Source organism: Hevea brasiliensis, chromosome 4 (genome assembly GCF_030052815.1).
Source record: "Hevea brasiliensis isolate MT/VB/25A 57/8 chromosome 4, ASM3005281v1, whole genome shotgun sequence".
NCBI classification, from domain to species: domain Eukaryota; kingdom Viridiplantae; phylum Streptophyta; class Magnoliopsida; order Malpighiales; family Euphorbiaceae; genus Hevea; species Hevea brasiliensis.
The window spans coordinates 96464892-96536980 of record NC_079496.1 but is presented as its reverse complement, the minus strand read 5'-3'; the positions used below and the strand labels follow the sequence as shown (position 1 = coordinate 96536980).

The 72089-nt window shown below is 35.7% G+C and overlaps 1 protein-coding gene across 1 annotated transcript; it reads left to right on the top strand.

Moving 5' to 3' along the window:
- Positions 1-12228: 12228 nt before the first annotated feature.
- Positions 12229-60079, top strand: LOC110654475 (dnaJ homolog subfamily C GRV2-like; the record flags this gene model as incomplete). Its single annotated transcript, XM_058146323.1, has 16 exons — positions 12229-14469; positions 14591-14954; positions 15350-15486; positions 15772-16164; positions 16294-16785; positions 18251-18474; positions 18573-18917; positions 28001-28295; positions 28941-29396; positions 29465-29810; positions 29890-30233; positions 30317-30781; positions 41256-41380; positions 56660-56783; positions 59246-59314; positions 59596-60079. Coding segments are annotated over 16 exons (6627 nt in total), but the record flags the coding sequence as incomplete, so codon positions are not given.
- Between the last annotated feature and the right edge of the window lie 12010 nt (positions 60080-72089).

Here is a 72089-nt window from a genome sequence, read left to right as displayed (position 1 = left end):
ATGGGTATTTGAATTATGGAGAGATTTTTGAGGTTTGATGTATACTTAGTATATCTGAATGTGTATTTGAAATTTGGATGCTTGGAAATTAATGGAGTGTGATATATGAATCGGCAGCTTGGTTTGGTGAACCATAAAGATGTTATTTCATGTTTGGTTTATGGAATATTAATGTTGAATTGTGATAGTTGTTATGGCAGCTTGGGTATATGTATGATGGTGTGAGGTTGGACATGTAAATGAGCTAGGTTAGGTGATTGAATTGTTGTAATTTGAGCTTGAAAAATTCTGTACTAAATGGTGCATGCTGAGTGTGATTATAAGCTTCCAAAATGACCAACAATATGTTGTGAAATGTATTTAGGCTAGGGTACAAACCAGAATTGGCATGAATGTATAATTTGGTAAGTGTTGAAAGTATCCTTTGATGAGTAATGAACAAATGCAATAGGGCAGTTTATGTTATGGGCCTAGAACCTTAAGTGTGTGGCTCCAATTGGTATGAGACCAATTGGAGGTGAAACTAGGCACAAAATGTGCCAACTTTCATGAAGAAAGCTTACCAAAATTCTGCTTGTAAGGTAACTTGAAAAGTGACCGAATCCGGATTAGTGCATTTAAGGCCTGAAAATTGACCATTTGGGCAGCAGTTAGTATTTTAGTCATAACTCACTCAAAACAGGTCCAATTGACCTGAAATTTTGACCATGAATAGTTAAGACCTATATCTACAAGTCTTATGAAGACACCAAAGCCCAAAAATGACCATAAGCAAGTCAAAAAGCTTGCACAAGTTCCGGTCCAAAAACTAGCCGAACCAAAATTAACCTAAAATAACCTAAAGTGACCAATTTTAGTACATTCTGACTAGCTATAGTAAAATGACCATAACTTGGTCTAGTAAACTTAGAATGACCTGAAATTTTGCCCCGCGTGCAATAAGACATAGATCTACAAGTTTATAGTTTCGATCGAAACCCGAAAACCGAGGGAACTAGGTCGTCCGGCTAGGTCAAACTAGTATCCCGGAATCCAGCAAATTGCAATAAAATGCAAAATACATGGAAATGAATTGGGTAATATGTACCAACCCTAAAAGGCTACAAATGTGACATATTAGTAACATTAAAACCTAATTTACTTAGAATGCATTGAGGGTCGACATATTAGGTTGACTAAGCAAATAATAGAATTCAGTGAATTAATTATCAAGCATTATCGTTATAGACAATTTAAATGAGTACTGAAACACTTCAAATTGTATTTCTCAATTAGCAAAGACTCAGGGAAAGGAAAGGAAACACTGAGGCAGAGCCAAGAGACAGTTATCAGAGGTTTGTGCGCAACTAGTTTTTAACTGATTTTGTTTTGAATATTTCATATGATTAAATGACATATTTTTCTTATGTATTATGTTTAACAAGCATTGGATTTAATTCAATGATTATTGAAATTGTTATAGTATGATGAATTTAGCTTTGTGAAATGGTATTTCCACAAGTATTAAGCATTGTTATGGATTGAATAAATTATGTTTTGGAAAATTGTGATAGAACATGTTTTGAATTGTGATGGTAATTTTCATGGAAAAATGCAAATTTATAATTTGAATTGTGATGAGCATAAAAATTATTGGATATTGGAATTGAATTTGAATCGAATTATATTGTGATTTATGCTCACTAAAAGGATTGTGATATTATTTTATATCTCACTATAGATGCTTAACTAGGTTATTACCCATCTCTCTCATTTGTTGAGAAGACAATGGAGTTAGTTGTGTTTTGATTACTATGGTACGTGCACAGGCTTAGATTTTCCTCTGATTTGAGGTTAGATCTAAGTTTTTTATCGTTATGGCCCTTGCGGAAGATTCATTATTGTGATGTATACTGTGCACGATGATTCGACCTGCCCGACCATAGGGAGTTAGAATCTGATTCGACCTCCCCGACCATAGGGAGTTAGAATCACTTCGAATATGGCCCTTTCGGATTAGTCTTGCATAGTTAGTGAGATAAAGAATGGTTTTTGAGATACAGGATGGTTTTTGAGATACAGCACCATTTTTGAGATAAAGAATGATTTTTGAGATACAGCATGATTTTTGAGATACAGCATAGTTAGTGAGATAAAGAATGATTTTTGAGATACAGCATGATTTTTGAGATACAACATGGTTTTTGAGACACATAATATTTTTGAATAGTAAAGAATTGTGATTTCAGTTATGATTTGTGTATAATTGATTTTGTTGGAACTACCTTAAATGGTTAGTCATGATTTGATAAATTGAATTTCGTGATCAAAGTCATTTCATATAAATGATTTATATTATTGGCAATGAATATTTTGAGTTTTGGAATTTGATGAGTATTCAGATTTCCAAATTATTTGCTGTAAATTTTGTCAATGTATATTGTACTATGTTTTAAATTATAGTTGTGCACCACTGAGTTCACCACTCAGCGATAGCTTTGTATGTTGTCGCAAGTAAGAAGAGCATAGAGCAGTGAGTAAGTTTCTTTGAAGACACATTCAGATCAGCTCCAGGTATATCATAGGTATACCCATGTATATAAGTTTTGATGTATACATGTAATAATATATATGTAAATTATTTGAGCAGTTGTATAAAAACTCTTATAAAATATTTTGGTATGTAATTAAATGTAACTTATTGTAAATGTAAATTTAGAATTTCATTTATCTTAATAGTTTTGTAATATTAATTTTGAGTCTTGTAATCAATGAAATGTTTCTTTTATGAGGAGATTGATTTGATTATTGAGATTTGAATTATGGGTTCAAATGAAGTTATTGAAGTTGTATTTGAGAAAACATATTGGGAGTGTGTTCTTTGCAGGTTTTGAAGAATTGTTTTCTCAAAATACAACCAGCACTTTGCTGAAATTTTGAAAAAAATTTTATAACACCAGATTTTAATCGATAATTTAAATTTCATGAAAATTGTTTTAAAATCCCTTGTAGTATATTTAATGGATTATCGGTAGGCGAAGTACGGTAATTCATTAGGTTTACTACGGGATCATATTACATCTTACAGGGGAGTAGGGTGTGACACTACTTTTATCTGCTAACATTTCATTTTTGCTAATTTTTGGTAGTGTTGTATGTTAATAAACTGAATTTAGCTATTTGAATTTAATAATGGTTAAATTAACTGCCCATATTTCATTTTTGCTAATTTTTGGTAGTGTTGTATGTTAATAAACTGAATTTAGCTATTTGAATTTAATAATGGTTAAATTAACTGCCCATATAGCATATACACTGACTAGACTGGATAAATGGATGTACTGGCACTGGGTACCTAGTACCTCTGACCGTCACACCATCAGTCACAAAGTGTCTCCCTGTGTGCAAACAGTGTGGCTAAAAAGCCATATAGTCAATTAGGTGATTAGCCAAGTATAATAATACAATATGTATAGCCGTAGGCTATTAAAATCACAGTGCGGCATAATAAGCCGTAAAAATACAGTATGGCGTAAAGCCATTTACAGAACAGCTTTCAGAATCCTATTGGCATGCCAACCTATCCAAACTAGTCAACTAGGCAAACTAGGGCACATTACAAATTAATTGTGTAATTCTTCATTTTTTTGAGTTTACTAGTTACCATGTAATTCACAAGTTAATGTAAATGTTGACCTTTTTAGATAATATGGATAAGTTGATTCTAGCATCAACATGTCATAATTTATAATTCAATATGCTGCCAATATAGTGCAATTTACCCTTTTCACAAGTTGGCATTCATTGCCAAATTACTTTAAGATTCATTATATGTAAATGTCAAATTTTCAATTTTAGTGTGCTAAATTAGTCTAGCTTAATGTCCTATTTCTCTTGGTTTTTAGCTTCTGGTCAAAGAAGCAAAATTGTAGCTCTATGTCTTATTGAACTTTTAGCACAAATTTCAAGTCATTCTGAGTTGTATAGACAAAGATATAGTCAATTTACTAAAGCTGGACAGATTACATCTTTAGTGCAAAATTTGATCAATTTTAGGTCAAATTCAGTTCTGGCAATTTTGGTACCCTAATTTGGGCAAGCAATTTGACTTTGTTTTGGCCATTTCTGGGCTTTGGTGTCTTCATAAGAATTGTAGCTCTATGTCTAAGCTTTCCATGGTTTGGACCTGTTTTGAGTGAGTTATGGTCATCTTAGTGACTACTGTTCATATGGTCAAAAATCTGGGCTTGCAACCACCAATTCTGGATTAGGTCATTTATAAGGTCAGTTTCTAGGCAGAATTTTGGCAATATTTCTGCATAAAAGTTGGCCTATTTTGTGTCTAGTTTCACCTCCCATTGGCATCATACCAATTGGGGTCACCAATTGTCACTTATGATTCAATTTACCTACTGCCTTCACAACACAAAATCTGCACATAAAGAATACTTCCAAATGACACTTCTTCTCCTCCCAAAACTACAAATATACATTCATAACACTTTTATACCATTCATCATATCTCAATCATGTCCATTTGGGCAGAATATACAAGTGTTCCATATGCATTATACAGTCCTAATTCGCAAAGTTAAATTCAATATAATATGTACATGAAAACACTTAATTATAACATATACCTCTCAACCATTACTTCACATACACTGCCCTCAATTCATCTTCATCATAATTCATTAAGAAAATTCATGAAACCAAACACTAATTCATGAATTTAAAGACTACCAAAAGTGGCAGTTCGCTAAGGTATACAAATTGCTTTCCAAACCCTTAATTTCAAGTACTCAATGTACATATATATGGAAACTAAATTGCTATAACTTTAAAATGACTAAATCAACATTATTTTCCATCCATTAGAGGTAAGAAAAACTCAACATCTTTGACTCTCATGGCTGCCAAAATTGAACAATTCAATTGCTTAACAATTTCTTAAAACTTCCTTCACCATTCAACACACCTCAACCTAAACATAAAGTTCACTAAAAAAAGGAAGAAGAAATGGACACTTACCTCAACTTGACCTTCATAAAACCTTGGAATTTTCTCTACTTTTTGCTGCCCATAGGTTTCCCAAGATGTGATGATCAACTTTAATGAAGAACAATTGCAGAAATTATGGCTTGATGATGGAGAGAGAAAGCTTCATGCATGGTGTGGCCATGAAGGATTTTGGGGTTCCATTTTCGGCAAGAAGAAGAATGAAGAAGAAGAAGATCAAGTTAGTGGAATCTGCTGTCCTAAAGTCCTATATAGGTGTCCCAAATTAGGAGTTAGTGGAGTACTTAGGTTAGTTTTATTGTTTAATTATTCAAAGTTTCATTATTTGCATATTTACCTCATTTCTTTCACTATTTATATAATGTATCACAATTAAATTTTTTTATGACATTTTCAAAGTATAATATCATTTATTTTTAATGGACATTGAGATCAAAAGGCAACTCTAGGTGTCAAGTGACTAAAATACCCTTCTTTGGGTTGTATTCTCAATTTTTCGGTAACACTTATTTTTGTCTGTTTCTCGATTTTTCGTTTTTCTTTGTACTAATGTATTAATTTTTCTTTGATATTTTTAGTCTCAATTATATTTCAACAAACCTTTAATCATGTTCCGAAATTTAATTCCGAGGGTTCCTAGCAGTCCTGGGGTCGGCAATTGCCTTCGTAATTTTCTGGTGCGGTCACTCATTGCTACAGTGCCAGCTCATTTAACTTAGTTTCATTTTCTCTCTTTTATTTTTTTTTAATTTTTCTTGTATTTTCTTTTTATTTATTTCATCATTATACGTCTGTTCACTATCACCGAAGTGTACTTCCAGACATCCTGACTTGCCCGGACTGACATTAGGTCATTGGAGCAATAGAACGTACAGAATACATACAGGGAGCATGTTACAAGTCCTCCTTATTCGTTATAAATCTCTAAGAGCCGAATGATACATCTTCATAATCAGAGTCCTAATTTTGTGGATGGAGGAATTCAACAAATTAATAATTATAGTTAAAATTCACTTCAGGGCCAACCCATTTATCTTTCGTTTATGGGGCTTACTCTAAATGGTGAGATAATAAACGATCCTATGTTAAATATGGAGATCAACATCATAATTTAAACTCTAGTAAAATCATTGACGTTGAATTATAAAGAGCACATCCTTAAATCCACTTACCCTTATTGAGAGACGATATGGGGTACCTAACACGTTCCTTAATCGTCTAGCAACCGTAAAACTCTTGCCACACTAACATTTTGTAAAAATCATCCAAACGAACTTTAAATATTTTATAAACATGCCCCACGGTTCTTAGTAATGTTATTATATTATTGCAAAATGAATTACAATTTTCTGGCTACCTACGAATATTTTATGATTTTTTATTCTAAACCCGGTATTAGGCAAAAGGTGCAATTTGGAGTTTGGATTTACCGATGCCAATTCTGACACCTAGAATGAGTCTGAGGCATTTACAAATGATGGAAAGTACTATAATATCGATCCGCTTCTGAAGTGGGTCCGGCAGCTTGTCTGTTAGGCTAAAAAATGCAGTATCGGTCGCCGATTGAATTTCCTCAAAACGAGAACACCTACGCGAAGCTCACAATACCAAGAGTGAGAATATAATTTTTATTTAATTAAACAGACTCATTAAAGACTCGAAAAAATATTATAAAATTCATAGAACCTACCAAAATTTTAGTATCAAAAAAATTTTAAATTGATGTCATTACGAAGTTCTCGCCGAGTGGAGCGTGCTAATGGTCTCGAACTCTCTGTGGGGTGAAATTGGTTAAAACTTCTTGGACTTGATTCGTACAAATCACTCAATAAAAATTGATAAAATAGGTATTTATAGAAAGGTTTCAAAAAATAAAAACCAATTTTAAAAATTCAGAAAATTTAAATTAATTACCATAATATTTAATATATTCAAATATTATAATTTATACATAAAATAATTATTTAAAAATTCTGAGTGTTACATTAATAGATATATATTATAGATAGATCATATATATAGATTATAAATTAATTTTATTCGTTATTTATTTTAATTAATTATTTTTTTTATAAAATTTTATATTTAATTAAAGTTAAGTGTAAATAAAACAATAATTTTAAATTTATATAAATTTTAAAATTGAGAATTTTAAATTTATATAAATGTTAAGTTAATTTAAATAATAAAAATATAATCATAATTAATTTTTAAAAAAAAATCTTTGATAAAATTAATATATTCCTTTTCCACATTTATGTATAGTGTGAATAATATAAATAGATATAATTTTTTTTTTTTTTGTCTTATATTAACATATTTTATTTTAAAATATATTTATATCATTTACTAAGTTAAGATACAATTACATTAGAAAAAGAATTCTATTTAGTTTTCTATTATTCCGCCCTCCCATGTCTAATTATGTTCATGTAGAGTACAATTAAATATGCCAGGTCATCACAAAACACCAGATTAAACTCACCGAGAGGTGACGGAAACTACTTTTGGTCCTCCCGCAAAAAATACCTCTACAGTGAGGTCGCTGAAGCAACAAACAGCACCAACTTCCTCTTTCTTCCCCTTCGTTTTCCTCTTGGCTGTCTCCAAAAAAGGAAAATAAAAAACGTTCTTTTTGATTATTATCCAATCCTCAATTTTCTTTCTTTTTTTTTAAATTACTATTTTTTTATGTCAATTCTCTTGCGCCTAGCTGCTTCTGCGATCGAGCCAATCGCAGTGGCGAATCGCTAATTAAAGCCGAAAACTGGGTGCGAATCAGTCGCGGTCTAACCCCCAACCCAGCGGGAGACTTTTGTTCTTTATCCGCTCCGACAATGCCCATCGCACCTGCACCCTTCACTACCTAGAACGACATCAACAGCATTCCCTCACTCGCCACGCACCCGATCACTCTCGCCCTCCAATGGAACCCTCTAATAATCTCTCTTCTTCTTCTTCTTTTTCTCCTGCCAATTCTGCTCCTGCCCTTCAGGAAGAGCCTGAGTACCTTGCCCGATACCTTGTCGTTAAACACTCCTGGCGAGGCCGATACAAGCGGATTCTGTGTGTTTCTAATGCTTCTGTTGTTACTTTGGACCCTAATACGCTCTCCGTCACAACTCTTACGATGTTGGGAGTGATTTCGAAGGTGCCTCTCCGATTATTGGACGCGATGAGAATTCGAACGAGTTCAATTTGAGTGTTAGGACTGATGGGAAAGGTAAATTCAAGGCGATTAAGTTTTCATCTAGGTATAGGGCTAGTATTCTTACTGAGTTGCATAGAATACGGTGGAATAGGCTGAGTGCTGTGGCGGAGTTCCCTGTGTTGCATCTTCGGAGAAGGAATTGCGAGTGGGTGCCTTTTGTAAGTTTTCACCAGTCTTAATGTACTTGTAACTTGTTAAGTAACAGACTTTCTATGATATTTGTCTGTGTTTGACTATCGTGATGTGTTCTGTTCCTGCATTTTTTTTTTTTTTAAATTTTGTGAGAAGTTATGTTGCATCTGATGTTGAAGATTTTCTATCAGTGGCATATATCATGAAGACGTGGCTTTTAAGCAAATAGAAGGTAGATTTTAAGCAAATTGAGGCGGACCCGAAAATAATACATTTAGCCGAAAAGTCTTAGTTTTGTTATACAATTAGCCGAAAAGTCGTAGTTTTGTTATTGTTGTTGTTCTGTGTGTTATGATTTTAAAGAAAAGACGAAATTTTGGAAGAAATATTACATAGTATAACAATCATCAAAAGTTTCTGGATGGACACTTACCTTCCTTATGAATCTTTTGATCTTATTACTTTGTTTTTTTTTAAAGAGCGATGGTTCACTAACTGGGCATATTTCTTCATTCCCTTTACGGTGGAACAATCATACAAAGCCACATTCTTTCTTCTAAACTCAAAAGGTCTCTAATTACACATGATCTCCAAGAACTTCTATGAATGGCGTGCTATGTGCAATACTTATACTCATCTAAGCCTTATTCTGGACTTAATTATGTCTTAATTCTAAGTTAGCTAGTGTTAGCTAGATGCATTATTTTCTTCCACTTTACTCAGTTTAGACTTTAGAGCTACCACTTCAGAAAGATCAAGGGTTGCAAAATCTTTTTTTTTTTTTTTTTAATTAACATCTTGTCATGTCATTCCAAGTCTACCCTTCCTTTCTAATTGCGGTACTTATGATACCTAATTTAACCAAATGAGTTGTTAAAGAGGAAGGAAAAAAAAAAAAAAACCTTGTTGATCAGGCTTCTACATGTATGGATAGTTGTATCACCTTTTCTTACTTCTATTTAGGATTAGATTATTGTGATATATGGTCTAGTACCCTTTTTCAAACTGCTGATTTAATACTCGTTTACTTGTACTGTTGTTCAGAAATTGAAAGTTAGTTATGTTGGGGTTGAACTGGTTGAATTAAAAACTGGGGATCTACACTGGTGCTTGGATTTTAGGGACATGAATTATCCTGCCATCATTCTCCTTTCTGATGCTTATGGAAAGAAAGCAAGTGATTATGGATGTTTTGTTCTTTATCCTTTATATGGAAGAAAGTCTAAAGCTTTCCAAGCTGCTTCAGGGACAACCAATACTGCAATTATCTCAAACTTGGTAAGAATTGCAATTATCTCAAACTTGATAAGAATTGCATTTTCAATAATTATGCCCATAATTTCATGCTAAAATATAAATTGGAACTGTTTTAAGTCTGTGTAATGTTGCACTTTTTGCTCCATGGTTCCTGCATTTTATAAACAATTACCGTAGTGTGCTTGTGTGCCTATTTGATCATTTTGCTGCTGTAGAACATAGTTGCATTGATACTATTAATTACTTTGAATGTGCTTTCCCAGACAAAAACTGCCAAGTCAATGACTGGGGTATCACTATCTGTGGACAGTTCTCAAACCCTGAGTGTAATGGAGTATATCAAGCATAGGGGTAGCTATTAATGAACATTTCATTATTCTTTTCTATTCTCTGATTTTCCATCATTTTTACTGTTTATATTTTAAGTAATTATGTAATTATCTGTTAAAATTCAGCAAGGGAGGCAGTTGGAGCTGAGGAAACCTCTTATGGGGGTTGGTTTTTAATGAGGTTACGTTCTGCTGCTCACGGAACTTTAAATGTTCCTGGACTGAGTTTGGGAATTGGCCCAAAAGGTGGACTTGGAGAGCATGGTGATACTGTTTCTCGTCAACTCATTCTAACAAAGGTTTCACTTGTTGAAAGGCAATCAGAAAACTACGAAGTAAGTTGATGAAAAATTACACAATGTGGGGACTGAGTTAGATGCTAGAATAGTTGCTACGATATGATTGCCTCAACCTTATGTGTTTTGTGACTTGAAAATGATAAAGCTTTATTTCAGATGTATTTAATGTATGTATAGTGATGTTTATATGCATTACATATCAAATGCTGAGAATCTTCATTAGATGTCTGCAGGCTGTTATTGTTCGTCCTTTATCTGCAGTAAGCTCACTTGTTCGTTTTGCAGAGGAGCCCCAAATGTTTGCTATTGAGTACAATGATGGTTGCCCTATGCAAGTGAGCATTGATATCCTTTTATTTTATTTATTTTTTTAAGAAATTTAGATTTATTATGGCTTAAAGTATCTAATATTTATGGCTTGATTATAGGTTTATGCAAGCACGTCTCGTGATAGCTTACTTGCGGCAGTTCGGGATGTGTTGCAAACAGAAGTAGGTATATCCGTTCCTGTTGGTTTTTGATGGCACTTATAGCTGTTAAAGCAGATGGAAATATGGTGCTGCAAGTCATCATATTTGTTATATCTTCATTTTATGAATCTATTAGTTTAGGCCAAAGGCCTAAATTGGTCTATTAATTTTAGTCCGATGGTCGAAAAGACCTTGATATTGAAATGTAGTTAATTGGGCTGTTTACAATTTAATTTCAAGAAAATAAGTCCAAAATTAATGACGTTCACTAAAAAAAAAGGGTAAAGTAGGTTCTTAATGAATAAAATATTATTTTTATATTTGAAATAATTAAAAAAAATATTTTTAGAAAAATAGAAAATTCTTTATCATTTACAAAGTGATAAAAAAATGGACAAAATATTCCACCCATCTTTGTGTCCTTTTCCTCACCTTCCCCTCTACTGTTCAAGAACCCACCTGCCTCACCCTCTTTCCCTCTCTCACTGATGGAGAGTCCACCCTCCTCTCCCTCCTTCCCTCCCTTCTTGGTTGAGAATCCACCCACGTCCCCCTTCTTTCTTTGTTGAAAATGCCAAAACCAGCACCTCCTTCCTCCCTTGTAGCGAATGCCAAAACCAGCACCTCCTCCCTCCCTTGTTGCAGATGCCAAACCCAAAACCTTCCCCCCCTCTTGATCAAGAAGAGGAGAACCCAACACCTCCCTTCCTGTCTTGATTGCAACGTAACAACCCCCTCTCCACTTTTTTGCTCTTGCAACCCGCCACTGCTCCGTTACTATCATGCACGCAACCCGCCTTCCGTCCTTTGTCTTCGCTAGTGCTCTTCTCTGTGTGATGATTGGTGGAGCTCAAAGATGAAATTTTTACTTTTGGGGATGTACATTTGTTCTTTGGTCTTTACTTTGGAGATTTAAGATTTAGCTAAATTCTAGATTTTCTTTTGGGTTTTAGCTATTTTTTCGCCCAATTTTCTTTTAGATTTTACCTTTGCTTATGTGTGTAAATTTGTTTTTGATTTGTGATTAAAGATAGAAATTTGACTTGATTTTATTGTATTTTGCAAATTGGTATGGATTAGTGGATTGTGATTCTGGGTGGCTTGTGATTTGGATGTTATACCAGATTTTGGGGGCAAAGTCAAGTTGGAATTTTCCATTTTTCTTTATTCCTTTGAAAACCATAGCTTCTTTGAACAGATTAATTATGAATTGATGCTGATGATGATGAAGAAGGGCAGAAATAAACCCAATTTTGTTTTTGTGTTGATTTTTATTTTGTATTTTTAATTTTATGTAAATGGTTAAATTGGAAGTCTGTTTTTTTCCATGAGCATGTGACTGAAATTAGACTTAATTGAAATAAAATTGAAATATAAATGGTCTAACCTACTCCAATTAAAATTTGAAGGGCTTGATTGACTGTAATTGAAGGTTAGGGGCCTATTTGACTATTTGGTTAAAGTTTAAGGGCCATTAGGGACTTAGGCAATCAGTTTAACATTTGTCACAAATATTTGTTAGGGCAGTTTAATTTGTTGTTGACTATTGGGGTCTACTCTTTCAGGGTCAGAGCCCAGTACCTATCCTGCCTAGGTTGACTATGCCTGGTCATCATATTGATCCGCCTTGTGGGAGAGTTCATTTATTAGTAGGACCCCAACGCCCTATTGTTGACATCGAAAGTGCTTCCATGCATTTGAAACACTTAGCTGCAGCTGCCAAAGATGCTGTTGCTGAAGGTGGTTCCATTCCTGGTTCGAGAGCTAAACTGTGGCGTAGAATAAGGGAGTTCAATGCTTGTATTTCATATAGTGGAGTTCCTTCTAATATTGAAGTGCCTGAGGTAACTTTGATGGCCTTGATTACAATGCTTCCAGCTACACCAAATCTTCCTCTAGATTCTCCTCCCTTGCCACCTCCTTCTCCTAAAGCAGCTGCAACAGTGATGGGTTTCATTGCATGTTTACGTAGATTATTGGCTTCTAGAAGTGCAGCTTCACATGTGATGTCTTTTCCTGCTGCTGTTGGAAGAATTATGGGTTTACTCAGAAATGGTTCCGAGGGTGTAGCAGCTGAAGCTGCAGGACTTGTTGCGGCTCTTATTGGTGGTGGTCCAATGGATCCTAGTTTATTAACAGATTCTAAAGGAGAGAGGCATGCCACAATAATGCACACAAAGTCTGTCTTGTTTGCTTATAATGGTTATTTCATTATACTTGCCAACCGATTGAAACCCATGTCTGTATCACCTCTATTGTCAATGGCTGTTGTTGAAGTTCTTGAGGCTATGATATGTGAACCACATGGTGAAACTACACAATACACAGTTTTTGTTGAATTGTTACGACAAGTAGCTGGTTTGCGGCGTCGCTTATTTGCATTGTTTGCACATCCTGCTGAAAGTGTGAGGGAAACAGTTGCTGTGATCATGCGTACATTTGCAGAAGAAGATGCAATTGCAGCAGAGTCCATGCGTGATGCTGCTTTGCATTACGGTGCTTTGCTGAGGCATTTATTACACGCTTTTTACCTACCTGCTGGTGATCGTCGTGAAGTTAGTCGACAACTTGTCGCTCTTTGGGCTGATTCCTATCAACCGGCTTTAGATCTATTGTCTAGAGTTCTGCCTTCTGGGCTTGTTGCGTATTTGCACACTCGTTCTGATGGAGTTCAACTTGATGAGGTAAATCAAGAAGGATCATTGAGTAGTAGGAGACAGAGACGTTTACTTCAGCAGCGGAGAGGTCATGCTGGAAGAGGAATGACATTGCAAGATCCTGTTAATTATGATGTTGATGATCCAGTGAGGCAGGCAAATGCAGGTGGTCTTAAAGGATCAGACAACTATCAAAAATCTGCTGTGGATTCAATTTCTGGACAACCTTCGACTCTTCAAACAGTTGAAAATTTGACTAGTGATACTCCCTCTTTAGGCGTTTTGCAAAATGAGCATTCGCCTGCTTCAGCTGATAAACCTTCAACTTCAACCAATATACATGGGATAACAGAACCAAATGTTTCTAATTCAGTTGACTCTGATTCTCATGTGGCTGGTTTCCAGAACACGGGCCTTCCAGCTCCTGCACAGGTTGTTGTGGAGAACACAACTGTGGGTTCTGGTCGGCTACTCTGTAATTGGCATGAATTTTGGCGAGCGTTTAGCCTTGATCACAATCGTGCAGATCTAATCTGGAATGAGCGCACAAGACAAGAACTGAGGGAGGCTTTGCAGGCTGAGGTTCATAAACTAGATGTTGAGAAGGAGCGCACTGAAGATATTGTCCCAGGTCCTTCAGTAGAGATGATAAATGGGCAGGATAGTGTGCCACAGATATCTTGGAACTATTCTGAGTTCTCTGTGAATTATCATAGCTTGTCCAAAGAAGTATGTGTAGGTCAATATTATCTGCGTTTGCTGCTTGATAGTGGTAGCAGTGGCCGGGCACAGGATTTTCCTCTGCGTGATCCATTAGCTTTCTTTAGAGCACTCTATCATCGGTTTTTATGTGATGCAGACACAGGGCTTACAGTAGATGGTGCTGTTCCTGATGAACTGGGTGCATCTGATGATTGGTGTGATATGGGAAGATTAGATGGCTTTGGGGGAGGGGGAGGCTCTTCAGTAAGGGAGCTTTGTGCAAGAGCAATGGCCATTGTCTATGAACAACATTACATTACAATAGGTCCCTTTGAGGGTACTGCACATATTACAGTACTTTTAGATAGGACGGATGATAGAGCTTTAAGACACCGTCTTCTCCTACTTTTGAAGGTATATTAGACTATTGTTATTTTGCATGTTCACCTTTTTTCAGGTGATCCATGATCTTTTGTTCGTTTGCGTTACCCTTAGAACTTCCATCTATTTTAATTTGTGGAGGCTTTATTTGCAGGTTTTAATGAAGGTTTTGTCGAATGTGGAGGCTTGTGTTTTGGTTGGAGGGTGTGTGTTGGCTGTTGATTTGCTGACAGTGGTTCATGAAGCTTCAGAAAGAACTGCTATCCCTTTGCAATCTAATTTATTAGCTGCTACTGCTTTCATGGAGCTTAAAGAATGGATGTTTATAAACAAGGATGGCACACAAGTTGGACCAGTTGAGAAGGATGCTATCAGAAGGTTTTGGTCAAAGAAAGAAATTGACTGGTCAACAAAGTGCTGGGCGTCTGGAATGGTGGAGTGGAAGAAATTGCGTGATATTCGCGAACTTCGTTGGACGTTATCTGTTCGTGTTCCAGTCCTCACATCATCTCAGGTAGGTATCATTTGGGCATGGTGTTGATGCTGATATTCATTGTGCTTGCTGGTTTATGTGCTGGTATCTCTAGCCAGAGTAGTAACATCTTTATTTGATTCTCAATTGTACGTGCAACTGTAAGCAGTTTGGTATTTTTTGTTCAACTGTGATTTGAAAAAATTTAAACATAAGTTGACACCCTCAAATAGCTGATTCCCTTGTCTTATTTTTTTGAATATTGTTGTTGAGAGTTTGTAGAATATTGGTTTTAGAGTATATATTTGTGCACTAGCAACAAAATCTACTTGGTTCATGTGTTTCTGTTGTCATGTTCTGTTAAATTATGTCTATTGTTTTTGTTTGTTCTTTTGTTATTTTCATGATATCTGTTAATTGGTTGATACTGTGTGTAGGTAGGGGATGCAGCATTGTCCATATTACATAGCATGGTAGCTGCACATTCAGACTTAGATGATTCTGGAGAGATAGTTAGCCCAACACCAAGGGTAAAGCGTATCCTTTCAAGTCCTCGTTGCCTTCCACATATTGCTCAGGTAATGTCCTGAGAATTTGCCCCTAAATGATAATTCAGTCCTAGTTGCAGCCTTGTCATCTATTCAAACATTCATCTGTATTGCATGTGTGTATATTTTCATGCTTTCATGATGCTTTTGTTTGTCGTTTGCTGCAGCCTTTTTGTTTTCTTAAGATATGATTGAATGAATACTAGTTTCTATAATGAATAATGTCATTTTCTTTTTAAGAAGCTGATTTCATTTCAATTTTAACCATTAATTAAAAAAGTTACTGCCTCATTTATTATCTGATTTTTTTCATAGGCGATGCTTGCTGGGGAACCAGGCATAGTTGAGGCTGCTGCAGCATTGCTGAAGGCTGTTGTTACCAGAAATCCCAATGCTATGATAAGCCTTTACAGCACAGGAGCCTTCTATTTTGCCTTAGCATACCCTGGATCCAATCTCCTTTCCATTGCACAACTGTTTGCTGTGACTCATGTCCATCAAGCATTCCATGGTGGTGAAGAAGCTGCTATTTCCTCATCATTGCCCCTTGCAAAGCGCAGTGTGTTGGGTGGGCTTCTTCCTGAATCTTTGCTGTATGTACTGGAGCGTAGTGGTCCAGCTGCATTTGCTGCTGCAATGGTTTCAGATTCTGATACCCCGGAGATTATATGGACACACAAAATGCGAGCAGAAAATCTGATTCGTCAGGTACGCAGCTTCGAATGAGGCATATGCAGTATATTTTCCTTTGCTTTTGGGTCTTTTGTTTATGAAAAGGATGTGAACTGGCATTTATACTGTATTTCTGACATCATGTGCTCCCATTCTTCCCACCAGGTTTTGCAGCATCTGGGTGATTTTCCTCAGAAATTGTCACAGCACTGTCATTCTTTATATGAGTATGCCCCCATGCCACCAGTGACATACCCAGAGCTTAGAGATGAAATGTGGTGTCACCGATATTATCTTCAAAACTTGTGCGATGAGATTCGCTTTCCAAATTGGCCAATTGTTGAACATGTTGAGTTTCTGCAGTCATTATTGGTAATGTGGCGTGAAGAGTTAACGCGGAGACCTATGGACCTTTCTGAAGAAGAAGCTTGCAGAATATTAGAAATATCGCCAGAAGATGTCTCGATTGAAGATACAAAAAAGTATTCTCTTGAGACTTCTGAGGATATGACTAGCATATCAAAGCAGATTGGGAACATTGATGAAGAAAAGCTCAAGCGACAATTTAGGAAACTTGCAATGAAATACCATCCTGACAAGAACCCTGAGGGAAGGGAGAAGTTTCTTGCTGTGCAGAAAGCCTATGAACGCCTTCAGGTATTTGAAATCAAGTTGCTCAGAAATAGAAATTTAAAATGATGCATAAAATTGTCTCTCCATAGGCATTCATGATCATTACTGTCACTTTTGGCACCATGTACCGTGTGAAGGTTCTGTGGATGGAGTAATCACTTCATCTTCAAGCTTTAGTGACTGAAGGTTTGATTTCCTGATAGATCTGTATTTGGTATTTTTACTCATTCATGAATCATGATATTGAGTTCATTTCATATTTTCCTCTTCCATCATACCTTTTTATAAGTGTTAAGGTAGTTCAAACACTAATATACACGAACAAACGAAGGAGGATGTATAAGATAAAAATGTAAATACATGTGTATGGGTGAATGCAGGCGGGCGTATGTGTGCTATCAAGAGAATCTTTCTTAGTGTGTGTGCTATCATGTGACTGAGATATCTAATGTTGCTTTGTGAAATTCATGTTGAAAAGTGCTGTATTGTATCAAAATATTTTATCTTGGAAGGATATCTTCATTGCTGTGGAATGTTTAGAAATCAGGACATGACATACATGTTTCATATTTTACCCAGGGTATCTGGGCATGGAGTTCTCTGCTATGAGGAACAAAAATTAGAATGTATGGGGCTTGTTCACTTGTGGAAAACTGGAGTAGTTTTCTGGAAAAATTTTCTAAGAAAACTGAAAGACAAAGATTCGTGTTCACAAGAACCAATTTTACAAATAGAAAACTGGAAAAACAGTTTTCCAAAATGTAGCTAAGATTTGGAAAACAACTTTAAGTTGTTTTTCACTGTTTTCCTTCATAACAAAGTTTTGTTTCCAATTGTTTTCCAAATGTAAAACAATGACTTTCTTATGATAAAAATTGCACTAATTTTTTTTATGATTAAAATTGAATAATTATTTGAAAATATTTGTTTACAACGATAAAAATAGTCATATTATTATAAAATAAATGAATAATTTTAAAAATAAAATAAGTTTTTAAAGGTGAACACATTTTCCATTTTTTCCTTGTTTTTCATAGAAAATGACAACTGGAGTTTACTTAGATAATGAAAAATGAAAATAGAAAACTGGTGTTATTGAGATTGTTTGATTCTCTGTTCATGGTTGATTATTTGTCGGGATTCTAATTCTGACAGTCCAGATAGTTAATGATCAACATAAAAACACTATTTTTGGCTTTGGCAGTTCAGATTGTTAATGATCACTAATCCGGAATTCTGGATCAAGTGATCCAGATTGCAAATAGCTTGGGGTTGAGTGTTCTCTGCTAGTAACAGTCAAGATAGTTAATAATCAACACACAAGCACTAATTTTAATATTTCAAATAGTTAATGATCAATAATCCGGATCAGGTTGTCCAGATTGCAAATAAGGGGGTTGAGTGTTTTCTAGTAACACTGATTAGTTGTTAAATTATGCATTACTGTTCTGGTGTGCTAATTAATGCCTACTTGTTTTGTTGTTTGTAGGCTACCATGCAAGGTTTGCAAGGTCCTCAGCCTTGGAGGTTACTGCTTTTATTGAAAGGACAGTGCATCTTATACCGAAGATACGGGGATGAGCTGGAGCCTTTTAAATATGCTGGCTATCCCATGTTGCTTAATGCAGTTACTGTTGACAATGATGGCAACAATTTTCTTTCTTCTGACAGAGCACCTTTGCTTATTGCAGCATCAGAGCTTACTTGGCTGACATACATTCTCTTCCTGCTAATTTTCTTCTTTCATTTTTCCTTCTAATGAACTTGACAAGATTTGACAGGCTCTATATCTTTCTATTGCTGATATTTAGGTGTGCATCTTCTTCCTTAAATGGTGAGGAGCTTGTAAGGGATGGAGGGATACAACTTCTTGCAACTCTTCTTTCTCGTTGCATGTGTGTAGTTCAGCCAACTACTTATGCAAGTGACCCATCTGCCCTTATAGTTACAAATGTGATGCGAACCTTTTCTGTTTTGAGTCAGTTTGAGAGTGCTAGGGCTGAGATGCTTGAATTATCTGGACTAACTGACGACATTTTGCACTGTACTGAGCTTGAGCTTGTGCCTGAAGCTGTTGATACTGCCCTCCAGACTATTGCCCACGTTTCTGTGTCTTCTGGATTGCAGGATGCCTTATTAAAGGCAGGTGTGCTTTGGTAAGTAATCTGCTTCGTCTTTCTCTTTTCCTTTTATCTACTTTACTTTGTCTATATGTTTTTTGAACTTATACTTTGTATTTTTGTTGTTATTACTGTATGCTTACTTTGAAATAGCTCTATGATCACTTTCATGAATTAGATAGTTGTTGGAATTCATGAGATTTGTTTTTTTTAATTCATGAGATATGGTTATGAGAAAATTATGTGATTAATTAGCAAAATCATTGGCTTAATTAATGCTTGTATCAAGGAGTGATTTATATATATATATATATATATATATATATATATATATATATATATATATATATATCTTGTATCTTCCATTATAAATATGGACTCTTATGTATTGTGGTATGACACAAGCGAACGAAATGCAACCTTTTGAGGTTTTGTGTCCATGGATGTATGCTCTTCGTAGTCGAACCATGTAAATCCTTGTTATTATTTTCTCCTTTCTTTTCTATCATTCTAAATTTCAATATTGTATTAGAGCCTAGGGTTTGAGTCCCAAAGCTATTTTTCTCCTATATTCTCTTCCATTTTTGCCTAGGGTTTGAATATCAAAGCTATTTTCTCCCAAATTTCTCTTCTTCTACATGGTATCCAACTTAAAAAAAAATAAGATAAAAAAATGGAAGCTTGATGATGGATCAATCTCATTGCGAGGGAGTATTGGTATTGATGAGATTTTCCCTTAATTTATGAGATATGATTGTGAGAAAATTATGTGATTAAGTAGTGTTGTGAAAATATTTTCTCATATTTCTTCAAGAAGGATTACAACATATTTATACAATTGTGATCCTAACTAAGAAGGAAAGCAATCCTATAATTAATCTAATACATATCTGCTCTGCTATAAGTTAGGGATACAGATAAATATACAAAGTTGACATTTCATAACATTCTCCCTCAAGTTGGAGTATAGATGTTAATTATGCCCAACTTACTAAAATGTAGTCAACTCGAGCTCCATTTAGAGCTTTTGTAAAAATATCTCTCAATTGCTCTTCTGTTTTGACATGCCCTATTGAGACAACCTTTTGTTGAATCTTCTTTTGAATAAAGTGATGGTCAATCTCGATATGCTTAGTTCGCTCATGATAGATAGGATTATAAGCAATATGGAGAGCTGCTTGATTTTCACACCATAATTTTGCAAGTAATGGAACCTTAAGACCAACCTCATCCAGTAACTGCAGCACCCACATAACCTCATATACTGACTGTGCCATAACCCGATATTTTGATTCAGTACTTGAACAAGAAATCACACTTTGCTTCTTACTTCTCCACGACACCAAGTTTCCTCCAACAAAAACACATTACCCTATTGTTGATCTCTTGTCAATCTTTGATCTTGCCCAATCTGCATCTGAAAAACACTCAACATTTAAATGACCATTATTGCTATACAAAAGACCATGACTCGGAGCACCTTTCAAATAGCACAATATCTATTCTAAAGCTTCCCAAAGAGTACTAGTAGGCGAAGACATAAACTGACTCACAACACTAACAGAGTAAGCAATATCTCGATGAGTCATTGTCTAATAATTCAACTTTCCAACCCATCTCCTATACCTCTCAGGATCATCAAATAGCTCACCATCTCCTGCTGTAAGCTGAACATTGAGAGTCATTGGTGCACTACATGGTTTAGTACCTAATTTTTCAGTCTCTGCTAATAAATCAAGGATATGCTTCCTTTGAGACAAGAAGATGCCTTTCTTATATCTTGAAACTTTAATGCCCAAAAAATATTTCAATAAACCCAAATCTTTTGTTTGAAATTGAGTTTGAAGAAATGACTTAAGTGATGAAATGCCAGCAGAGTCACTTCTAATAATGACAATGTCATCAACATATACCACAAGCAAGATTAGACCACTTTCAGAATGCCTAAAAAATACAGAATGACTTTGCATACCAAATTGCTGTACCACCTCACTAAATCTTCCAAACCAAGTTATGGGATTTTGTTTTAAACCATAAAGAGATTTGCGAAGCTTGCAAGCTTTGCCCGACTCCCCCTGAGTAACAAACCCATGTGGTTGCTTCATATACACATTTTCTTGAAGATTACCATGAAGAAAATCATTCTTGTTATCCAACTGGTACAAGGGCCAATCATATATAGTTGCTAAAGAAATGAACAAGCGAACAGAAGTAGGTTTAGCTACAGATAAAAAAGTATCAGAGTAATCGAATCCATAGGTCTGAGCATATACTTTTGCCACAAGATGAGCTTTTAATCGAGCCACAGATCCATTGGGATTCACTTTCATTGTGAACACCCATTTATAACATACAACCTTCTTACCAGTGGGCAGAGATACCAAGTCCTATGTACCATTAGCCTCTAGAGCCTCCATCTTCTCTCTCATAGCATCACAATGGCCGGGATGGGATAATGCCTCATTAACAGTTTTGGAAATATGGATAGAGTTTAAAGAAGTAACAAAATACCGAGAACAAGAAAACAACTGATTATGAGAAACAAAAGATGAAATAGGATAAGTACATGTGCATTTACCTTTATGAAGAGCAATCGATAAATCAAGGTCGGAATCAAGACCAGAAGTAGGAACTGGATCTCCCAACAAAGAAGCCGATAGAGAGTTTAATTCTGAGTCTTGGATCTCTTCCATCTCTTGGGAAAGGTCCTGGAATAAACATGATGAACTGGTGGTTTAGACCGAACTGGTACCGAGGCTGAAGGATCAGATGATGGGAGAGGACTAGACGTAGTATATATTAAGAGATCATCTTCCTCCCCTTGACTCTCATGCATAGATGATTGAGGAAAAAATGAGATAGACTCAAAAAATGTAACATCAGCAGACATAAGATATTTACTGAGAATAGGAGAAAAACATTGATACTCCTTTTGAAGACGAGAGTACCCAAGAAAGAGACACTTGAGAGACTTAGGATCCAATTTGGTAACTTGCGGACGAATATTACGAACAAAAAAAATGCACCCAAAGATACGAGTTTTAATGGGAAATAGAGACTTAGAGGGAAATAATACATTATAAGGAATATCACTGTGAAGGACAGATGATGGCATATGATTAATCAGAAAATAAGCCGTGGAGACTGCATCAGTCTAAAAATGTTTAGGTACCTTCATTTGAAAAAAAAGTGCTGTAGCTACCTTTAGAAGGTGATGATTCTTTCTTTCGGCAATTCCATTTTGAGAAAGAGTATCAATACAAGAGGTCTGATGGAGAATACCATTTTGTGACATGTAATTCTGAAAACTGTTGGAAAGGTATTCTTTTGCATTATCACTTCTCAAGGTACGAACAAATGCATTAAAATGTGTTTTGATTTCTACACAGAAGGCACAAAAGATAGAAAATAACTTTGAATGATTTTTCATTAAAAATAATCAATTAACACTAGAGTAGTCATCAACAAAGATAACAAAATATTTGAACCCAGTTTTAGAAATGACAAAACATGGACCCCATACATTAGAATGAACTACCAGTTTTAGAAATGAAAAAACATGGACCCTATATATCAGAATGAACTAACTCAAAAGGAAACGAAGCCCGTTTATTAACTTGAGATACTGTAGGTAAACGATGGTGTTTGGCAAACTGATATGACTCACAATTTAAAATTGACAAAGACTGAAACTGTGGACATAGCTTCTTCATGACAAATAGGGAAGGATGGCCTAACCGACAATGAACTTTGAGGGAACTTAAGGCACTGGTGCACATAAGAGATCTCAACACCTGCTTGTCAATGATGTATAGGCTCCCAGACTCGTACCTTTTACAAATAATCTGCTTCGTCGTAAGATTCTGAAAGAGACAATGATCGAGAAAAAATGAGAGACAACAATTGAGGGTTCGAGTAAGTTGACTAACAGAGAGTAAATTAAAAGCAATTTAGGTAAGCATAAAACTGATAGCTCAGAGATTGAGGGTGATGTATTGGCTACACCAGTATCCATGACACAAGATTTGGACCCATCAGTTAAAGTGACAGAAGAAGACGAGCAATGAGGTTGAAATTGAGACAAAAGATTAGAGTTACCTGTCATGTGGTCTGTAGCTCCAAAATCAATGACCTACTTTGAAGAAGATGACACAAGCCATGTAGTGAAATTACCTGACTCAGCAATAGCAACGGCTGGTGAATTAGTGGGCTTTAGTGATGCCTTATACTGAGAGAATTGTGCATATTCTTCAGCTGAAACTAAAATATTTTTTTTTCACAAGGAGGAGCTATTGTAGACTCTTCGGCTACCATATTCGCCATTTGAATCCGCTTATTCTTATTCTGAAGCTATGGGCATGTTCTTTTTGTATGCCCTGGCTCATGGCAATAATAGCACACAATGCCCCATGAGTCACGGTTATGGGCAACTTCCCTACTTCACTGATCACCCCTATTGCCATTGAACCCTCCTTTGTTTCCTCCTCTGTTGCCCTGCCTCCCACTATCATTGCAACCAACCAAAGCACTATTAACAGACTGGGGAGGTTGGGAAGATTCTATATGAAGTATTCTAGTGAAAGTGTCATGTAGAGAAGAAATATTAGAACCAGAAAGAATTTGAGATTTGACAGTCTCAAACACTGAAGGAAGACCTGCAAGAAAACTTATCACAGCCATTTGCCCCCTTTGAGTCTGCTAGACTTTCACATTAGGATTAAATGGCGTCAATATATTGAGTTCCTCATAAACTCGCTTAAAATTAATAAAATAAGCCGTAAAAGACATATCTTGCTTTTCTACTCTATAAAATGCCTTGCACACTTCATAAGTACGAGAAATATATTTTTTGCCAGAGTACAAAAATTCTAAATAATCCATCATGTCTTTAACAAACTCACAGTGATTAATTAAATTAATTACCTCATTGCTAATGGAATTTCGAATATGTAGGAACAACTGAGCATCTTCCCTCATCTAAGTCTGCTTTGTATCATCATTAGGAGGATCTTTGGTAAGGTGATCATCCTTATCAATACTTCGCAAATAAATACGAACGGTCTTGCTCCACTCTAAATAATTGGAACCGCTAAGTTTGTGCTCCATGATTTGGGTCATCATAGGAATCACATCAGCAACTACATTCTAAGTATCTACCATTCTAAGAAACTTAACACAACCAATTTGTCAAAGAGCAAATTACTCAAAATTTCTTCAAAACTACCAAGATGCACACAAAATCACAGAAAGCAATATCAAAACAAATATGAGAGACTCAGAAATAAGACAACACGCTGGGGTTGTCAAAAAAAGTAGAAACAGTACCATTTTAAACCTCCGAACGACAAAAGGCACAAGAATCAAGGAGCTACACACCGGGTAACTTATCACTATCCAAGAAGAGGCCGTCGGAAGTGCTCAGAAAAGAAATGGATGGCGAATGGGCGGTGCACGCACTTTGATTTGCCGGCGTATGAAACTGCGTTAATCCTTCCGTCGGCACATGCGGCTCACGCATGGCTCCATTGGTGACCGTGCCTCCAGGAAGTTGGTCGTCAGTGACCCAGCTGGCGTTTGGGGTGGGAGGTGAGACAAGATGGTCAACCTTGGTGGTGACCCAATTCTCCAGTAGCCAAAATAGAAAAGAGGAAAAAAAAAAGGAATTTTCTACACAATGACTCTGATACCATGTTATGAAAATATTTTATCATATTTCTCAAAGAAGAATCATATTTATACAATTGTGATCCTAACTAAGAAGGAAAGTAATCATATAATTAAGCTAATACATATCTGCTATGCTATAAGTTAGGGATACAAATAAATATGCAAAGTTGACATTCCATAACAATTAGCAAAATTATTGACTTAATTAATCCTTGTATTAAGGGGTGATATATGGGATGCCATACATATCTTGTATCTTCCATTATAAATTTGGACCCTAATGTATCGTGTTATGACACGAATAAATGAAATGTAACCCTTTGAGGTTTTGTGCCCATGGACGTAGGCTCTCGATAGCCGAACCACGTAAATCCTTCTTCTTATTATTTTCTTCTTTATTTTTTGTCATTCTAAATTTCAACAACAGGATAAGCATTCTCTCAGTGCCTTTAATTTGCATGTGATAATTATATTTTAGTTGGACTCTTGCATAATTTCCAATGCAACATTAATTGGTATTCATTTTGCTGGACACTTGTTCAATCTGACTTCTGCATGCTTTATAATGCAAAATTTTTGGTTGTGACACGTATAATTCTCAGCTTTATTCACTTATGATTACTCCTGTTTCTGTCCCTCCCTATCCATTTTCATTTGGAGTTTATTGGCATTCTGATCACATGTTACTTTTGAGCTCATAACTGCATTGCAAAGTAGCTTTCTTTCCGGAGGTTCTAAATTCCTTTCCATAGAGATTTGAATGGACATGTAGGAAGTGATAGGCAAGGTTATGATAATGTTCATGGAGGTTTTGGTTTTGGTAGTCGAAATGAGGAGGGAAAAAGTATCCTGGATTTTGCTATAGCATACGACCTAATACTAGCAAATACCTACTTTATAAAAAGAGAGTCACATTTAATGACTTTCAAAAGTGGGCAACATAGAAGCCAAATCGACTTCCTCTTAGCCAGGAAGACAAATAGAGCTCTATGCAAGGATTGCAAGGTCATTCCAGGAGAGGCTTTAACAAGTCAACATCGGTTAGTGGTATTGGATGTCAAGTTTATGAATAATTCAAATAAGGTCAGAAGAAATAGTGTAGCTCGAACAAAGTGGTAGGAGTTCAAAGGAGTAAAGCAAGTGAAGTTCAAAAATGAGTTTCTCGAGTCCGAAGCATGGAAGCTGGATATGGAAGCCAATGATATGTGGATACAGATGGCATCAAAGATTAGAGAAGTAGCTAGAAAATACTTGGAGAGTCTAAAGGACATGGATCATCCTCAAAAGAGAGATGGTGGTGGAATGAGGAAGTACAAAAGCAGTGAAAAAGAAAAAGGGAATGGTATAAGAAACTACCTAAATGTGATAATAATGAGGCATATGAACAGTACAAGATAGCAAAGAAAGAGGCAAAAAAGACAGTTAGTCAAAGCAAGAGCGCAGGCATTTGAAAAATCATATGAGAAACTTGAAACTAAAGAAGGGGAGAAAGATATTTATAGATTAGCAAGGAGGAGAGAGGAAATGTTAAGATCTCAACAAGTTAGGTGCATTAAGGATAAAGAAGGAAAAATGTTGGTGAAAGATGAGGACATTAAAGAAAGATGGAGAAATTATTTTAATGATCTCTTTAATAATAGTCAAAATGGTAATAGCATGAATATAGACTATAGAACAATAGAAAAGAATGTGAATTATACTAGAATGATTAGATATTTAGAAGTAGAGGAAGCACTTACGAGAATGAAAGTGGGTAAAGCCTGTGGACCTGATGGAATACCAATTAAAGTGTGAAAGTGTTTGGGAGATATGGGAGTGACATGGTTAACTAAATTATTTAATAAGATTCTAAACTCAAAGAAAATGTCTGATGAATGGAGGAGGAGTATTTTAGTACTTAGTTTTAAAAATAAGGGAGACATATAGAGTTGCTCAAACTATAGAGGAATTAAACTCATGAACTATACTATGAAGTTGTGGGAGAGAGTTGTGGGAGAGAGTTGTGGAGCATCGACTACGTCATGATACTTCTATATTTCTCAATCAATTTGGCTTCATGTCTAGTCGTTCAACTATAGAAGCGATCTTTCTCATTAGAAGTTTGATGGAGAAATATAGAGATGTGAATAAAGATCTACACATGATTTTTATTGATTTGGAGAAGGCTTATGATAGTGTTTCAAGAGATGTCTTATGGAAAATGTTAGAACAAAAGAGGGTATCTATTTGGTACATACAAGTGTTGAAAGATATGTATGAAGGAACAACTACTATTGTGCGCACATTAGGAGGGGACACAAGAGATTTTCCAATCTCAGTTGGATTACACCAAGGATCAGCTATAAGCCCTTACCTTTTTACATTAGTTTTAGATGAATTGACGAAACATATATAAGAGAGTATTCCTTGGTGCATGATGTTTGCGGATAATATTGTTCTGATAGATGAGACGCGAGAAGGAGGTAATAGAAAACTAGAGTTTTTGAGAAGTACTCTAGAGTCAAAGGGCTTTAAGTTAAGTGGAACAAAGACAGAATACATGCATTGCAAGTTTAGTGAATACCAAATTGGTCATAAGGAATGAGTTAGTTTGGATGGAGCGGTACTGTCCTAAAGTAATCACTTTAAATATCTCGGCTCAGTCCTTTAAGTAGATGGGGGATGTGAGGAGGATGTTAGTCATAGGATTAAAGCCGGATGATTAAAGTGGAGACGTGCCACGGGAGTTTTATGTGATCGCATGATTCCCAATAAGTTGAAAGGAAAATTTTACCGTACAACTATACGACTAGTCATGTTATATGGTAGTGAGTGTTGAGCACTGAAGGAGTCGTATGCGTCTAAGATAAGAGTTGCAGAGATGAGAATGTTAAGGTGGATGAGTGGCCATATTAGATTCGATAAAGTCCGTAATGAGAGTATTAGAAAAAAGGTAGGAGTGGTGTCAATTGAGAATAAGTTGAGAGAAGGGAGATTGAGATAGTTTGGTCATGTGAAGCGTAGACATACGGAGGCTCCAGTTAGATAAGTAGAGCACATTAGGTTAGAGGATAGAAAGAAAAAAAGGGATGACCTAAATTGACTTGGAGGAGAGTAGCACAACATGACCTAGAAGCATTACACATTTCTGAGGATTTAACCCAAAATCGTTTAGAGTGGAGAAAGTGAATCCATATAGCCTACCCTAAATATTTGGGATAAAGGCTTAGTTGAGTTGAGTTGAGTATGTCTGCATATTGGACTAGAAGTTCCTATTGTTTTGTGAAATATCAAGGCATAGATAAATAGTACAGTTTCATTAGGAATTATATTATCATCATGATGGTGTAACTTTGATTCTAGTTTATGATGCACATTAAAAATGTGGTTTAGGGTGAAATGTTATACCGCTCATTTTAATTCTTTTATTAACTACTTTTTTTGTTATTACATCTAAATTCTGTTTCTTTTAGGTACCTTTTGCCATTGTTGCTTCAGTATGACTCGACTGCTGAAGAATCTGATAAGACGGAGTCACATGGTGTTGGTTCTAGTGTTCAAATTGCCAAAAATATGCACGCGGTTCGAGCATCTCAGGCCTTGTCTAGACTTAGTGGTTTGTGCATTGATGGAAGTTCAACACCTTATAATGCAGCAGCTGCTGATGCTCTTAGAGCTTTGCTAACTCCTAAACTTGCGAGTATGTTGAAAGACCAATTACCAAAAGACTTGCTATCCAAATTAAACACAAACTTGGAGTCTCCAGAGGTAAGTGCTGTCAATGTTTTAGCGATATAAGTGCTCATGCTTACGAAATTTTATACTCTGTTCATTGGTGTGCTTCTAGGACAGATTATTTGATCGAAGTGTCATTGCTTTTTGAGATAATTGTGGTTTTTAATATATGTGATAGTTATATATCGTCATGCTTTGGACTTCTGTGGTACAAGTACTTTGGAGGTTTAGGCAAGGGCCATGGATGAGCTGATACTTAGTTTGTGTTGGGGAAAACAAAACAAAAACAAGGCACCCATCTGATAGTTTTTGAGAATCAAAGATGAAATTTGTAGATAAGAACTGGTCTGCAAAGGGGGGGAACAAGAAGGAACTTTTGCATACTGAGGGTCAGATATCTTCTTCCTTCTGTTGCATGCTTCAAATATCTGTAAATAGTCATAAATCATTCAGGACTTACTGATCGTTACTAGTGAAGAAAAGGACTCTTTTGATTGTGCAGAATATGAATATATGAATCTATTGCATGTTAGATATTCTTCTTTTACATAATCAATTAGTCTTGCAAATTAAATCAATTGCATTGCCTACGCAATTTTGTTATAGCTGCAAGAATGAACTTTTTGATTCAATTTTTCATAAACATTATTTTGATTTATTAAATGCTTGTGGCTGTAGATTATCTGGAATTCTTCAACTCGAGCAGAACTACTGAAGTTTGTTGATAAGCAACGTGCAAATGTGGGGCCTGATGGTTCATTTGACTTGAAAGATTCTCAAGTCTTTTCATATGAAGCACTATCCAAAGAACTTTTTGTTGGCAATGTTTACTTGAGGGTGTATAATGATCAGCCTGAGTTTGAGATTAGTGAACCAGAAGCATTTAGTGTTGCTCTAATTGATTTTATATCATTTCTAGTTCGCAATCAATTTGCTATAGTTTCTGATGCTCAAAGTAAACTTAGTTCCTGCAGCTCATCACTTGAGACATTAGAGATCCAAAATAATATTACTGATGTATCTATTAATGAACATGCACCCGATGATTCATCAGCAGTCTCAGATGGAAAATCAATAGATAAAGAAGAGGTGAAACTGGTCAGAAACCTTAAACTGGGATTGACTGCACTTAAGGTACATTAGTCCCTTCTGCTTATTGAATTGTTATGATCCTATGTATCTGACATCTTTTGAATTGACAGAACTTATTGACAAGTAATCCAAATTTGGCATCCATATTTTCTTCCAAAGAGAAACTGCTACCTCTCTTTGAATGTTTCTCAGTGCCAGTTGCATCAGAAAGCAACATTCCTCAACTTTGCCTTGGTGTTCTTTCTCTCTTGACCACATATGCTCCTTGCTTGGAGGCTATGGTTGCAGATGGATCTGGTCTTCTCCTTTTATTACAAATGCCTCATTCAACTCCAAGTTGCCGCGAAGGGGCTCTTCATGTTCTTTATGCTCTGGCAAGCACTCCAGAAGTTGCTTGGGCGGCTGCCAAGCATGGGGGAGTGGTGTACATACTGGAGCTTCTCTTGCCTTTGCGAAGTAATGATTTTTTCTTTATCCTTTCTGTTTGATTATTTCAAGAGAGAATCTCATCAGTTATATGATTGATAATGTGCAGAAGATATTCCCTTGCAGCAGAGAGCGGCAGCTGCCTCATTACTGGGGAAGCTTGTGGGGCAGCCAATGCATGGACCCAGAGTTGCTATTACACTGGCAAGGTTTCTTCCCGATGGCCTGGTATCAGTTATTAGGGATGGCCCTGGTGAGGCTGTTGTATCTGCGCTTGAAAAGACAACAGAGACACCAGAGCTTGTGTGGACTCCTGCCATGGCAGCATCTTTGTCTGCTAAAATTGCTACTATGGCATCAGACTTGTACCGTGAACAGATGAAAGGTCGTGTTGTTGATTGGGATGTTCCTGAGCAGGCTTCTGGGCAACAGGAAATGCGGGATGAGCCACAGGTAGAATTATTACATGCTTCTTCCACACTATAATGTCTTAATATGCTATCATATAGGGAACTCAAATCTTCATGGTTGTGTAGGTTGGTGGAATCTATGTCAGGCTGTTCCTTAAGGATCCTAAATTTCCTCTCAGAAATCCAAAGAGATTCTTGGAAGGGCTACTGGATCAATATTTGTCATCCATTGCTGTCACACATTATGACTCACAAGCTATTGATCCTGAGCTTCCTTTACTTCTTTCTGCTGCTTTGGTTTCATTATTGCGGGTGCACCCTGCACTTGCAGATCATGTTGGGTATCTGGGATATGTGCCCAAACTAGTAGCTGCTGTAGCCTATGAGGGAAGGCGAGAAGCAATGTCATCAGAGGAGGTGAAAAATGGCAACCATGCGGACAAAACATATGAATCTGATGATGGATCTACGCCACCTGCACAAACTCCACAGGAACACGTGCGCCTTAGTTGTTTGCGTGTCCTACATCAACTCGGTGCGAGTACAATATGTGCAGAGGCCATGGCAGCAACTAGTGTAGGAACACCTCAGGTGTGTTTTCTGAAATTCTTTCATCTTCTGGAATTCATTATCTGATGGAGATACTATCATTATCAGCTAATGAAAATGATTTAAGCTTCCTCTCTCTGGGAGGGGGCTGTTGGTGGTCAACACATATATCTTGGAGTTGTTTGAATGCTATTTGATATAAAATTGATTCTCATAGTCTAGTGCCCATAATTCCTACTAAGTTATCCTTTATTTTCAGTTTTTCGATTGATTATTATTTACATTTCTATTGATCAATCAGGCTTGAGTTTTATCTTGATTGCCCTTTCTTCCCATATCTGTTGTGTGTGTTTGAGAGAGAGAGAGAGAGAGAGAGAGAGAGTGAGAGAGACTTATCTCACATTGTTAGCCATGATTAAAAATATTATCACTTTTTGTTACGTAATATGCATTCCTTGGCTTACTCTCAGAGAGAGAGAGAGAGAGAGAGAGTGTTATTTAATATGCATCCCTTGGCTTACTGAGAGAGAGAGAGGGGTAATCTCTGTGTCTCTGTGGCTTATCTCACATTGTTAGCCATGATATGTTTGGTCCGCTCATGAAACACCAGATTAGAAGCAATATGGAAAGCAGCTTGATGTCACGTACAGAAGAAGGAAGTATAAGAATAAGTGAAATGATTAATTAGTTGTGATGGTAGTTGAAACTGTTTTAGCTTTCTGTTAGAGGTTGTTGGAGAAATTGTATCAAAAGTTAGGTAGTTGTTTTTGGAGGGAAAGTGGCAATAAATAGGGCTGTGAGATATTGTAAAGATTCATTCAAACTCTCAATGAAATATTATCTTCTTCCTTACAATTCTCTTCTCTCTCTCTCTCTCTCTCTCTCTCTCTATCTTCTGATTTTCTGTTCTTTTAATTTCAACTCTGAAATAACTGTTGTTAGGGTTTCTACCTAACATTTGGTATTAGAGCCTGAAAACTGGGTAGATTCATCTGCAATCTGGTTCCTTGGTGTCGCAAATCATGACTAAATCAGCAGTGGTGGGTCAAGATGCTGTTAAGATGGCACAAATGGAAGAAAGGTTGGATCTGTTGCAAGGGGAATCTCGGGAGACCAGGAAGGAAATGGAAATTCTGAAGCAGGACTTCAAGAAGTTACAAGAAGGAATCAAGAAAGATGCTACAGAGAATAAAATTGCAATTGAGACTGCTATGGGAAGATTGGAAACCCTAATGCTAGGGTTTTTTGGGGAAAAAGGGAAGGAAATCATCAACTCTGATGAAAGGAATTCTAATGGAGTGATAGGTAAGAATTCTTTAACAACTCCAAAGGAAACTCTAAATCTTCATTCTAGAGATCAGGGTAGTTCTGATTTTTTTAGTGAATCAGTGAGGTCAGAAAAGATTTTGCCTAAGATTGAATTAGTAACTTTTGATGGGAGTGAGCCAAGGGCTTGGGTTAGGAAGTGTTTCAAGTACTTTGAAGTTTTTAGGGTTCCTAAAGATAAGATGGTGGGAATAGCAAGCTTGTATATGGTAGGAAGAGCTGACTCTTGGTTTCAAAATTGGAATAAGTCTAAAATTAGTGGATCTTGGGAAGAATTTGAGATAGCAGTATGCAATAGATTTGGAGAACAAGGTTTTGAGGATGTAGTTGAGGAGTTTATGAGACTAAGGCAAGAGGGTAGTGTTGGGGAATATCAAGATAGGTTTGAGGATCTTAGGGTAAGAATGGAGAGGTTTATGCCTGATTTAGGGGAAGCTTATTTTTTGTCTGGATTCATTGGAGGATTGAGGGATGAAATTAGGCCAATGGTGAGAATGGTTAGGCCTACAACTCTAGCTCATGCTTTTGAAGCAGCTAGACTACAAGAGCAGTGGATGCTATGTAATAGTAAAGCCTTTTCTCTACCAAGATCTGGGTATAATAGTGCTTATAAGCCTAATTTTGTATCTTCTTCTTCAAACCAATCCTATAAAATTTCTCAACCACTTTCTTATCCACCAAAACCTCCAAATGATAACAACAACAGCCAAAAACCTTCTACAACCATTGCTAAGTCCTCTTTTGCTACCAGTAGTAATTCACTACCTCAACCCTTGTTTAAACCAGGTTTGCTTCCAACTCCAGCAGCAAGTAGACAAACCCAAACCTCACATGTATGTGGGGAAAAGTTCTTCCCTGGTCACCAGTGTAAATCTAAGACTGCTATGGCCATTCAGTTGGAGGAACAAGGAGTGGAAAAATTGGAGGAAGAGTATCAAGAAATGGTAGAAGGTGAGGAAATTGGGGAAGGACAACCAGAAATGACTCTATCAGTTCATGCTATGGAAGGCAGTCAAGGTGTAGACACAATTAAGGTGGTGGGGAGACATAAGGATAGACAATTAGTTATATTGGTGGATAGTGGGAGCACTAACAGTTTCTTGGATGCAAAAGTGGCCAAAGATTTAAAACTTCCAGTGGTGCAAGCACCTGTGTCAATGGTTATTGTAGCTGATGGAAGGAAATTACTAAGTTCTACAATGTGTCCTTCATTTCAATGGCACACTCAGAACCAATGTTTCTCTTTTCCTATGAGACTTTTGGAGTTGGGTGGATTTGATGTTATATTGGGGTAGATAATTGGATGAGAAGTGTGAGTCCAATTTTATTTGATTTCAAGGGATTGCAAATCTCATTTCAAAAGGGGGATACTTTAGTTACTTTGCAAGGGATTAAAGAGGGGATGGAACCTGGTAGCCTTCAAGAATGTAATTCCTTGCAGCAGTTGTTGCATAGGAAGGGAAATGATTTCCAGTCTCCATTATTCTGTGTTAATTTGATAGAGCAGGCTGTTGGAATTCATTTTGTTGCTGCTACTACTCTGTTTGCAGCTAACAGAGGTAATATTCACCCTGATATTCAGAAAGTTATTCATAAATACCCTCAAGTTTTTGCTGAACCTACTTCCTTACCCCCTTTTAGAAGTCATAACCACAATATTCCATTACAACCTGATACTAAACCTATAAATGTGAGACCTTATAGGTATCCCCATTATCAGAAAAATGAGATTGAAAAGTTGGTGACTGAAATGTTGAATTCCAAAGTTATTCAGCCTAGCACTAGTCCATTTTCTTCCCCTGTTTTATTGGTTAAGAAGAAGGATGGCACTTGGAGATTTTGCGTTGATTACAGAAAGTTGAATGACCACACCATTAAGAATAAATTTCCTATTCCTATCATAGATGATCTATTGGATGAATTACATGGAGCAAAAATGTTTTCTAAGATGGATTTAAGGGCTGGATATCACCAAATTCGAATGGATCCTCCTGATATTCCCAAGACTGCATTTAAAACCCACCATGGACATTTTGAATTCACAGTCATGCCTTTTGGGTTGACCAATGCCCCTGCCACCTTTCAAGCCCTCATGAACCAAATTTTCCAACCATTTTTAAGGAAGTTTGTTCTGGTTTTTTTTGATGACATACTCATTTACAGCCCTGATTTAGAATCCCATTTACAGCATTTAGAATCTGTTTTTAAGGTGTTGGAAGAGCAGCAGCTTTTTGCTAAAATGTCTAAGTGCTCTTTTGGTCAGAATTCTGTTGATTATTTAGGGCATATTATTTCAGAAAAAGGAGTATCTACAGATCCAGACAAAATTGAGGCTATGGTAGCTTGGCCTTATCCAACTTCTGTCAAGGAATTGAGGAGTTTCTTGGGATTGACAGGGTATTACAGGAAGTTTGTTAGAAATTATGGGGTGATTAGTAAGCCTCTTACAGATTTATTAAAGAGGGACAACTTCCAATGGACTGAAGTTACTAGACAAGCATTTGACTCGTTAAAAGTAGCTATGTCTTCTGCTCCTGTTCTGGCATTACCAAATTTTACTCAGCCATTTATCATTGAAACTGATGCTAGCAGCTATGGTATGGGAGCTGTATTACAGCAAAATGGACACCCTATTGCCTATATTTCTAAGGCTTTTGGGGTTAGGAATCAAAGCCTTTCTGTATACGACAAAGAGTTGCTGGCAATCACTTTTGCTATCACTAAATGGAGGCATTACCTTGAGCAAGGTCCCTTCTTCATTAAAACTGATCATGAAAGTATCAAGCACCTTTTAGAGCAAAGACTTCACACTAACCTACAACAGAAAGGTATTTCTAAACTCTTGGGTTTAGATTATAAAATTTTGTATAAAAGAGGGATAGAGAATAGAGTGGCTGATGCTTTATCTAGAAGGCCACATTCTGCTGTGACTCAATTATCTGTTGCTCATTCTGAAATCATTCCTACTTGGATGGCTAATGTCCTTAATAGCTATGTTAATGATTCTAAGGCTGCGGATTTAATTACTCAACTTTCTTTGGATAGCAAGGCTCATTTGAAGTTTCATTTGAAGCAAGGGCTGTTGTATTACAACAATAGATTGTATGTGGGTTGTCATGGTAATTTGAGGAAGCAATTAATAGCATTGTATCATGACAGTGCTATGGGAGGGCACTCCGGCATTCACAATTCTTATAGTAGGCTGCTGAGAAAATTTTATTGGCCTGGCATGTATACTCAAGTCTTGCAATGGGTGCAACAATGTGCGTAATGTGCTAAATGTAAGGGAATGACTTCCGCTACCCTCGGTTATTACAACTTTACCAATACCTTCTCAAGCATGGCAGCACATCACTATGGATTTTATTGAGCAGCTTCCTAAGTCTGGAGGTAAGGATACTGTCCTAGTGGTGGTTGATAGGTATACAAAATATGGCCATTTCATTGGATTGGCTCATCCCTTTACTGCATCTTCTGTAGCAAGGGTCTTTATAGAACACATTTATAAGCTTCATGGTGCCCCTGTCACAATTGTTTCAGATCGAGATAAAGTATTTACAAGTGTGTTTTGGAAAGAATTTTTCAAGCAGCTGGGCACTACTCTTTCTTATAGTAGTGCTTACCACCCTCAAAGTGATGGCCAAACAGAGCGTTTGAATCAGTGTTTGGAAACCTATTTGAGATGCATGACTCATCAGCATCCCAAAGCCTGGTTTCAGTGGTTGTCACTTGCAGAGTGGTGGTACAATTCCTCATACCATTCTGCTATAAAAATGACTCCATTTGAAGCCTTATATGGCTATTACCCTCCATCATTACCTGCTATTCCTTCTTTTGCATCACCAGTTCAGGCTGTTGACCAATTTTTTCAGGAGAGGCAGCAGTTGAATGATGTTCTCAAGAGTAATTTGGAGCAAGCTAGGAACAGGATGAAACAGCAAGCTGATAAGGGTAGAGTTGAGAAAGAATTTGAGGTAGGGGATATGGTATATCTAAAGCTTCAACCTTATAGACAAACATCTGTTGCCTTAAGAAGGAATTTAAAGCTAGCTGCTAGGTATTATGGACCATTTCAAATTCTGCAGAAGGTTGGCAACGTAGCATACAAGTTACAGCTTCCTCCTAGTGCTGCTATTCACCCTGTCTTTCATGTCTCGCTTCTCAAGAGAAAACTTGGAGACAATGTTGTGCCACAATTACAGTTACCCGAAATGTTGGAGAATGAAATAATAGTGGCCCCTGAGAAAATCTTGCAAACTAGAACCATTACAAGGAATGGTCAGGCTGTAATTCAAGGACTGGTCAAATGGTTTAATCTTCCATTAGAAGATGCTACTTGGGAGGATCAGTCATTCATCCAAGCCCAATTTCCCACTTTCATACATTCTTGGGGACAAGAATGTTCTCGAGATGGGGGTATTGTCACGTACAGAAGAAGGAAGTATAAGAATAAGTGAAATGATTAATTAGTTGTGATGGTAGTTGAAACTGTTTTAGCTTTCTGTTAGAGGTTGTTGGAGAAATTGTAGCAAAAGTTAGGCAGTTGTTTTTGGAGGGAAAGTGGCAATAAATAGGGCTGTGAGATATTGTAAAGATTCATTCAAACTCTCAATGAAATATTATCTTCTTCCTTACAATTCTCTTCTCTCTCTCTCTATCTTCTGATTTTCTGTTCTTTTAATTTCAACTCTGAAATAACTGTTGTTAGGGTTTCTACCTAACACTTGATTATCATACTACAATTTCGCAGGCAGGGAGGTCTTAAAACCTGTCTCATCTAGTAATTGAAGTATCCACATTACCTCACATACTTATTGTGCCATGGCTCTGTATTCGGATTCAGCACTAGATCGAGAAACTACACTCTGCTTCTTGCTTCTCCAAGACCAATTTTCCTCCAACAAAAACGCAATATGCAGTAGTTGACCTTCTGTCAACCTTAGATCTAGCCCAGTCAGCATCTGAAAAACATTCAACATTCAAATGCCCATGATTACCATATAATAAACCTCTTTTTGGAGCGCCCTTTAGATAACACAAGATTTGTCCCAAGGTTTCCCAATGAGCAACAGTTGGGGAAGACATAAACTGACTTACCACACTAACGGCATAAGCAATGTCAGGATGAGTGACTGTAAGGTAGTTCAATTTTTTTACCAATCTCCTGTATCTCTCTGGATCTTCAAACAATTTACTATTCCCTGGTAATAATTGTAAATGTGGAGTCATTGGTGTACTACAAGGCTTAGCACCTAATTTTCCTGTCTCTGTTAATAAATCGAGGACATATTTTCTTTGAGACAAGAAAATACCCTTCTTTTTACTTCTCATAACTTCAATACCCAAGAAATATTTTAACAATCCCAAGTCTTTGGTCTGAAACTAGGTTTGGAGGAAGGTTTTAACAGATGAAATACCTGCAGAGTCACTCCTAGTGATGACAATGTCATCGACATAGACTACCAGGAGAATTAGACCAGCCTCAGATTGCCTATAAAATACTGAGTGATCACATTTACACTTTTGCATACTAAATTCCTGTGCTGCTTCACTGAATCTCTCAAACCAGGCCCTAGGACTTTGTTTCAAGCCGTAAAGAGACTTCCGAAGCCTACAAACTTTACCCAACTCTCCCTGAGCAACAAACCCAGGTGGTTGCTCCATATACACCTCCTCCTGAAGATCACCATGAAGGAAAGCATTCTTGATATCCAATTGGTACAGGGGCCAATCATATGTAGGTGCTAAAGAGATAAACAAGCGAATAGAAGTAAGTTTAGCTACAGGAGAAAAAGTGTCAGAGTAATCAATCTCATATGTCTGAGCATATCCTTTTGCTACAAGGCGTGCTTTTAACCTAGCCACAGAACCATCAAGATTTACCTTTACTATAAATACCCATTTGCAACCAATAGCTTTCTTACCAATGGGCAAAGGCAACAGTTCTCATGTACCATTAGCATCTAAAGCCTTAATTTCCTCTTTTATAGCAGCACACCAACTAGGATGAGACAGTGCTCACCAATAGTATTAGGGATAGGAACAGAGTCTAAAGAAGTAACAAAACACCGAGAACAAGAAGACAATTGATTAGAAGAAACAAAAGAAGAGATAGGGTAAGTACATGAACGATTACCTTTATGAAGAGCAATGGGTAAGTTTAGATCAGAATCATGATCAGTATGAGGTACAGGATCTCCCAATGAAGTAGCTGGTGGAGGATCTGAGTCAGGAATCTCCAATCTTCTGGAATAAATATGAACAACGGGAGGTCGAGTAGGTCTAGAGACAGAAGGAACAGGCTGTGGGAGAGGACTAGACATTGGTTGGACAGTATATACTAAGAGATCATCCTCCTCTCCCTGACTCTCATACACAGATGATTGAGGAAAAAATGGAGTGGATTCAAAAAATGTGACATCTGCAGAAACAAGATAACGATTAAGAGTAGGAGAGAAACAACGGTACTCTTTTTGCAGCCGGGGGTACCTAAGGAAAAAATATTTGAGAGACTTTGGATCCAATTTAGTAACCTGTGGACGAACGTTATGCACAAAACAGGTACAACAAAAAATACGGGGTTCAACAGGGAACAAAGATTTTGTAGGAAACAAAGCAGTATAAGGAATATCCCCATTAAGGACAGAAGACGGCATACGATTGATCAAAAAACATGTTGTAGAAACTACATCCGTCCAAAAGTGTTTAGGAACTTTCATATGAAAAAGAAGAGCACGAGTTACCTCAAGAAGATGTCGATTTTTTCTTTCGATCACGCCATTTTGGGATGGGGTATCCACACAAGAAGATTGATGAAGAATGCCATTTTGTGTTATATAAGACTGAAATTGTGCTGAAAAGTATTCTTTGGTATTGTCACTTCTTAATATGTGCATAGAAATATTAAATTAAGTTTTGATTTCATTATAAAAGGCACAAAAGATAGAAAACAACTCAGAACGATTCTTCATTAAATATAATCAGGTAACACGAGAGTAATCATCAATAAAAGTAACAAAATAATGAAATTCAGTTTCAGAAGTAACAGAACAAGGACCCCAAACATCAGAATGAACTAACTCAAAAGGGGATGAAGCCCATTTATTGACTCTAGACATAGAAGGCAAACGATGATGATTTGCAAACTGACACGACTCACATTTTAGTGCTGATAAAAACTGAAATTGAGGACATAGCTTCTTCATGGTAGACAAAGAAGGATGACTCAATCTACAATGCGCTTCAAGAGGTGTTAAGGTACTGGAGTAAACAAGCGACCGCGGTACATGATTTTCTAGAATGTAGAGATCACCTGACTCACGTCCTCTACCAATAATCTGTTTCGTCGTAAAATCCTGAAACAAACACTGGTCAGAAAAAAAGGAAAGAGAATAATTTAAGGTACGAGTAAGTTTACTAATAGAAAGTAGATTAAAAGAGAATTTTGGTATACACAAAACAGATAAAGAAATTCACGAAGTCGGGTTCGCAGTTCCAGAACCCATGACACAAGAAGTAAAACCATCAGCTAAAGTAACAGTAGAGGAAGTGAGATTAGACTGAAAAGCAGATCGAAGATTAGAATTACCTGTCATGTGATCTGTCGCATCAGAATCAATAACCCATTTGGATGAGGGAGATACAATGCATGTAGTGGATTTACTTGACTCAGCGATCGCAGTGACAGATGAACTTGTAGGCTTTAGAGATGCCTAATACTGTGAAAACTGTGCAAAATCCTCTGCAGATACCAAAATAGTTTTCTCAGAGGAAGATACTGTAGAATCCTCTGCTGCCATATTTGTCATCTGTGATTGCTGATTTTTCCTCTGAAGTTGCGGACAATTATATTTTGTATGGCCAGGCTCATGGCAATAATAACAAATGACTCCTCTTGAGTCCTAATTAGAATTGGCCTCTCCATTACGCTGATTACTTCTGTTGCCTGTAATTCCTCCTCTACTTCCTTTTCTATTGCACTATTGTCCATTTGGATTACGACTCATAAGAGCACTACTTGCAGGCTGTGAAGATTGGGTACTCTCTGTATGAAGGACCCATGTGAACGTTTTATGCAAAGAGTAAATCTCAGAACTGGAAAGAATCTGAGATTTAGCAGTCTCATACTCTGAAGGAAGGCCTGCAAGAAAACTCATAACAGCTGGTTGTTCCCGTTGGGCCTGCTGAACTTTCACATCAGGATTAAAGGGCAACAATATATTAAGTTCCTCATATACCCGTTTAAAATCCATAAAATAAGCCGTGAGAGACTTATCCTCTTTCTCAGCATGGTAGAATGCCTTACAAACATCATAAATACGGGAGATATTCCCTTTACCAAAATACAGAAAATCTAAGTAATCTATCAATTTCTTAACAAATTCACAGTGATTAATTAAACTAATTACCTCATTGTGAATCGAGTTCCGAAGCTGCAAAAACAATCGAGCATCCTCCCTTAGCCAAGTTTGTCGTGTATCATTCGTAGGTGGATCTTTAGTAAGGTGATCATCCTTATCAATGCTACGCAAATAGACCTTAACAGTCTTACTCCACTCCAGGTAATTCGAATCATTAAGTTTGTGTTTCGTGATTTTAGTCATCACCGGAATCAAATCAGAAATAACATTCTTATTGTCTGTCATTTGTTAAGACAAAGAAAACTATCAGAAACGCTAATCCAAAGTGCTTACAGTGGCAAAATAACCCAAAATCACAAATGAAGCAAATACCGAAATAGGATCTGAGAGCCAAACCTCAGAAGTCCTTTAATGGTATAGTGGATCAGGCAATAGCACACAGTTATGGAATGAGGGGGTTGAGGCGACGCTGGCGATGTTGATCGGAGTCAAAACGGCCGGTTGGCGGCCAAGGTCTCTCCTGAGCTAGGTGGTGAGAACAAATAGTCACCCTAGATAGATGACCTGCTCTGATACCATGTAAAAAGAGATGATTCTTCTTAATTTCAATTAATTTGTACATGGGTATATATATACAATTGATTCATATAATTGTGTTCTACTAATTAGGAAGAAATCCTAAATAAGAAATCTTAAATAGGAATGCAGAATACAGAATATACAGAGAAATAATATAATGATTGACTTTCCATTACAATTTAAAATATTTTCACTTTTTGTTACTTAATATGCATCCCTTGGCTTACTCCCACTAGTGTTTTGTTTTTCAGGTTGTTCCACTGTTAATGAAAGCAATAGGATGGCAAGGTGGAAGCATGCTAGCTCTTGAGACACTAAAACGTGTTGTAGTTGCTGGAAATCGTGCACGGGATGCACTAGTTGCACAAGGACTTAAGTAAGTTTTTCCCTTGTTAGAGCTAATTTACTCATCAGAATGTGTACTTAATGTAAAATATGAAGCTTAGAATTTTATTTAGGAATTTTAATTGTTATAGAATTAAGAAATTTGAAGAGTTTTTATTGTTTAAGAATTTTATTATTATTAAGTCTATTATTTCCTAATTTATCTTATTTAGTTTTCCTAATTTATCTTATTTAGTACTCCTAATTAGAGTTAAATTAGGATTTTTATTCCTAATTTGATTAGGGTTGTAAGCTCTATAAATAAAGCTAATTTTCTATTATTGAGTAGCTTTGGATTATGATTATTATTGAGATTAAATAAAATTATTGACCATTAGTTCTTTTTTTCCAAGGATTGGTCCTTGATTTCTCTTAGTTCTTTATTCTTCTTCATTTAGTTCTTTAACTCAACTAAACTAAGCCTTTATCCCAAAAATTTGGGGTCGGCCATATGGATTCTTTTTCTCTACTCTAAACGATTTTGGGTTAAATCCTCGGAAATGTGTAATGCTTTTAGGTAGTGATGTACTACTCTCCTTCAAGTCAGTTTAGGTCTACCCTTTCTTTTATTTCTATTTTCTAACCTAATGTGCTCTATTTGTCTAACTAGAGCCTCCATATATTTGCGTTTCACATGATCAAACCATCTCAATATCCCTTCTCTCAATTTATCCTCAATTGGCATCACTCCTACCTTTTCTCTAATACTCTCATTATGGATTTTATATAGTCTAGTATGGTTACTCATCCATCTTAACATTCTCATCTCTGCAACTCTTATCTTAGACACATGCTACTCTTTTAGTGCCCAACACTCACTACCATATAACATGGCCGGTCATATAACTGTAAGGTAAAATTTTCCTTTCAACTTTTTGGGAATCTTGTGATCACATAAAACTCTTGTGGCACGTCTTCACTTCAATCATCCGGCTTTAATCCTGACTAATATCCTCCTGACATCCCCCATCTACTTGAAAGATTGAGCCGAGATATTTAAAGTGATTACTTTGGGACAGTACCACTTCATCAAAACTAACTTCTTCCCTATCACCAGTTCGGCCTTCACTGAACTTGCAATGCATGTAATCTATCTTCGTTCTACTTAATTTAAAGCCTTTTGACTCTATAGTATTTATCTAAAGCTTTAGCTTTCTATTGATTCCTCATAGCGTATCATCTATCAAAACTATATCATCTGCAAACATCATGCACCAAGAGATACTCTCTTGTATATGTTTCGTCAATTCATTTAAAACTAATGTAAAAAGGTAAGGGCCTACAACTGAATCTTGGTGTAATCCAACTAAGATAGGAAAATCTCTTGTATTCCCTCCTACTATGCGCACAGTAGTAGTTGCTCCTTCATACATATTTTTTAACACTTGTATGTACCTAATATATACTATCTTTTGTTCTAACACTCTCCATAAGACATCTCTAGAAACACTATCACAAGCCTTCTCCAAATCGATAAAAATCGTGTGTAGATCTTTCTTCATATCTCTATATTTCTCCATCAAGCTTCTAATGAGAAAGATCGCTTCTATAGTTGAACAATCGGGCATGAAGCCAAATTGATTGGAAGAGATAGAAGTGTCATGACGTTGTCGATGTTCCACAACTATCTCCCACAACTTCATAGTATGGCTTCTGAGTTTAATTCCCCTATAGTTTGGGCAACTCTATATGTCTCTCTTATTTTTAAAAATAGGTACTAAAATACTTTTCCTCCATTCATCAGGCATTTTCTTTGAGTTTAGAATCTTATTAAACAATTTAGTTAACCATGCCACTCTCATATCTCCCAAACACTTCCACACTCTTTATTTAGTTCTTTGTTCTTCTTTATTTGTTCTACATCAGTACCGTTGTCAATTGGCTTTGATATGCTTTTGGTCTACACCTTGCAAATGCAAGTTCAATTTAAACTTGGTTCCTTGTAACATTGTGCATGGCATAAACTAAGCATATTCTGATCTTGGTTTTAAAGGGTAAATTTTAACAATTATCCCTGAACTTATATGGTTGTAACGTTACAGTCCTTCAACTTTAAAATCTAACATAAAACCCCATAAACTTTTAAATTTTGTACAGTGAAATCCCTATGACTTTCAATTATTGATTTTCTAGTTAGGAACTGATGTAAATAGCTCCCACATGGTGTTTTGTCAACTTTTCTCTCTTCTCTTATGCAAAGTATAAAATTTTTCTCTCTACACGTGAAACATTATTTTGTCTATAGAGAGGAGAATGATTCAATTTATGCATGGCTTGAAAGAGAAAAGAGAAATACTGAATAAGCTCTATGCTGGAATTGTCCAAGTCAGCGTCTAACTGAAAAATCAGCAATTAGAGGTTAGAGAGATTTTACTGTGTAAACTGTAAAAGTTGATGGGGTTTTATGTTACATTTTTAAGTTAAGAGACTGTGATGTTATAACTAAATAAGTTTAGGAACGGTTGTTAAAATTTATCCTGGTTTTAAATAGCGGCCGTAATGTTATTTGCATGTTTTTTTGGGGTATTGCTACTAATACCCTCTTTAAATAATGGCAGAAAATAATTGTGATGGGTGGGTAATAGCCATTATGACCATTACGTAATAGTAACGGCCGTTACCCACATGGGCATATAGGGATTCTTTTTATTTGTTTTGAGGAGAGTTAGAGAGCTCATTTTGTTTCTAGTTTCTACATTATCCCAAAAAGTTATTGTAGAAAAATTAACTTGATGTAGATGTAGGGGGGGAGGGAGGCGTGAGGCGAAATATCATCTATTAGAATTATATAAAATGCACCAGGTAATACCCAGGAAAGATGGTGGAGTCACAATGGTCTCATTTAAGTACTACCTCCTTAGACAATATTTCTTAGACATGCACTTCATACAATCCTAATAGAATCGAACCACTTGTAAGTACCGTCTTCCCATAACACTACCACGATACTAAAGATTTATGCCATGAAGGTATAGATAGACAGGAGTCGCCACTCGGGTAATAACCGGGACATATTCACTGTTTCTTCCGAGGGTCATGGATGGCAACTTACTCCTTGCAGAGTTTCCACAACAGTCATTACCATAGCCTAAGGTCTCAGTTCGGGATAGTGGGTACGTAAAGGGAAGGTGTTAGGCACCCCTTACGCTTGGTTTAACCTTGTTAATTTGAGTGTCAGTCCTCTACTAATGTTTCTAGAAGTCTTGTTTATTATTCATTTATTAAACCTTATCCTAAAAATGCAATTCTAATCCTACACACGCAAGTAATTCACAAAAGGGTTGTTGTTTACACACAATTTTCATGCACAAGTAATTCTTATCTATGGGATTGCTAATTATTTAAATGATATTTACCAGTTGATTAAAATTAATTTATTATTGAGAATTTAATTTACAAACAAATTCAATTTCAAATAACCCTACGTTTCTATTTAACCTAATTAATTAATTTTCACCAAGTTATCCTAAGGGTAATTGAACTAAGTTAATTATGTATATGTGTAATTTATTCTAATATCACATAAGGCCCAAAAAATCACAACCAAATAAAGATTTCTAACATGCAAATTTATTTTACAATTATCAAGTGTTAAATTAAATTTATTTTACATGCCAATGTTAGTTTAATTTGCAAATAAGATTAATTTTTATTTACAAAGTATTTATTTAAATTAATTACATACAAATGTCAGTTAAATTAAAAAAGAAGTTAATTTTAATTTACCAAATAAAAATCTTATTATTACTACAATTTCATACGAATGGTTATTCTAGAAATTTGTGATTACTTACTTGTTAGTACTTGCAGTTATCATTGGGGTAAGCTACCTTAAAAAATGGTTTTCTCTTCTAGTATGGCAATGATATCTCTGGCTTACTCCCCTTTAGCTCTATGTAAGCTTCACGCAAATGCCCTCTTTGGTCCTTACCTTAAGGCTACTTACCAATTTTGTATGTAATAAAAAATAAAGAAACTAAAGAAAATAAGAAAATATTAATAACAATTTACATTGGATTCTTACTCTAGTCTCATAAAGGGTTAAGATTCCTAATTAATTATAACTACCTAAGGGTCTAAGTTTTTTAACATAATCCAAACACTTCATAACACTTCTTGAATTAAAAGAACATAGAAAAATAGATCAAATATCAATTAAAACTTTAAGAAAATACAAGAACATGTATAAATATACAATTTTCAAATTCTGGTAGATTAACAGTTGCAAGAAATCTGATTTTTTTTAAATAGTTAGACATGCCTAAAAATCATAAAAAAAATTATAGAAGACAGCCTACATATCATACAAGATCATAAAATTTATAAATCAAACAAAATCCTAGCCGAATGGTCTACATAAATCGTAACTTTTCTAAGTGACAAAATCGTACTACTTTTTAGTAAAATTCATAGCTCATTAACCATAACAAATATGAATGCAAAACCAATTGGAAAAGATTCATAAGTTTTTGAAATTAATTTTAGACGCTAGATTTACACAAAAATATTAAGAAACAAGGGAGATATGGGCTCCATAAGTCGGGTATCCTGCAAATCGGATTTTACAGGAACGCTAACTTCAAATAGCCATAACTTACAAAATACAAAAGCTTTTTCAGTGATTCTTGAGTCTAAAATTAATAAAATTTCGTGAAGAATATGAATATAATTTTTCTAAAATTTTTACAGATTAAGAAAATAACAAAAAATAATAAAAATATGAGAGTTCGAAAACTGAATATGTGCAGAATTATTTATCTTCTCAAATTAAAAATGATTACATGATCTATATGAACATACAAGATAAATTGAAAACAAGGAACATAGAATTAAATAACACATGGCATAGATGTTGAAAAGAAAATAAAAGAACTAATCTTTAAGAAATATAGCTAGAAAGAAAGAATAACTAAAAGAATTTTTGCTATTCCTCTCTTTAATTTTTTTTTCCTTTTTTTTTTGTCTTCTCCTCCACCTTTTTTTTTTTTTTTTTCTCTTTTTCCTCCTTTTCTTTTTTATCAGTGGGGTATTTATAGGGTTTTGGAAGAGAGGTGTCATAGGGTTTGGAGTCCCAGGGTGATAAAGTTCAGATAACTTAAACAACTAGGATTGCAGAATTTGGGTGAGACTGAGATATAGATGAGAGGTTTTAACTAATAGAAAGAGAGGGGGAGGGGAAGGCACCAATAGAAAGTGAGGAAGAGGTGTGGTAGGGTTTGAAGTCTTAGTGTAATAAGGTTTAGATAACTTAAACAACTGGGATTGAGGAATTTGGGTGAGACTGGGATATGGGTGAGGTGTTCCAACCGATTAGAAGAGAGGAAAAGAGGGTGGCACCAATAGGGAGTGAGAAAGAGAGTGGGGCCAAAGGGGGAGAGAGAGTTTGTATGTGAGAGGGATAGAGAAAAAGTACATTTTTTTATTTTAATTTTTTTAAAAAATAAATTAAATGGGTCATATTTAAAATTCATAACTAGGCTTTCTTAGGCCCATGGTGTCCAATTAAAACTTAATTAGGTCCATTTAAGAACTACTTATATTAAATTTAAACAAAATAAAATTTTATTTAAATTAAATTAATTTCCCAAAAAGCATATTATTATTATTATTATTATTATTATTATTATTATTATTATTATTATTATTATTTTTCAAGATCATGCCACGAAATTAATAATTCAATTCCATGCCTTTAATTATATCTTACAGTCATACAATTTTTCATCATCGGGTTTCCCACGGCCTTAATGCACATACTCATCACAAAATAAGGGTTTACAGTTTGCCCCCCATTTTGGTGAAAGTTGAAATTAATGCGAAAGCATTACTCAAGTTTCGTCAAAGTGAAACTCAATCTTCTAATAACTATGAAACATTGGCTATAAGGTTCGAGTACATCTTGCTCGGTCGACATACTCTATGTTCTCATAAACGTGATAGTTGTGTCATGTGAAAATCGAATGCATCTTGCTCTGTCGATACACTCTGCGTTATGAGACTAGCTACGGTCTCATAATAGTGATAACTTTGTCATGTGAAAATCGAATGCATGTGGCTCTGTTGATACACTCTGCATCATGAGACTAGCTACGGTCTAATGATAATGGCAATTCTGTGATTTGAAATGTTGTGGATTCGTATTTAGGATCTCAATCCTAAACTGTCTATGTATCCTCCTCGCTATTCTGAGGAAGAATCAGGCCTACTCGTAGTTCGACACTTGAAACTGTGGTGATGCATGTTCTTCTACGCCTTACACACCTACAGGTGACATGTTGTTGTGTGTTCTTCTACGCCTTACACAACTATGCCATATGCCCTAAACAATGTCTAAGGACTTACCAAAAAATACCTGTCATGAAATGTTGTGGGTTCGTATTTAGGACCGCAGTCCTAAACTACCTACGTATCCCCCTCGTTATCCTGAGGAAGAATCAAACTCCCTCGTAGTTCGACACTTGACACTGTGATGATGCATGTTATTCTACGCTTTACACACCTACAAGTGACATGTTGATGCACGTTCTTCTATGCCTTACACAACTATGTCGTGCGCCCTAAACAACGTCTAAGGACTTACCAAAAAATTTCTAATTCATGATTTGAAAAAATTGGGACGACTGGGTCTCAAAATTCTCTCTGATTTTTATGCTTCTTGTATGCTACTTCCTATCATGGGCTTGCTGATTTTACTAGAGATTCTAAAAAAACTTAGTCCTCTGGGGGACCTCTTTTTGCAAAAACTTTCTTCTAACCTCAAAATTTTTTAGAAGAATTGTTCACCAAAAAAGACTTCCTTAAGGTTACAATACAATTTCTCTATGATTTTTCTTTTTCATCTCTTCCCTTATGCTTCATTATTCTAAAGTTACTTCAAAATCTTGTTTTCCCTCGACTTGTTTCTCTTCCATGAACTCTATTCTTTGTGCCTTAACTTTTGCCTAAAATGTCTTATTGGGTTTTCATCTCAGCGGGCTTGCTTTAACTTTTGCCTAGGGGCCCTTACGGGTTTTCCACTTAGCGAGCTCTTTTTTTTTTGTTTTTTTTTTTTTTTTTTTTTTTTGTTTTTTGAAATTAGACAATCACCAGGATATTCATATCAAACACCTATTCTGTCATGCTCACAAAACAATAGGTTAAATCAAAACAATGCAGTTCAATTACTTAATTTTTTGATGTATCCCTTAAGACACATTCACAATCATAATTAAATAAAACCTATTCCTGGTTAATGTAATAAAAACTTCTTTATTTATTCAGGTACACCATTGCTCCCTCTTACATTTAGTTTTACCAAATTTTCAACCTTTCAAAGTTAGAAATAAGCTTTATATCCTGCTGAATGGCCTTTTTAGATTTTTCATCCGGATCTTCTCTCACCTCTCCTTTTGCCTAGACCACCTTTTGTAGATTTTCAATCTAGCATTTTTTTTTACTTTTGTTCTTTTTTTTTTTTTCAACCCTTACTTTTGCCTAGATCGCCTTTTGTAGGTTTTCAGCCTAGCGGGCCTATCTCACACAAAGTACCATTTGAGCCTGTCTAAATTGACTAGTTTTTGAAATTCATTCCCATTCAGGACTGATATTCTTACTGTGGTAAGATCTTGTTGACTATGTATGGACCATCCTAGCTTGGGTAAACTTTTCTCTTAAATCAAAAGGGTGGGCCGAGCTTGTTTCAAAACCATGTCTCCCTCTTTGATTTTTCTTGGCTTCACCTTCTTATTAAAGGCTCTAGCTATCTTCCTCTGATAAGCCTGCATACGATACAAGGCTCGCATCCTCTTTTCATCAATCAAAGCTAGTTCCTCATATCTCTTCTAGGCCTACTCATTTTCTAGGATCTTAGCTTCTAATATCACTCTTAAGGATTTGACCTTTTGCTTAATGGATAGCACTAATTTAGTCCCATATACTAAAGAGAATGAGGTTGCCCTCGTGGATGTCCTTATAGTACTACGATAACCTTAAAGAACATAAATGAGTTTTTCAGGCCAATCGTTATGTGTTTTAAACATTTTTTTTTTCCAATTAGAACCTTTCCACTCATATGGGGACCACACGTTCCTGCATGTACTTATTTCATTATTTCATCAGCCTATTTTTCTATCACACATAAGAGTTTGTAGAATTGCCCCCCCAGCTAAAGTAAATTGAGTGGCTAATCTATGAATTATTGCTCTACCTCTTTTGTAGGCTTATTGCGAGTATTCTCTCACTTCCAAAGACCTCCTTATGTCTTCATAACATTTTCCTTCTCTCTCTAGGTCCACATGTGCTACTATTAATCCTTCATAGCATGAAATTTTACTCCTCATTAAAATAATTAGCTAAGTCAACTTTTGATCATTCTTTTTCCTATGGGGACACTAGCTTGGCTTGGGAATCGGCCATCTAATTTTAAGTTTGAGGCATGTGTACTTTGTTAACAAGGCTATAAATTTATCTCTTTCTTCTTGGATTAAATCTTCAGCTAACTTAATGTCTTTAGGATTATTTGGTGTACCAAAATTAATAGAGATTGATTTTGATGTATTAATAGAAATAAATTCTAAATGATTATGAATGCCATGCATATGCCTATTAGAATAAACATCAAACAAGTAAGCAGAAGGACTGGTCATGTTATTGATCTTCACCTTAAAATTTGCATCAAGTATATCAGAAATAGAAACATCAGTATCACTACTGTGAGCATTATAAAAGACAGACTCAAACTTAGGGATGTAGCTTTAGGTGCTTAGCTTTCCATGCAGTTCTTAGATCAATGGTCCTGATTTTCTGCTTTAGCACTTTCACATGTAGTAACCCCTAATTATATGTCTAGGTAATTGCCCTCTCCTTCAAGTACTTAGGAGGCTTTGGCTTTTCTTTCTTGTCAATTGGCTCATAGCCTAAACCATAACTCGTGATCTACCCCTTCATCTCAAGAAAAGTCACCAGGCCATCTATTCTTTTTCCTAGGCCCATGCGGGAAAAAAAATTCATCCTTTTCTTCACAATAGCTACTTTTGGATCCATCAAGTTTTCATAGATCCTAGCAACTTGAAAACTAGACATTGGTTGAGCTGAACCATCTACTTGCAATGCTACTACCTCCTCATCAGAGTTGGTCAAGACATCCAAAGAACCCTCATCACGGCTAGAATTATCACAAATGTCAACAAACATTATAGACTGAGGTTCATTGGGCTTTTAGATGGATTGGATAGGTTCATTGGGCTTTTGGATGAGTTAGATAAAGTCAATCATTTTGTTTGGGTTATTTAGGGTAGTAGAGATCATGTAGAGACCTAGTGGAGGTGAAAATTTTAGTTAGATATAGGGCTAGTGTGGGTGTTTGGTCAGTTTTCTGGGTCGGTTATCTTTTGGCATTAATTAAGTCTTAGATATCATGCTTAAGTTGGAAGCCTTAGTCAGTGTCATGACTATGGGTTTGGTGAAACTGGCAGTATTGGTTGATATCATAGCTAGGTGGGAGTGGATTTGGTGGTGGTCTGGGTGCTAAGAGCTGCGGGAGGTTTTGAGCTTTGAGACGCTCCAAAAAGGGTTGGCTGAATTGGAAAAATCTCCTTGGGGTGAGAGACACAATTTGAACCTTAATAACTTTAATGCCAGTTAATTGGCCTACCTCGAAGTCTCTTTCTAAAGTTGACCACAATTTTCTCTTCTAGCTCAAACATCTTGGCGTTTAATATTTCATCAAGCATGGCCATAGTTTATTCCATCTTAAGTAGTGTAGGTAAAATCCTTACTAGTCTCTTCCCTTCCCTAACCCAAGTGACCTTATTGGAAGTCTCTTTGATGTGTTTTGAGGCTATGTTTGCTCAAAAAAATAGTATTTAAGGGTTAACCTAAGTATGCTATGTACATGAATGCAATGCATGAATGGACCTTTTTTTTTTTTTTTTTTGCCTTTACTTTTACAAAACCAAAACCGAACCGTACCAATAGAATCAAAACCAGACCATATAAACTGAACTAAAATCGAACCAAAGACTGAATAAAAAAAAAAAAAAAGGAATCTCTAGAATTGAATCTTCGCCCCCTTATACCTTTAACTCTCACGTGCAGGGTAAGAAAAACTTTTATCCTAGGCTATGGTACACTGGACATACCAACAAGGGGTGGTCCAGGACGATCCTTCCCTCACAAATAAAGGATTTATATCCTTAAAGTTTAATCATAAGTAAGCATTCTCTTGCTTAACACGGATTTTAAAATGGACTTGAGCCTACATACACATTGGGTTTATGCATAGGCCTAGGTTCATCTCAACTACCACTAGAACTTATGGTTTAAACGGTAAGGTTATAAATCATCTACGGGGTACCTAGGGTTGAAATCTGTGGCTCATGGGCTTCATTGGGTAGGAAAAGGGTCACCCATGCAAGAGCTTGTCCATTAAGCACAATGGTCGGAGCTGTGGCTCTTTTATATACTCGGAAGGTACGGGCATGGGGTGCTAGCATTCACCGATTCGTCATAATTCGAGTAGAACCATGGTCTCCTTGGCTAGTACTAATGGGGCTAAAAGGGTAAGGGTGATCTGTGTGATAGTGTAGTGCAATGCAAAAAGTTTAACAGAGGAATGATATTAGACTGATAGAAACATGTTGGAGTACTTATCCATTTAGTCCCCTGTGGAGTCACCAAACTGTAGGGGGGGGGGGGGGGGGGAGGGGGGAGGTGAAGTATCATCCACTAGTATTATATAAAATGCACCAATTAATACCCAGGAAAGATGGTGGAGTCACAATGATCTCACTTAAGTATCACCTCCTTAGACAACATTTCCTAGACATGCACTTCATACAATCCTAATAGAATCAAACCACTGGTAAGTACCGTCTTCCCATAACACTACCACGATGCTAAAGATTTATGCCACGAAGGCATAGATAGACAGGAGTCGCCACCCGGGTAATAACCGGGACATATTCAGTGTTTCTTCCGAGGGTCATGGATGGCAACTTACTCCTTGCAGAGTTTCTACAACCGTCATTACCATTGCCCAATTTCTAAGTCCGGGATAGTGGGTACGTAAGGGGAAGGTGTTAGGCACCCCTTACACGTGGTCTAACCTCGTTAATTCGAGTGTCAGTCCTCTACTAATGTTTCTAGAAGTTTTGTTTATTATTCCTTTATTAAATCTTATCCTAAAAATGCAATTCTAATCCTACACACGCAAGTAATTCACAAAAGGGTTGTTGTTTACACACAATTTTCATGCACAAGTAATTCCTATCTATGAGGTTGCTAATTATTTAAATGATATTTACCAGATGATTAAAATTAATTTATTATTGAGAATTTAATTTACAAACAAATTCAATTTCAAATAAACCTACGTTTCTATTTAACATAATTAATTAATTTTCACCAAGTTACCCTAAGGATAATTGAATTAAGTTAATTATGTACATGTGTAATTTATTCTAATATCACATAAGGTCCAAACAATTACAGCCTAATAAAGATTTTTAACATGCAAATTTATTTTACAATTATCAAGTGTTAAATTAAATTTATTTTACATACCAATGTTAGTTTAATTTACAAACAAGATTAATTTTTATTTATAAAGTATTTATTTAAATTAATTACATGCAAATATCAGTTAAATTAAAAATGAAGTTAATTTTAATTTACCAAATAAAAATCCTATTATTACAACAATTTCATGCGAATGGTTATTCTAGAAATTTATAATTACTTAGTGTTAATAATCGCAGTTGCAATTGGGGCAAGATACCTTAAAAAATGGTATTCTCTTCTAGTATGGCAAAGATATCCCTGGCTTACTCCCGTTTAGCTCCATGTAAGCTCCACGCAAATGCCCTCTTTGGTACTTACCTTAGGGCTACTTACCAATTTTGTTTGTAATAAAAAATAAAGAAACTAAAGAAAATAAAAAAAATAAAAAAAAAAAAGAAAATATTAATAACAATTTACATTGGATTCTAACTCTAGTCTCCTAAAGGGTTAAGATTCCTAATTAGTTACAACTACCTAAGGGTTTAAGTCTTTTAACATGATCCAAACACTTCATAACACTTCTTGAATTAAAAAAAAACAGAAAAATAGATCAAATATCAATTAAAACCCAATAAAATACAAGAACATGCATAAATATACAATTTCCAAATTCTGGCAGATTAACAGTAGCAAGAAATTCGATTTTTTTTAAAATAGTTAGACATGCCTAAAAATCATAAAATAATTACAGAAGACAGCCTACATATCATACAAGATTATAAAATTTATAAATCAAACAAAACCCTAGTCGAATGGTTTACATAAATCGTAACTTTTCTAAGTGACAAAATCTTACTACTTTTTAGTAAAATTCATAACTCATTAACCACAATAGATATGAATGAAAAACCAATTGGAAAAGATTTATAAGATTCTGAAATTAATTTTAGACGCTAGATTTACACAAAAATATTAAGAAATAAGGGAGATAGGCTCCACAAGTCGGGTATCCTGCAAATCGGATTTTATAAAAACCCTAACTTCAAACAGCCATAACTTACAAAATATAAAAGCTTTTTCAGTGATTCTTGAGCCTAAAATTAATAGAATTTCGTGAAGAATATGAATATAATTTTTCTAAAATTTTTACAGATTAAGAAAATAATAAAAAAATAATAAAAATTTGAAAGACCGAAAACTAAATATGTGCAGAGTTGTTTATCCCCTCAAATTAAATATGATTACATGATCTATATGAACATACAAGATAAATTGAAAACATGGAATATAGAATTAAATATTACATGGCATAGATCTTGAAAAGAAAATAAAAGAACTAACCTTTAAGAAATATCGCTAGAAAGAAAGAATAACTAAAAGAATTTTGGCTATTCCTCTCTTTAATTTTTTTTTTCCTTTTTGTTTATTTTTTTGTCTTCTCCTCCACCTTTTTTTTTTCTCCTCCTTTTCTTTTTTATTAGGGGGTATTTATAGGGTTTTGGGAGATAGGTGTGATAGGGTTTGGAGTCCTAGGGTGATAAAGTTCAGATAACTTAAACAACTACGATTGCAGAATTTGGGTGAGACTGAGATATGGATGATGTGTTTCAACCAATAGGAAGAGAGGAGAAGGGGAAGGGGAAGGTGCCAATAGAAAGTGAAGAAGAGGTATGGTAGGGTTTGAAGTCTTAGTGTGATATGGTTCGTATAACTTAAACAACTTGGATTGAGGAATTTGGGTGAGACTGGGATATGGGTGAGGTGTTCCAACCAATTTGAAGAGAGGGAAAGAGGGTGGAACCAATAGGGAGTGAAAAAGAGAGTGGGGCCAAAGGAGGAGAGAGTTTGTATGGGAGAGGGATAGAGAAAAAAGATATTTTTTTATTTTAATTTTTAAAAAATAAATTAAATGGGTCATATTTAAAATTCTTAATTAGGCTTTCTTAGGCCCATGGGGCCCAATTAAACTTAATTAGGTCCATTTAAGAACTACCTATATTAAATTTAAACAAAACAAAATTTTATTTAAATTAAATTAATTTTTCAAAAAGCATATTATTATTATTATTATTATTTTCAAGTTCATGCCACGAAATTAATAATTTAGTTCCATGCCTTCAATTATATCTTACAGTCATACAATTTTTCATCATCAGGTTTTCCACGGCCTCAATGCACATACTAATCACAAATTAAGGGTCTACAGTAGAGTATTTGGAGAAATATAAAAAAATAAAAAGAATAAAAGAAAAAATGAAGAAATAAATTGAAGGAATATTTTTATAGGCAAGGGGTTTCCAGGAAACTATTTTTAGGATAGTAATTTCCCCTCTAGGTGCAAAATGTTGAATAGAAATTTCATCCCTAGGATATAATGCCTAATAGGAAATGAAATTTGCCACTGCTTGATTTCTTCCATCACAAGAACTCAGCCCAGAAAAACAATAGAGAATTTTGAGAAGCAATATCAATGTAAGAGAAGGAAGATAGCATTTAGGAATCCTTTAAAACATGAAAGATGCTACATATTTATTGATATCAACAAACATCACCAAAAGACACATTATTTCAATTCAAAAGATATGTCTTTTAAATATTGCAACTGTTTAAAAGAATGTATCTTTAAGTAAAGATGTGTTAGTTTCTTATGAAAAAACATGTTCTCTAAAACCAAAAGATGTGTTTGTTACTTATGAAGAAACGTGTCCTTTAAAACAAAGAAACGTTTCTTTCTCACATTCACATATATTGACATGTGAAAACTTATATATTTTTTTATTCAAAAAATATTTCTGTTTCTCTCAAAATTTTCATCTTCACGTATCTTCATTTCTTGAGCTAAGATTATCAAATAGTAAAGGTTTGTTTGAAGTGAAGAAGAGCAATTAATCTACACTTCTACATCCATATTCTCCTAACCCATGTTGGATTTTACTACAATGAGCCACACTCCATGTGCCTATTTAGGATTCTAGTTATTTTAGTTTTAAATTGATTAATGTTAATGATGTCATAATGATGGAGTTAAGCCTTTATTATTTAATTGTATATCTTAGCTTTAATTATATCTTTAAATATCTATTCATTTTATGAATTTTGCAAATTTAAAAAAAAAAATCTGCATAGATAGGCTGTTATGCCTTTTTTTTTGTTTTTTTTTTAATAAATTCAATGGAGACAATGGGCTGAGTAACAAATAGTGGGCTACACATTGGGAGATAATCCTCTTTCTTTCTCATAATAAAGGTTAATAATCTCAGAATAGGTAGATCTGAAGATTTAAACTCGAGATCTCCCCACTTCCTATACTTTAAAGGTGAAGGAAGACTAATCAAGCTACCACTTGATTGGCCGTTATCGCTTGTTTCTGTTACGTGCGACTACAATTTAAATTCACGATGCATTAGCTATTAGAAAAAAAATGGTGGAGAATTCAAAGGGCGGATGGCAAACATATTCAAGAATAAATAATTCCTGAAACGCCCTATATTAATTAGTGAACGTGCTAAACATAGAACACTAGGAACTTCGTAAAATTTGGGAAGTGTTTGCTAAAATGATTGAAATAATTTTATTCTCTGCAGTGAAACTTTGTGTTTGCATTTTCTAAAAAAAATAAAAAAAGATAAGAAGAGGGGATCTTGTTAGCTTTGGTCCTAGAAATTGTGATCATGCGAATAATTGCTTAGAGGCTTCATTTTGCATTTATAAATTTTGTGGAATGCATGGCCAATGTTATATATTTTCAAAATTTTTATTCTAATATTGGATCAAATTTGTTTGAATAATACAGGGCCGGTCTTGTTGAAGTTCTTCTTGGCATTCTTGACTGGAGGGCTGGTGGAAGGAATGGACTTTGCTCTCAAATGAAGTGGAATGAATCTAAAGCATCTATTGGCAGGGTGCTTGCAATTGAGGTCAGAATTTTTGCAATCATATTTGTTACTGGCATTTTTCTTTTGTCACATGTTAGTCACGCTTTGTGGTTGTTCTGCTTGATTTTCAGTCACCACTCATATTAATTTTCATTAAATTTCGTAGGTCCTTATTCTGTTTGAATTTATTGAATGTTATCACACGCTTTTTGATGTAGAACCACAAAGAACAATCAAAGGGAGGAAAAACAAATCTCAAATTCTATTAATTCTCAATTGTCAATATCAATGATAATAAGCTCTACTAAAATACCTGGATGACGTAGGTATTTCTGGTATAAGAACTATCTAGTCCTATTAGAACTAGGATTAGGAATCTCAAAATAAGAAAAATACTAAATCAATACTAATTAGAAATACTAAACCAACTCAAACTTTTTAAATAAAATATTACTTCCTAAATTTCTTCCTAAAATAGGTAGAACTAAAATCCCTCGTAGAAGGTGATGCATCATTCCTCCTTGGCTGGAAAGAACTCGAATTTGGAGAGTTGAACTACAAATGAGAATCCAAGAGAGAAGGATTCAAAGTTTGAAATTCTTCTTCAGCAATTGAGGTATTGTATGAATTGAAACAATCATGCTATTTGACAAGAAATCTGTAAAAACCACCTTAAGAGGAATTAACAAACTTATCATCTAACACAGTTTCAACGACATCTTAATGTTGAGGGAGAAATTGGCACATGTTGGCCTGTAGAAACACTAGAAGGCATCGTAGGAGGCAAAGTGTCTTGATAAGGTGATAAATCCTCCACATTAAAAACAATACTAATATTCATATGATTGGGCAAGTCAAGTAAATATACATTAGATCCAGATTTTTGCAAAATGGAGAAGGGGCCGAGCATGCAATTTAACAACTTTCTTGTAAAATGCATCTATATGTAAAGTGTCAGTCATTGTATTAGATTGAATAAAATGTGACATCCTAGAGAACCTAACTATTACTACTACTAAAACAGTCATGTTGTCGTACTATTTTAGGTAGCTCAAGAACAAAATCATTACTCAAATCTTTCCAAGAGGCATGTGGAATAGGATAAGTGTAGAAACCAATATCATGTTTCTTAGCTTTAGCTAATTGATAAGTGTGACATTGTAATTCAATCCCAGCAACACCTCTTTTCAATGAATTCCAATAGAGCTTAACCTCAGCAAGAGCAATGGTCTTGTCTTTCCTAAAATGTCCAACTAACCTAGTAATGTAGTATATGAAGCTTAGAATTTTATTTAAGAATTTTAATTATTATAGAATTAGGAAATTCGAAAAGTTTTATTGTTTAGAAATTTTATTATTATTAGGTCTATTATTTGCTAGTTTATCTTAATTAGTATTCCTAATTAGAGTATATTATAGTTTCTATTCCTAAATTGATTAGGTTTGTAAGCTCTATAAATGGAGCTAATTTTCTATTATTTAGTAGCTTCAAACTATGATTATTATTGAGATTAATAAAATTGTTGAGAATTAGATCTCTTTTCCAAGGAGTAGTCCTTATTTTGTTCTTTGTTCTTTTTTGTTCTACATCATCTACTTGTATGTTATTCTCCTAGCAGAGACTCTTTTAAGTGAAGTATAGAAATGTATAACTTAGTTGCCTTAAACAAATAACTATCATGAATAACAAAATCAATACAATCACAATGATATATCAAAATAAAGACAATTTATCAAATCCAATCACCTATGCACTCATCGTGTAAATGATAGTAGCTATACGACTAAGTGCATTGGTTGCTTTATTTTCAACACCAAAACGATGCTTGAGAAATATTCATTAAGAAACTTAAACACAATTAGCACGTGATCGTTAGAAAGGTGAACCTTGTGGCAAAAGATAATACCACTAATGATGAAGGGATTGAACTATAGTATAATACTCATTATCATGAGTAAAATATTTTTGTTTAGTCGCATTGAGTTTTTCACTAAAAAATGTTATATGGTGACCTTCCTAACCATCAATTTTTTTGAAAAATCTGTAAAGTTTATGAAATGAATAGATATTTAAAAATATAAATACATGCTAATTGACCATGGATTTACTCAATATCATACAATTCTTCATAGATTTTAAAAGCAGTTTTCCATTTATCATTTGGCCTAACTCAAATTTGATGATACCCACTACGAAAGTTAATTTTAGAGAACCAACAAGAACTTGCAAACAAATTTAAAATATGCTTAAGTCTAGGAATTGGAAGTCGATACTTGACAATGATCTTGTTAATGACTCTACCATCTACACACATCTTCCAAGATTCATTGTCGTGTTTTGCAGATGGTTTTCCTTCTTGTTCATCTCTTTTTTCACTTCTAAATTGCTTTATGTCGGATGGACAAGATGTATGTAAAATGGTTTATTCTTTCTTTATTTTACAGTTATTTAATGCTTTTGTTTTTTGAGTTGCAAAATTATGTAACGTGATATTGCTGTCCAGGTTTTGCATGCATTTGCAACAGAAGGAGCACATTGTAATAAAGTGCATGAGATATTAAATGCCTCTGATGTAAGTATCAATGTATTCATTTTCTCCAGTATTATATTTTCAAATATTTGTTAGTGGCTGTTGAAGTACCACTGTTAATAACTATGCTTTCAATCATTTATCTTGAAGTTTCAATCATATGCAACTGCACAGCGTTGATGATAAGCTGCTGTTAAATCGTGATTATATATTTTTTTCTTCTAGTACTGATGTATTATATTGATTTGTAGCAGCCGACTGATGACTGTTAAACATTAGTTCGCTGAGATTAAAATACCATTGGATACTATTCCCACTTACAGGTTTGGGGTGCTTATAAAGACCAGAAACACGATCTCTTTCTTCCTTCAAGTGCCCAAGCTGCTGCTGCAGGAGTTGCTGGTCTAATTGAGAATTCTTCGTCGAGACTAACATATGCCCTGACAGCTCCGCCACCACAACCTACTCAAGCAAGACCACCAGCACATACAACATTGGATTCAAATGGGAAGCAGGATCAGTTTTCATAGGAGTGGAAGAATTAACTCGGTAGTTTAGAAAGCATTGTACCTATCTGTATGGTCTACTGTACAGCTTTGTTATCCTTTTAGTTTTTTCACTCGCACGCACTTGGGGCTTAAGTTTGACAACTGAGGCCACATTTGCAATTTTCCAGAAAATTTAAAGAGATGTATAGTTAGTGCTACTTGAGATTTTTTTTTTTAACCTGTCATGTAAAGTTTTCTTTTGAAATTGTCATGTGACGCACGGAGAATATCACTTATTAATTAATATTACTTTTAAATATCATTGCAATCATGTTTATAATTAATTAATAAAAAAGTATTATTTTTATTATGATATTGATTATTCTATTATCATTATTAAAAATAAAAAATAATCTAATTTGAGTTTGAGTTAATTAATTAGAAAGAATATTAATTGTTATTCAATTATTATTATTATAAAAACAATTCAATTTAATACTACAATTTAATTTGAATAATTATGACCTCTAGCAATTATTACTTTTTTTTTCTTTAATGTTGCTATAATAATATTTTACTTTTCTTTAATAATTTAAATTATATTTAATATTAGGGTTCTTGCAGTTTCAAACCGAATTGAATAATTTTACCGAGTCAATAAAAATTGTATCGAATAAAAATTATTTTGATACTTTAGTTGGATTTTGTTTGATTTTGATTTTTTACTAAATAAAATCATACTGAAATTGAATAAAACTAAAATTGAGAATTGAATTTATACATATGTTTTTTTTATTTTTTTTAGATGTATAATATATTTTTAATATATATATATATATATATATATATATATATATATATATATATATAAAATGTGTATTTAATTATAAACTAAATTCAACTTAATATTATATTATATTTTTTTATATTTTATTAATATTTTGTTTTATAAATATATTAAATTATCTTATAATTCTTAATTATATGTGTAGACTCTTATTTTGTGATGAGTATGTGCATTGAGATTACGAAAATCCGATAATAAAAAATTTTATGACTGTAAGATGTAATTGAAGGCGTGAAGCTGAATTATTAATTCCGTGGCATGATCTTGAAAAAAAAATAATTATATATATTTTTTGGAAATTAATTTAATTAGCTTTAAATAAAATTTTGTTTTATTTAAATTTAATATGGGTAATTCTTAAATGGATTTAATTAAGTTTAATTGGGCCCCATGGATATAAGAAAGCCTATGTAGTAATTTTAAATAGAATCGATTTAATTTATTTTTTGAAAATTAAAATAAGTAAATATATTTTTCTCTTTCCCTCTCCCATACAAACTCTCAGTGTCACTCAAATTTTGCAATCCATCTGAACCTTATCACTCTATGACTCAAAATCCTATCACACCTCCCAAATTATAAATACCCTATTTTTTTTTTGGGGGGGGGGGGGGGGCGAGAAGAAAAAAAGAAAAAAGAGAGGACAAATATTCAGAAAATTTAGAGCTATTTAGAGATATTTTAGTCAAAACTCTTTTAGTTCCTTTTTATTTTTTTCTTTTCTTCGAGAAGTAGACCATTAGGTAGTTATAACTGATTAGGAATTTTAACCTCTTAGGAGACTACAGTTAGAATTCAATGTGAATTGTTATTTGTATTTTCTTATTTTCTTTATTTTCTTTAGTTTCTTTATTTTTTCTATTGCAAATAAAATTGGTAAGTAGTGTAACACTCCAGGCAAATCCCACATCGGCAAAACACGAGAGAGCCTTAAGGTAAGTACCAAAGAGGGCATTTGTGTGGAGCTTACATGGAGCTAAACGGGAGTAAGCCAGAGATATAATTACCATAATAGAAGGGAAGACCCTTTTTAAAGGGTGGCTTGCCTCAATGGCGACTTCAATTATCAACAAGTAGCCCTAAATTTCTAAAATAATTATTGGCATGAAAATGTAGTAATAATAGAATTTTTATTTTGTAAATTAAAATTAACTTTGTTTTTAATTTAACTAACTTTTGTATGTAATCAATTTAAATAAATACTTGGTAAATTAAAATTAATCTTATTTGTAAATTAAACTAACCTTGGCATGTAAAATAAATATAATTTAATACTTGGTAATTATAAAATAAATTTGCATGTTAGAAATCTTTATTAGGTTGTGATTGTTTGGACCTTATGTGATGTTAGAATAAATTACACACACACACACACACACACACACACACACACACATATATATATATATATAATTAATTTAGTTTAATTATCCTTAGGGTAACTTGGTGAAAAATTAATTAATTAGGTTAAATAGAAACTTAGGGTTATTTGAAATTGAATTTGTTTGTAAATTAAATTCTCAATAATAAATTAATTTTAGTCATTTGGTAAATATCATTTAAATAATTAGCAACCCCATAGATATGAATTACTTGTGCATGGAAATTATTGGTAAACAACAACCATTTTGTGAATTACTTGCGTGTGTAGGATTAGAATTGCATTTTTAGGATAAAGTTTAATAGAGGAATAATAAACAAGACTTTTAGAAACATTAGTAGAGGACTGACACTACAATTAATGAGGTTAGACTAAGCGTAAGGAGTACCTAACACTTTTCCTTTACGTACCCACTATCCCGAACCTAGACATTGGGCTATGGTAATGACGGTTGTACTCATCTCTGCAAGGAGTAAGTTGCCATCCATGACCCTCGGAAGAAATACTGAATATGTCCCGGTTATTACCCTGGTGGTGACTCCTGTCTATCTATGCCTTCGTGGTATATATCTTTAGTACCGTGGTAGTGTTATGGGAAGACGATACTTACCAGTGGTGTCACACCCTACTTCCCCGTAAGATGTAACATGATCCCGTAGTACACCTAATGAATTACCGTACTTCGCCTACCGATAACCCATTAGATATACTACAGGGGATTTTCAAACAATTTTCTTAAAATTTAAATCATCGATTAAAATATGGTATTATAAAATTTTTCAAAATTTTGGAAAAGTGCCGGCTGTATTTTAAGAAAACAGTTCTTCAAACCTGAAAAAGAAACACACTTCCAATATGATTTCTCAAATACAACTCCAATAAACTTCATTTCATCTCACAATTCAATCTCAATAATCAAATCAATTTATTCTCAAACCAACCTCATCATAAAAGAAACATTTCATTGATTACAAAACTCAAAATTAATATTACAAAACTATTTAGGTAAATGATATCTCAATTTTACATTTACAATAAGTTACATTTAATTACATACCAAAATATTTTACAAGAGTTTTTATACAACTGCTCAAATAATTTACATACATATTATTACATGCATACATCAAAACCTATGTACATGGGCAAACTTGTTGTTGATCTGAATGTCTCTTCAAAGAAGCTTACTCAATTGCTCTATGCTCTTTTCACCTGCGACAGCATACAAAACTATAGCTGAGTGGTGAACTCAGTTGTGCAAAACTATAATTTAAAACATAGTACAATATACCTTAACAAAAATTACAGCAATTAATTTGGAAATTTGGATACTCATCAAATTTCAAAACTCAAAATATTCATTGCCAATGATATAAATCATTTGTATAAAATAACTTTGATCACGAAATTCAATTTATCAAATTATAACTAACCATTTAAGGTAATTCCAACAAAATCAATTATACATAAATCATAATTGAAATAACAATTCTTTACTATTCAAAAACCATTCTTTATCTCAAAAGCCATTATTTAGCTCACAAACTATGCAAGACTAATCTGAAAGGGCCATCTTCGGGGTGATTCTAACTCCTTATGGTCGGGGAGGTCGAATCATATTCTAACTCCCTATGGTCGGGGAGGTCGAATCATCGTGTACAGTACACATCACAATAATGAATCTTACGAAAGGGCCATAGCATAAAACTTAGATCAAACCTCTAATAAGAGGAGAATCTAAGCTTGTGCACATACCATGGTAATCAAAACACAACTGTCGCAAGGTATTTTGCGGTCGCCTGGACGAACACTCACCGAAGTGGGAAAGAGTGAGGAGTCGCCACTTTAATTTTGAGGGAAATTAAAGAAAACCATTTGTGAAAATAAATTAAAATGAAACCACTTCGAAAACAAAGATTCTAGGTTCGGGGTCCGTATACGGGGCGGGGAAGGTGTTAGGCACCCTGCCTCGTCCCTCTATGAGGGCAAACAAATTTGACATTATGCCCTTTATAAATTAAAATCGGTAGTTAGGGGGGTTAGAATGAAGATGTTAATCCCTTTGAAAAAAGAGAATATTTAATTTTTCACTGGTTCGGGTTACCCAGATACATAAATAAATGAGATAACCCTTAGTGAGTTGGTGTTGCGTATCAGTTTTTGTTTAGGGGTTTACTTTGTGTATTGTGCTATTTTAGTTTGGATTTGAGAAAATCCGGGTAAAGGTTTTTCCCGATCTCTGGGGATAATTTATTTAAAGTTTGAATGAAGGATCTCGGATAAGAACTCTCCTCCGATCTCCGCATATTTATTAAAATTTTGGTTGAGAATCGGATAAGAACTCTCCTTCGATCTCTTTTAATATTTATTAAAAATTTTGATTGAAGATCGGATAAGAACTCTCCTTCGATCTCTTTAAATGTTTATTAAAAATTTTGATTGAGAATCGGATAAGAACTCCTCCTATCTGTTTTAATATTTATTAAAAATTTTGATTGAAGATCGGATAAGAACTCTCCTCCGATCTCTTTTAATATTTATTAAAAATTTTGATTGAAGATCGGATAAGAACTCTACTCCGATCTCTTTAAATAATTTGTTAGAATTTTTGATTGAGAATCGGATAAGAACTCTCCTCCGATCTCATCAGATTTAATTGCGATCGTATATCGTAAAGACCTTAGACTAAAGGTTCTGGCATCCGCAGATGCTGAGAACCCGAATAAGGCTTCTCTTATCCCGTTGGTACCTAATAACTAGGTAGGGGATGCGGACTGAATTTTTACCGATCTCCTATGCGATCGCCTTACCAATACCTTTTGATAGGCAACATTCGATCTCTTCCGCTTACTAGTCTGGGATCCGATCTTATCTCGGTACCCCACTATACCAGGCTATCTCCAGAACGTGTTTAGTGGTTTAACTTCATAATTTTTTCTCCGATTTATTATCCAAACTTTAATTATTTTAAGGAAACTCTCATGTTAAGATAGAGCTACCAACGTTTTATCAAACTACCTACACGTTACCCATAACCAGAATGCCTATATTAGGAGATAATAAAGACTAAGAACAAATAAATAATATGAACTGATGTATCAAAAGATAAACTCAAGAGAATAAACACCTACGTAGGGGCCTTTTAACATAAGATAAACTTGACGAAAATTACGAGCATGAAAATAAAGAAAATAAAAACAAGCACTGGATAGGGCAACGGTTCGGACACTCACCTGTAGGGAGTTGAACCTATTGAACTAACTATGGAGTCACAAATGTTGTAGAGTTGCGTGCTAATAGTCTGGGGACTAATGCTTACTTTGAAATGAAGAATACCAAGTTAGAGTGTAGTCGAGCTGGAATGACAATAACCAGGTTCGAATGAGATTGAGCTTGGAAAATAAAAGTGGATATAAAAGTGATGACAACGGAACTGAAACTAAAAGGGGGGGGGGGGGGTATTGCAGAGCAATGAACAAACTGAAAATAAAGAGTTCTAGCGTCCAATACTCCTTCAGAGAAAATACTTTAGAAAACTGATTTCTGAAGTTCTTTTCTATGTTGAAAGATTAAAAATAGCAGAGTAGCAAAACTGAATCGATTTTCAGAGCCTTTCCACTATAATCACCACCCTTTTTTCTTTCCTCCCCATCAATAGTTTTCATGCAAGTATTTATAGGGACCGGGTGCTCCTAATGAAGGGTCAGGATTTTTCTTTGAGGGAGATGGAAGGTTTGGATTTTAAAGGACATGATCTGATGCTTGGGAATTAAAGAGAATCAAAATGAACCGCTGAGATCCTTTTCAGAATATTTGTCCTTTCTCTTTTCTAATCTGACGGCTCAAAATTTTCTTGTCAAGAGCGATCCGAGGGCTGGGAATAAAAAGCGCCGGTCTTGTCGTCTTCTTCTTTGATCCAAGGGCTTCGGACTTGTCCTTACGAGTAAGATCAACGGTGGAGATCGAGATGTACAGGACTGCCATGACACGTCCTGGCGCCTGTCAGTAATGTGGACGATTCTGCAAAGGAGGCGTGCGGTGGAGATTTGATCTCGTCTGCAATGCTTTAACTATCTCGGCTCTAATTATGACGACAGTTATTGGAAGTTGTCTTATTCTCTCCTTGTTTTTCAATCTCCCATTCCTTCTGACCTTCCTAATACGATCTTTTTCCGATCTCTCATGCCGGGCCCTCTCTCCCGTTCTCTCCCATTCCTGAGTCTTCTCCTTTATCCGGGCCGGTTCAGTCAAAGCATTTATTCCTTCGGTTTCCGAGGCGTACGCTTCGTTTTCTGCTAGCAATAAATGCTCAGACCTTCTCTATATATACCTTTAACAGGAAATCCTTTCGCATTTCATTTTCTCCTCTTTCTTTCTCACTTTTCCTATTCTAGCCCCTCCGGCCACAATCCGGTCATGGTAGCTATTTTTGATCTTTTTTCCGACTATTCCCTTTGTTTATCGACTGAAAATTTACGACCCCGGTGATCAGAAAATCACGATGGCCACCTCTGATGACAAAGAGAGAACCAGACTAATTTACCGATCCTGATCGAGAATGTCGATCGTGTTGATCTCGAGTCGGCCGACCTATCTAATCGGCGAACCAATTTCGGGCGAGAAGACTGCTAATTTCCCTCTTATCATTGGTGACTACCCTTCAAAATTTACTTGGTTCCTCACCACATCGGGTGTCCCGACCACGGCTCGGTTCCGAGCGATAACATTGACGACGACCTCTCTTATCTTCATGAGAGTCATAGTCACCCCATCTGAGCTGTACATCTATCCGATGTCGATGGCTGGTTTCCTGATCAAACACATCTTTTGATTCAGCCACGAGACTAGGCTTTGACATAGGTCTTTATTAGGTAGGATGTACCGCTGATCTCTAGAGATCGCCCAAATGATGTAATCCGACCTTTTGGAAATGAAATCTTATTTTGACAATTATCAATTTTTTATTATTACATTGGTTATTTTTTGATCTTTGATGTGTTTATCCGATCCGATTCCTAACTGAATAGCCCTTAGCCGATCTGTAATTCTAAACATCTACCTTAATCTGCCGGTCTTTAACCAGCCGATCTCTCCTTATTTAATTATGGAGTTTCTGGAATATTCATGAGACGTGTCAGAAAAAGCTGGCGAATCCCGTTAACCGATGCGCCACTTGGGGCACTGTGAGCATTAAATGCTCAGACTAGTATAAATAGGGGATGAGTCAGCCAGTTGCTCTCTTATGTCATTTTCAGCATATCGCGAGCGATTCCAAAATTCTCTCGTTTCTTCAAGTTCTTCCGACATCGATCACACTTCGGTAAGGTTTTTGATCTTTCTTTTAGTTAAATTTTCTCTTTTCTTTGAAAATGAGCAGTGCCGAGGGTCAGAGAGCGGCGAGCCCCCCCTTCCGTTCACGTCTCGTGGTCGTCAGATGAAGTTGAGGTGGTCGGGCCAAGTGAGCGATCTGATCCTCCCATGACCTCCGTTTCAGCTCGTGGTCAAGCGGGACCCTTAAGACGGACGCATCCCTCAGGGAGAGAAAACCTTCCCGTGGATGAGCTGCCGTCAATCCTTCAAGAAACCGATCTGCAAACGTTTAGCCAAGAATATAACCTTCGGCCCGATTCATACGAACTTATCAGGTGTCATGGCGACCTCCGAGCCGATCACTTCTTCGAAGAAAATGATATGATCATGGTATACGAAGAGCAATTAAAAGCCGGGCTGCAGTTTCCCCTTGATGACTTCTTCAAGGAAGTTCTGAAATTCCACCAAGTATGTATAGCCCAAGTACATCCGAACTCATGGCGGATCCTGGTAGCATTCAGAGGCCTCTGCCGAGCTAAGGGAGTCAGTCCTACAGCGAAGGTGTTCGCTGAGCTACATAGGCTAACTTGTCGAAAGGACGACGAGTACTGGTTCTTTCAAGCAAAACCGCATTGTGGGCTCTTTACCGATCTTCCCTCCTTACTGAAAAATTAGAAGAATCGCTTCTTTATCTTGAGGAGCAAAACTCCGAACGGTTTTGAGGGTTTCTCACGTAGCTGGCTGCATCTGGGCCCCTCACTTCCGAAGCGCATCACCCTAAATAGGGAAGAGGGCATAATGATGATGGAGCTGAAAGATCAGGCGGTCACTGAGAAGTTCTCCTATTTAGACAATGTAGTTGATTGCCGGTGAAGAACGCAGGCTTCAGCTCTCTGACCTCGGCCTCGGTACTTTCTATATCTCTGATCTTTGGGCCTTAGCAAACTCATTGACTTTTTCTTTGTGCAGGCATGGCGAGCGGCGAGACTTCCAAGGAGAGCCGAAAGCGGAAGAGAGAGGTCTCCAGAAAAGTGCGGGAGATGAAGCACGCCGAGGCCTCTCAGACACCAAGGCACGATCCAGAGGAAATGCAGGGAGGCTCGTCCCGACCCTCGGGACTGCCGATCCCTGAAGTAGAAGTGATCCAGTCTCCTCCTCAACAAGAAGAATCGCCACCTCCAACGGTTGCTCCGAGTGCGGAAGGGGGTCCTTCCCAACCTCCTACAAGGACCCTTTCCCGCGGCGCTCAAGTCCTGATTTACTCCCTGGAGAAGAACCGAACTGTTCGAGAGAATTCAGGTTTGGCTAAGGTTTTGGGGGCCTCCATCTGCCTTCAGGAGGATCGAAATAGGCTGACCCCGAACAGTCTCGACGATATCCTAACCCAGACTATGAGGCTGAGCGTGAAGAGTTTGGTGAACCAACATATCGTCTGGGAAAAGGCTCATCATTTAAAGCAGGAGATCCAAAAGGTGGGTCAGGAAGCGGCTTCCGCCCGAGCTCAACTTTCATCCGGCCGAGAATATATAGCTGAAATTGAGGGGCAGATGAAATTCTATGAGGATAAATTGGTCGAGCAGGCTCATGTTCTTGAAGAAGCTCGGGCGCTCCAAGCTGTTGATGTGTCTCACCTCACTGCAGAACTTAGAGCGAAAGAAGAAAAGGCAGTGACGAGGGAGGCCGTTGCTTATGTAAACGCCCACAGGGACCTTTTGGCTAAGCTCAAGAAGCGTTATCCCGAGGAGGACTTTTCCTGGATGGTGGACCTGGCTCACCAAGACGAAGAGGATAGCGAGGAGGAGGCTAAAGGTGATAGAGAGAGTGAACAAAATGTAGAACAGGCTGGGGGTGATCCTCCAGCCGAATGACTTGCATTTTTTATTTTGAAATGAAATGAAGTTCTTTCTTTTGTTTAATGACTTGATGAGATCGGAAAGAATCTAAATTGTACAAGCGCCTGACTGTTTGAACCAATTAGAACATCAAACTTAAAAGTGATTATTAATCCAAGTATAAGAGGTCGGAAAAACATTGTAAGCATGAGATCGGCTGAGGACAAACACCGAACGGGACTTAAGATTATTAAAATTGGAAACCTGATTTGAACACTTAACATTGGAAGCATCATTAAACCAGATTAAAACCTTAACTTTATTAAACGATTATCCATAAAATTTTAAAAGGGAGATCGGGAATAAAACTGGATGGCACGAAGACCTAACGTTGGTTTGATTTCGTTTGACGAGAGATCGGAAATGTGATTAACTGGCCAAGAGACTTAATAATTGGTTCAAGAGATCAGTAGGGATTTGAGCGATACGGAAAATTGGTATTGGTTCGATTTCTTTGGAGAGAGAACAGAAATGTGATCGTCTGGCAAGGAGACTTGGTGTCGGTTTAGATCCTTATGAAGAGAGATCGAAAACGAATGGAGACTTGGTAATGGGGATCGATTTCAAAGTTTATTAATTTCGGGGATCGACCAAAATATGGTGTCGACAGCTGCCCCTCTTTACATAATTTCTATCGAAGGGAAAAAATTTCTCGTGTAGGAATTATGTAAAGATTCAGACCCATATTTTGGACGATTTAAAATTTTGAAACTCAAATTTAAAGTTAGTAAACTAAAACCCACTCAAGTCAGCGACCCAGAGGTTGGTAACAGGAATTTAAACGCTGAAAAACTAAAATCAACTTAGATCAAAGAACCAGAGGTTGATAACAGGAATTTAAATGCTGAAAAATTAAAATCAACTTAGATCAAGGAATAAGAGGTTGATAACAGGAATTTATATGCTGGAAAATTAAAATCAACTTAGATCAAGGAACCAGAGGTTGATAACAGGAATTTAGGGAACCAGAGGTTGATAACAGGAATTTAAGTGCTGGAAAATTAAAATCAACTTAGATCAGGGAACTAGAGGTTAATAACAGGAATTTAAATGCTGAAAAATTAAAATCAACTTGGATCAAGGAACCAGCTGAAAAATTAAAATCAACTTGGATCAAGGAACCAGAGGTTGATAACAGGAATTTAAATGTTGGGAAAATTAAAATCAACTTGGATCAAGGAACCAAAGGTTGATAACAGGAATTTAAATGCTGGAAAAATTAAAATCGCACAAAGTAAGCCTAACCTGACACAAGAAGTTCTTCCGCGACAAAGTGTACTTAACAGGATCCCGAAGGTCAACGATTAATGGAGGACGAGTTTCAAGACTTGTCCTACAACTTCCCTTTACTCACTTCCCCGGATGCCCCTTTTCTGTTCTCAACTTTCTTCTTGTTTTGTGGAAAGCGCCCTTGCGGGTTTTCACTTTCCCTTCCGTTCATTCAACTAGAAGCGCCCTTCCAGGTTTTCACCCCTTTTTTTTTTTTTTTTGCTATCGACCATCCCCTGCAAGTTTCTTAGCAAAGTACACAAGGTTATCAATATCCAAATCCTAATCTTATAACAAAATTTTAACAAATTAATAGCGCATAAAAAACAGTATTAGAGTGTGAGTATATGAGAAAGATTAAAATGCGAAGAAGATAGATCGAAGTGAAAGGACGACTTTATTATGGCTTTATTATGGCTTTGAGAAACAAAGATACAGTTTCAAAGAAAAAAGGTACAAGGATAGATCTCATAGATTCCTTGTAGTTAGCTTTGAAGTCTCTTAACTGCCATTATTTCAAGTACTCTATTAACGAAGATTCATGCCGTGATGGTTTATTTTTCCTTCCTTGGTCCCATATCTTCTTCCTTATTTCTCCATTTTCTGGTTCTAAGGGCGCCCTTTTGGGTTTTCACCCTTAGATTTTTTTTTTACTCGCTTTTTTCAGGGTGCCCTTTCGGGTTTTCACCCTTCACTCATTTTACAGAAAGCACCCTTTCGGGTTTTCGCCTTTTCACAAGATTTTTTTTTTTTTTTTTTTTTTTTTTTTCTTTTAGGCATAATATCTCTTGACAGTGTCGGCATTCACGGGTCTTGGAAATTCTTCACCATCCATATGGGACAAGATTAGGGCCCCACCAGAAAACGCCCTTTTAACCACATAGGGTCCCTCATAAGTTGGTGACCATTTGCCCCGGGTATCATTTTGATTTGGAAGTACCTTTTTCAGGACTAGGTCCCCGGGTTAAAATTCGCGTGGGCGAACTCCTTTATTAAATGCCCTAGCCATTCTTCTCTGGTATAACTGCCCATGACACGCTGCCGCTAACCTTTTCTCGTCTAGCAAATTTAATTGGTCCAACCTTGACTGGATCCACTCCGATTCATCAATCCCTGATTCCTTCAGAATTCTTAGGGAAGGAATCTCCACTTCAATAGGTAATACAACTTTCATCCCGTAAACCAGTGAGTATGGGGTTGCCCCAGTTGACGTCCTTACGGAAGTCCGGTATGCGTGAAGGGCGTAGGGAAGCATATTATGCCAATCTCTATAGGTGACTGTCATTTTCCGAATTATTCTCTTGAGATTTTTATTTGCGGCTTCTACTGCTCCATTCATCTGGGGACGGTATGATGAGGAATTGAGATGTCGGATCTTGTATTGATCACATAATCTTTGGATATTCGGACCATTCAAATTCTTGGCATTGTCAGTGACGATCTCACTGGGGAGGCCGTGTCCGCAGATAATATTATTTCTGAGGAACTTGAGAAATGTGTTCTGTGTGATGTGGGCATATGATGTCGCTTCGACCCATTTAGAAAAATAGTCAATGGCTACCAAGATAAATCTATGCCCATTGGATGCCTTGGGGTTAATGGGACCAATCACGTCGATTCCCCACATTGC